The 71,839-nt window shown below is 48.8% G+C and overlaps 4 protein-coding genes and 2 pseudogenes across 4 annotated transcripts; all 6 read left to right on the top strand.

Annotated features, from left to right (window-relative positions):
* Positions 1–18,561: 18,561 nt before the first annotated feature.
* LOC139833357 (probable carboxylesterase 12) lies at positions 18,562–19,787 on the top strand. Its single transcript, XM_071823618.1, has one exon. It carries the CDS (start codon positions 18,577–18,579, stop codon positions 19,639–19,641), a length of 1,065 nt encoding a protein of 354 aa, XP_071679719.1. The 5' UTR covers positions 18,562–18,576; the 3' UTR covers positions 19,642–19,787.
* A 2,456-nt stretch (positions 19,788–22,243) lies between these two features.
* LOC139833566 (probable carboxylesterase 12) lies at positions 22,244–23,997 on the top strand (annotated as a pseudogene).
* Positions 23,998–26,369: 2,372 nt separating this feature from the next.
* On the top strand, positions 26,370–27,739 carry LOC127317733 (tuliposide A-converting enzyme 1, chloroplastic). The gene has a single exon (XM_051348333.2). It carries the CDS (start codon positions 26,625–26,627, stop codon positions 27,591–27,593), a length of 969 nt encoding a protein of 322 aa, XP_051204293.1. The 5' UTR covers positions 26,370–26,624; the 3' UTR covers positions 27,594–27,739.
* Positions 27,740–30,790: 3,051 nt separating this feature from the next.
* LOC139833567 (probable carboxylesterase 12) lies at positions 30,791–31,947 on the top strand (annotated as a pseudogene).
* A 2,378-nt stretch (positions 31,948–34,325) lies between these two features.
* Positions 34,326–35,688, top strand: LOC127317734 (tuliposide A-converting enzyme 1, chloroplastic-like). The gene has a single exon (XM_051348334.2). It carries the CDS (start codon positions 34,576–34,578, stop codon positions 35,542–35,544), a length of 969 nt encoding a protein of 322 aa, XP_051204294.1. The 5' UTR covers positions 34,326–34,575; the 3' UTR covers positions 35,545–35,688.
* A 3,316-nt stretch (positions 35,689–39,004) lies between these two features.
* On the top strand, positions 39,005–40,325 carry LOC127317732 (probable carboxylesterase 12). The gene has a single exon (XM_051348328.2). The coding sequence runs from the start codon at positions 39,084–39,086 to the stop codon at positions 40,050–40,052; it is 969 nt and encodes a 322-aa protein (XP_051204288.1). The 5' UTR covers positions 39,005–39,083; the 3' UTR covers positions 40,053–40,325.
* The last annotated feature ends 31,514 nt before the right edge of the window (positions 40,326–71,839 follow it).

Genomic DNA, 71,839 nt, shown 5'->3' on the forward strand with positions numbered 1-71,839 from the left:
AGGGAAAGTTTTTGGAGGGACGGAGTTGGCTCGAGGCTGACGCGGGTCGCATTGGTAACCTGGAGGAGCTTGACCTTTTGCTCTTGCTCTTCATCAGTAGGTCCCGCGAAAGCGGAACTTGGTTGATCTGGTGGAGTGGGTGAGGAGGTCCTCTGGGCGGAGTCGCCATGGTGGGCAGGGTCTTCTGGAAGGTCATCAAGATCAATGATGTCCTTCGGATCTGGCTTGCTGGCAGATGAAGCCTTAGGCGGAACTTCCACCTCAGGAGTGATAGGGAATGAAGCCGGAGATGGTTTGGCTTTCTTCTTGGTGACCCTTGGGGCCTTGGGAGGCTGGCTTCCGGAACTTCAGGAAAAACATACAAATATAAGAGCAAGTGTTAAACCAGAACTTGGGTCTCGGAAGAAGACGCTTACCCGGAAGGCTTGAAAAAGTGCTGGATGGCAGGCTGCCCTTTGTTGCTGGTATTAATCAGCGCAAGGCGCTTCTTTTCCGCCTCAGCTTTCCGGGTAGCCGCGATGCTGAGCGTTTCGCGGGGGCGTTTCGCGTAAGGGCTGGAAGGGGCTGGCTTCTTCCTCTTCGCGGGACGTGGAGCTTCAGGAGCTTCCGCCTCTGATGTGGCTTCTGGATCCGCGTGGCCGGTGGATGGGACTCGGAGAAGAGTTCCGAGTTGATTTTCCTCAAGCGCCTCGAGCTAGTTCAAAGTTACACTTAGCCAAAAGTTTGAAGAAAAACGATAAACCAAAGTCAAGACGACGTACCGCAGTTCCGGATCCCTCCGTGTGGATGTCTTTGTTGCATACGTGAACGTGGAGTTCACGTGGGATTTTGATGAGGACCCGGATCCTCTTGTCGATGGCGTCGGCGGAGAGATTATCCTTGGTGGCGCGCATCGGATCGTCACGCCCTATGTATTCGAACATCAGGCGGTCTCTATGTTGCAGCGGCTGGATCCGCTTCGTGAACCAGGAGAGGGTTAGGTCTTTCCCTGTCAGCCCCTCCTCCGTGAGCTTGCAGATCCGCCTGACAGCGCGGGTCAGCTGTGGCGAGTCGGAGAAGTGGGGGCAATGCGTCCATGACGGAAGCTCGGTGGCGGGGCAGTTCTTGAAAGGTGGTAGTTTCTTGTTGCTCGCGGGGTCGGAGACGTCCTTCAGATAGAAGAAACCCCCAGACCAGTATCTCGCGGATTCGTGGCGGTCGGTGGGGGGGTAGACGCGGCCCGGGCGGATGATGAAGGTGACAGATCCGCAAGTCGCCAGCTCGGAAGTTTGGCGGATCTTCTCCTTCTTAACAGAGAAATAATATTGGAAGAGGGGAAGCTCTGGAGTTACCCGGAGGTGACCTTCGCAGAGAGCGACGTGGTTGCTGATGGCGAGCACGCTGTTCGGAGATATATTGTGGGGTTGGAGTCCATACGTCTTCAGAATCTCCCGGAAGAAATCCGAAGGCGGAAATGAAAATCCGCGCTCCACCAGTGCCTTCGTCAGCACCATCTCGTCGTCCCTTGGAGCCGGAGCTGGTTCATCTGGAACTGTCCTCCAGCTTCCGGGTTGCAGGAAGCCCTCCGACTCGAGATTCTTCAATTCCATCTCGGTGGTGGTGCAGGGCCACCACTTCCCCTTAGCTTCGGAATCGCGCTTTCGAGCTTTTGACTTCTTGGCAGCTTCTTCTGTTTGCTGCTCCGACTGGCCCGCCCCAGAGGTTTTCTCCGGGTGCGCGGAGGTCCCCTCAGTCTCCTTGCCGGAATCCTTTGAAGGGTCCAGCCTGATGGGGACAAAGGGAGGAGGGGCGGAGGAAATTGGCGTCGCCATGATCGGTTCCGAGCTCGGAGGCGGAGTCGTCGAAGACATCTGAAGAAAAAGGTTGGCGGAAATTTTCCTTAGTCGGATCTCACTTCGTCTTCCCCAAGTCTATCCCTACCAACTACGGCGCGAAGTTTGAGCTCGAGGTTTTACCGTAATGGCGCGTGCGGTGGTCGGAGTTGCCGGCGGCGAGTTTTTCCGCGCGGTGGTTCGCCGGAGTTAAGAACACGAAGAACACTGCGGCGGAGGGCTCGCTCCGGCGATGCTCCGGCGACTTTCCGGTGGTTTCCGGCGCGGCGGAGGAATGGCTCTCGGGCGGCGCTCGGAAGAGAGGTAAGAAGGGGGTGAATGAGGTGAGAAGGGGTCGACGGCTGATATTTATAGGCAGAGGGGATGAGATTCGTGTTCCGCATCCTGTGGTCGGAACGCAAGCGTCGCGCCGTTGGATGCGTGACACGTGTCCCAAACCCTAGCGGTAAAAATGGCTAGAGATAAGTTACCGCGCGGATCGCGCGAAAATGGCGCCAGAATTGGCGGAACCGTTTGAGTCTTTTAAGATTCCGGGTAAATGCGTGAAGATAAGTTGGCTCTTGTTCGCGAGCAGGGAGTAACCCGGAAATGTTCTTTGGAACGTCGATGGATGAAGTCCCGCAGGATGAGAGCATTTTTCGGCTATAAGTTGGAAAAAGAAGAAAATGCAGTTTGAGCTCTTCAAGTTTCTCCGCGTTGCCGATGATGCCGGAAATCTAAGGAACAAGCATGGCGGAAACTGCAGGCGAAACTCGGAGAACTCTGGGGACTACTGTTGTGGGTATACTTCATGGGTGTACCATCGACAGTGCCTAGATCCGGACGGTGGGTATACTTCATGGGTATACTTCATGGGTGGCCCACAGACGGTGATGAGGCATGTGGCCCATCGGGCGGCCCAGTTGCTGTTGATCATGCAGGAAGAAGTCCAGCCCAGGATCAGCAAGCCGGATCCGTACCGACCTAGGAGTGACCCGGATCCAGGGAGGCCCATGAGGAACCCGGATCCAGTACGACGTGTATGGAAGGCGGATCCGTGACGTGCACGGCAAGATATTGTACCGTAGCTAGGCTATCTGTAATCCGGCTAGGACTCTCCATGTAAACCCTAGATCCGTGCGCCTTTATAAGCCGGATCCCGGGAGCCCTAGAGGCACAACCACAACTCATTGTAACAACGCGAAAGCGCCCAGATAATTCCAGACAAGCAGCAGTAGGCCCTGTCATCGCGCAGGTGTTCCGAAGCTGGGTAAATCGCGTACCACCGTCCCGTGTGCACTCCGCCCTATGGCCCCTACTTCTTCTCCCCCTCGAGAGGATCCCTCTTCCGAGGTACCGTCGATTAGGCAACGACACTTTGATAGCAAGGTTGATACTAGATTTGGATTACTGCGCAGAAACAGATTTCTGTCTGTCACGAATCTGGGCAGGGTTCTCTGTAGGTAACTCAGAAAAATCTGCCAATTTACGTGCGTGATCCTCAGATATGTACGCAACTTTCATTCAATTTGGGCATTTTCATCTGAGCAAGTCTGGTGCCACTTTAAAATTCATCTTTACAGATTGTTCTGTTTTGACAGATTCTGCCTTTTATTTCGCATTGCCTCTTTTGCTGTGTTGGATGGATTTGTTTGCTCCATTGACTTCCAGTAGCTTTGTGCAATGTCCAGAAGTGTTAAGAATGATTGTGTCACCTCTGAACATGTGAATTTTTATTATGCACTAACCCTCTAATGAGTTTGTTTCGAGTTTGGTGTGGAGGAAGTTTTCAAGGGTCAAGAGAGGAGGATGATATACTATGATCAAGAAGAGTGAAAAGTCTAAGCTTGGGGATGCCCCGGTGGTTCATCCCTGCATATTTCAAAAAGACCCAAGCATCTAAGCTTGGGGATGCCCAAGGCATCCCCTTCTTCATCGACAACTTATCAGGTTTCTTTTCTTGAAACTATATTTTTATTCAGTCACATCTTATGTACTTTACTTGGAGCGTCTGTTTGTTTTTTGTTTTTGTTTTGTTTGAATAAATACATGCTTGTGTGGGAGAGAGACATGCTCCGCTGGTTCATATGAACACATGTGTTCTTAGCTTTTAATGTTCATGGCGAAGGTTGAAACTGCTTCGTTAATTGTTATATGTTGGAAACGGGAAATGCTACATGTAGTAATTGATAAAATGTCTTGGATAATTTGATACTTGGCAATTGTTGTGCTCATGTTTAAGCTCTTGCATCATATACTTTGCACCTATTAATGAAGAAATACATAGAGCTTGCTAAAATTTGGTTTGCATAATTGGTCTCTCTAAGGTCTAGATAATTTCTAGTAAAGAGTTTGAACAACAAGGAAGACGGTGTAGAGTCTTATAATGTTTACAATATGTCTTTTATGTGAGTTTTGCTGCACCGGTTCATCCTTGTGTTTGTTTCAAATAACCTTGCTAGCCTAAACCTTGTATCGAGAGGGAATACTTCTCATGCATCCAAAATCCTTGAGCCAACCACTATGCCATTTGTGTCCACCATACCTACCTACTACATGGTATTTCTCCGCCATTCCAAAGTAAATTGCTTGAGTGCTACCTTTAAATTTCCATCATTCGCCTTTGCAATATATAGCTCATGGGACAAAATAGTCTTAAAAACTATTGTGGTATTGAATATGTACTTATGCACTTTATCTCTTATTAAGTTGCTTGTTGTGCGATAACCATGTTCCTGGGGACGCCATCAACTTTTTACCTTTGTTGAATATCATGTGAGTTGCTATACATGTTCGTCTGGTCTGAAGTAAGGGCGGTTTTCACAATCAAATGGTTTGAGTATGCATACTGTTAGAGAAGAACATTGGGCCGCTAACTAAAGCCATGAATCATCGTGGAAGTTTCAGTTTGGACATAAAACCTCAATCTCTTATGAGAATATTAACTGTTGAATGCTTAAGCATTAAAAGAGGAGTCCATTATCTGTTGTCTATGTTGTCCCGGTATGGGTGTCTAAGTTGAGAATGATCAAAAGCGAGAAATCCAATGCGAACCTTCTCCTTAGACCCTTGTACAGGCGGCATAGAGGTACCCCTTTGTGACACTTGGTTGAAACATATGTTATACAATGATAATCAGTGTTAATCCAAGCTAATTAGGACAAGGTGCGGGCACTACTAGTATACTATGCATGAGGCTTGCAACTTGTAAGATATAATTTACATGATACATATGCTTTATTACTACCGTTGACAAAATTGTTTCATGTTTTCAAAATAAAATCTCTAGCACAAATATAGCAATCGATGCTTTCCTCTTTGAAGGACCTTTCTTTTACTTTTATGTTGAATCAGTTCACCTATCTCTTTCTACCTCAAGAAGCAAACACTTGTGTGAACTGTGCATTGATTCCTACATACTTGCATATTGCACTTGTTATATTACTTTGCATTGACAACTATCCATGAGATATACATGTTATAAGTTGAAAGCAACCGCTGAAACTTAATCTTCCTTTGTGTTGCTTCAATACCTTTAATTTGATTTATTGCTTTATGAGTTAACTCTTATGCAAGACTTATTGATGCTTGTCTTGAAAGTACTATTCATGAAAAGTCTTTGCAAGACTTATTGATTCATTTGTTTACTCATGTCATTACCATTGTTTTGATCGCTGCATTCATTACATATGCTTACAATAGTATGATCAAGGTTATGATGGCATGTCACTCCAGAAATTATCTTTGTTATCGTTTACCTGCTCGGGACGAGCAGGAACTAAGCTTGGGGATGCTGATACGTCTCCGACGTATCGATAATTTCTTATGTTCCATGCCACATTGTTGATGATATCTACATGTTTTATGCATACTTTATGTCATTATTATGCGTTTTCCGGAACTAACCTATTGACGAGATGCCGAAGGGCCAGTTGCTGTTTTCTGTTGTTTTTGGTTTCAGAAATCCTAGTAAGGAAATATTCTCGGAATTGGACGAAATCAACGCCCAGCATCTTAGAATCCCCGGGAGCTTCCAGAACACCCGAGAGCCGCCAGAGAGGGGCCACAGGGGGCCCACACATGGTGGCGGTGCGGCCCAGGAGGGGGGCGCGCCGCCCTAGTGTCTGGTGGCCCCAGACCCCTTCTGACGCCGCCCTTCCGCCTACTTAAGGTCTCCATCGCGAAAACCCTATGACGTTCGACGAAACCAGAGAAAACCTTCCAGAGCCGCCGCCATCGCGAAGCCAAGATCTGGGGGACAGGAGTCTCTATTCCGGCACGCCGCCGGGACGGGGAAGTGCCCCCGGAAGGCTTCTCCATCGACACCACCGCCATCTTCATCAACGCTGTTGTCTCCCATGAGGAGGGAGTAGTTCTCCATCGAGGCTCGGGGCTGTACCGGTAGCTATGTGGTTCATCTCTCTCCTATGTACTTCAATACAATAATCTCATGAGCTGCCTTACATGATTGAGATTCATATGATGATGCTTGTAATCTAGATGTCATTATGCTAGTCAAGTGGATTTTACTTATGTGATCTCCGGAGACTCCTTGTCCCACGTGTGTAAAGGTGACAGTGTGTGCACCGTGTGGGTCTCTTAGGCTATATTTCACAGAATACTTATTCACTGAGTTACGATTTGAGTTGGGTGTCTCTATGAAATTGTGGTGTGTTAGTACCTCCTGTGAATGCTCAAAGTGACAGCGTGGGGTGTTCATTAGTACTTGGGAATGCATCTTTAAGGTTTGCCTACATGATGAATTAGTGTTCGTTATCTTGCCAGAGAGTAATTCAGAGTAGCATAGTGAAGTGCTTATTTACATCTCTTTATGACTGCAATGTGTTTTGTATCACAATTTATCTGTGTGCTACTCTAGTGATGTTATTAAAGTAGTTTATTCCTCCTGCACGGTGTAATGGTGACAGTGTGTGCATCGTGTAGTACTTGGCGTAGGCTATGATTGTGATCTCTTGTAGATTATGAAGTTAACTATTGCTATGATAGTATTGATGTGATCTATTCCTCCTTTCGTAGTGTGAAGGTGACAGTGTGCATGCTATGTTAGTACTTGGTTTGGTTATGTTGATCTATCATGCACTCTAAGGTTATTTAAATATGAACATTGAATATTGTGGAGCTTGTTAACTCCGGCATTGAGGGTTCGTGTAATCCTACACAGTTAGTGGTGTTCATCATCCAACAAGAGGGTGTAGAGTCTAGCATCTATTTATTTATTCTGTTATGTGATCAATGTTGAGAGTGTCCACTAGTGAAAGTATGATCCCTAGGCCTTGTTCCTAAATACTGCTATCGCTGCTTGTTTACTGTTTTACTGCATCTTTACTTCCTGCAATTTTACTACCATCAACTGCACGCCAGCAAGCACTTTTCTGGCGCCGTACTACTGCTCATATTCATTCATACCACTTGTATTTCACTATCTCTTCGCCGAACTAGTGCACCTATTAGGTGTGTTGGGGACACAAGAGACTTCTTGCTTTGTGGTTGCAGGGTTGCATGAGAGGGATATCTTTGACCTCTTCCTCCCTGAGTTCGATAAACCTTGGGTGATCCACTTAAGGGAAACTTGCTGCTGTTCTACAAACCTCTGCTCTTGGAGGCCCAACACTGTCTACAAGAATAGAAGCACCCGTAGACATCAGCTCCCATGAGGATCTTGTAGCTTCCCATGATAGGCTAAAGTTAGCTCATGAGGCTATCATATCAAAGGCTACACCTTGTGAGCCTCATGTGGATACTAGCACTAGTACTCAAAATACTATATTGCCATGTGCTAGTCCTAGTAATTCATCCACTCATAATATTGCTAAATCTTGTGATGAATTATCTTTCTTGCCTTGTTGCTCTAACAATGAAGGTTCTACTTCCTCTAGTACTTGTGTTGTTACTAAACATGTAGAGGAAATCAAAGAGCTCAAGAATGACTTCGTAAAGAGTCATGAAGGGAAATGCAAACTTGACACGATGTTGAGTGTGCAACAATGCCCCAATGACAAGCGTGGACTTGGATTCAAATCCAACAACAAGAACAAGTCCAAGAACAACAAGTATAAGAAGGGCCAAGTACAAGTCAAAGACATGACCAAGATTGTTTGCTTCAAGTGCAATATTGAAGGGCACCATGTTAGATCTTGCCCTTTGAAGAAGAAGCAAAAAAGGAAGCGGCCTCAAGATCAAACTCATATTAAACCTCAAGTTGAAGAAATGCCACTTCCCAAGAAGAAACAAGCCAATGCTCTCATTGTGGATAAATCTAGTCAGAAGAAGGAGAAGAAAAGAACTTGCTACATATGCCGTGAGAAGGGCCACATCTCCTCCTTTTGCACTATCGGTACCTCATCCAACTCTATCACCATTGATGATGTTTATTCTCTTCATAAGGATGAGGGTGGCATTGTGTTTGCCAAATTTGTTGGTGCTCAAAGTGGTGTCAAGAAAAGAACCATTTGGGTTGCCAAGCCTATTGTGACTAACCTCTTAGGACCCAATTTAGTTGGGGACCAACAATCCAAAACTTGATCAATAGGTGATTGTTGGAGGGCATTGGAGACTTGGCTACATCATGAAGAATTAAGGGATCTTCATCATTTATATTATCTCAAGCCAAGTATTTTAGTTATCTTGCTTCTATCATATATTCAATGTTCCTCCTTGCGGTAACATGTGCTCAACTCATTTATATTAAAAGTTATTCGCCCCTTTGCATGTGTTAGTTTTGTTCCTAACATGTGTTTGTATATGTTGTGCTTTCTACTTGCTTTTCTTGAGAAATCAAGTCTATGTATGTTAGGTTGCACCCCATGTATTTGTGTTTGTGTTGGAGCCTCTTTGCATCTTGTTGTATCTTATATGGATCTTATGAGCGATTAATGGACTATCCCATTTTGGGGGAGTGATATTCCTTTGGGAATTTCATGATCCTAACAATGTGTGTACATGAGGAATATCACTTATAATTGATATTGCAAGATTATCTAGTCTCTATGTGGTATGTTATCTTCATGAAAATTCAAATTCTAATGTCCATTAATATCTCTAGTTGAATCTTATTTGCCTCTTGTGAAATTAAATTCCTTATCACATTATGGGGGAGTAATAAGCTTTGTGTATATTACAAGCCTAGAAAATGTGAACATTTGAGGTTGTATCACATATAATTGATATTGTAAATTATCTATCTCATATGTGACATATTTGCTCAAACAAGTTCCAATTTTCTTAAATGGCTTCATTGCTAATATCTTTGTGGATCTTATTTGTGAAAGTTTTTCTTGGCATGGTTTTTCACAATGTGTCCCTCAATACACTTTTGGGAAACCATGTGCTTCGAGTCATTCTATTAATTGCTTCGCATGTTGGCATGAATGCTATTAATTGATTTGCATGTTGGTATGACTAATTGAAACTATCAAGAAACTCTCTTTGCATAATGGTTAACTCTTATCTTTTACCATATGCTTTATTTGGTGTAAATATGATCTTACGTATACTTACAAACTACCACCGGGAATTGTTTCCTAATACCTATTGTCCTAGGACAATTGGCAATCTATTTTGAGGTAGAGATTTATTCATCATATTTTCATTGGCTCTTGTGTTTAAATTGCCTTATTTATTGCCATGAATTTATTGTGCTTTGACTCCCATGTGTCTTCCTTGCATCTTATGTGTCTAATTTGTCTATTCAAACTTTCTTAGCATTTTTAGTAGATATATGTCCATAGGCTTTCTTGTACATGTCCACTAAGTAACACTTGTCAACATGAGGCCCTATCTAGCGCTCTCGCGGGTCTTTAGGGGTCGTCGTGCTCCGGCTCCAGCTCCGGCGGTCGGCAGCGATCGGCGCCCTACTCTACGCCGAGACAGAGCAGCGGAATCGTCATCCGCGACGGGGCTAAGTCGTCATCCTCGGCATCCCTCCGCCCGAAGGAGCCGACGGTGAAGAAGGAGGAACCGCCTCCTAGCCGCCACAGCTGCAGAAGAAATGGAGCTGGAGTTCCAGGCGGCTACCCGCGACGTCGACGATCATGAGGATGCGCCGGGGCAACATTTGTTGGCGGTCGTTTAACGAGGATGCGCCGGCGGCGAGCGATAGGAAGGGGGCGTGGTGGTCGGTGATCGACATCAACAACTTCGGTGACCTTGACGGGCCTAGTCCTGCTCTGGCACTGGCACCGACACTGCCACCTGCACCGACGGTGAAGAAGGAGGACTCTTCCTCCAACTTCGAATTGCGCTCGGATGACGATGGCAATTGCGCCGACAACGCCCTCGACTTCAGTACCTTCGACCACTCGTTTTAGTTCTTTTATCTTTTAGTATTTATTTTGCAAACTTTGTATAAATTTGAATGAAATTCGATGTATTTTGTGCAAATTCAAACCCTAAACACTATTAGGGGTCCGCGTTTCGGGATCTCCGATGTATGCAACCTCTCCCCAAATTAGGAAGAAAGTGTCGGCGGCACAATAAGACGCTACCGGCGCACGTGCCGGCGTTTATTTAGGGAGAGCCGGTGGAGATGCTATAAGCTGCCAAATTCGTGGCAGGTGCGACAATCTTTTTTGGAGAACCCGCAGGAGAGTTGCACGTCATTGTATTAAGTTTAAAAGGAGAACAACATGGTCCAGTTTATGAGGAAAATCAGACCGAAAACCGTACACATGATGCCTTCTAGCCTACAACGCACGCCCAAAAAAGCACACAACAAAAACCTACCTTGCTCAACCGCTAGCCAACACGGCGCGAGGTAAGGGCACAGTCTCAACACGCGTCACAATCATAGCATGACAACCTAGAACGACCCTAACTCTAGGGAGGTACACGTCGACGTACAACCCACCCAGAAGAAGGCGAGAGGGCAGCAGGACTTGACCAGACCTATAGGAAGCAACGTCGAGCAGGTGCCGGCAAGGGTACATAGCGCTCAAAAGACCCAAGCTCTGGACAGCGGCCACCTCTAACTCCAACCGCCGTCCTTGGACTCCCGGGACAACCTCAACAGCGCCTCCAACGAGGGAATGCCCCCGAAGCGCCACCACTGCCTGATCCAACAGCTGGATCAAGGGTTTCCCCTGGTGCCCGGGATGGGGTGGGGTGAATAGGGACTCAACGACGCCTTCAAGAAGGTGACAGTGCCCGCGGGTGTCGCCGTCGTCCGCAGCTGCGCAGGATTTCTCCTAGCCCTATCTCCTGCCCCGTTGTCCACCGAAACGGAACAGACATGAGCCATCATCGGCAAGGGACGCCGCCCAAGAGAGATGAATGCTTGACATGGCGAGCGAGGGGTTCGGGGTCACCCTCAAGCATCACCCAGCAGCACGACGCGTTGGCCGACCAACCACCTCCCCATGCGACCAAGAAGGACAGGGGCAACGGCCATCTGCCAGCATCATCAACAGGGCGACGACGGTGGCCTAGATCGGGCCCGCCAACCACCCGGTGTGAGCTCTCGAGGCTCCACCACGCAGGCACCTCTGCCGCACCACGCATCAGATGTCATCGTCACCTTGCCGGGCGCAGACGGCTGCGGCCCTCCCGGCCCAGATCGGGCCCAGGCAGGCCCGAGCTCCGCCAGCGGCCAAAGTTCACCGCATCTTGCAGGTTGCAGCCCGGCCCGACATGGCGGACAGCCACCCAACGCCCCGCCGCTTGGCCGCCCGCCAACTCCCGGCCTGCAGCCGCCAACCGCCGCGGCCCTCCACACCGCCGCCTCTCCGCGCGTAGAGGAGATGAGAGGAGCCCGCCCACCTTGCCCTCCGCCTTCGGCGGCCGGGCGCCGCCACCACCGCCAGCGCCGGCAGAGGAAAGAGGAGCCCGAGATCTAGGTGTATTTTTGGGTTTGGGAAGGAGCCCTCCGGAGCCGCCCGCGCGAGCGGCCTGGGAGGGAGCTTCTTATTATTTGATCAATTCTTTGTGTAGCCCACAATCTATTACTTGTCCGAGAAAGCCATGTTATGCAACGTAGAAGTTGATTTGTTCCATTTTATCCATTATATATTGATGATGACAAAGTAACTCAGAACGATAGAACTTCAAAGACCGGCATTCTGAGTCGTAGGCTCTCGTAGCGGCTGCTAAAATTGATGATGTGGTTAGCGGCTGCTAACGGCACCTTGAGCTCGATCGTTTGAATGTGCGGACGTCCAAGTTGAATCTGTACACTTCTGCACACTCACTATTCATTTGATTTGTTTCTTTATTAGCCTTTTGATTAGTCCATGTGATAGCTGAGGTTTATCGTGGACTGATGATGGGCTTTCTGGAAGGACTACAGGTAGGTCAGAAAGGGAAAAAGGAAAAAAATAAATACTCCGTACAAGAATCAAGTTATTCAACAACGGAATGGCGACCCGGAACGTAAGGCGTGGGGCATCTAGAACGGGGTGACAGGTGTGACACAAGTTTAGATCTCACGACGACGAGATCTTACTCATGCTAATAATAAGGACAACAAGGTGCGCGATTACACTAGATGGTGTTGAGTTTGTGCATATATAAGGGCTCCCTAGACCGATTGAATTATAAAGGGACTCGAACCTAAGCTTGCACGAGAGATTCCAAGCCGCTTTCTATACAAAGTTCTAAACTAACATGGCAACTACTAACTTATTCATCGAGAATCGCCTAGCTTAAGTTAGTTAGAATTCCGCCTTGAGCAACTGAACAATATTAGTTGATGTATGAAGTTTTGGCCATGCACATCGCTTGGCCGATAGTATGTTTGCCTACAAAGTTTGGAGAGCAAGGTCCTACAAATCTGCATGTTCTCAGATTATGCTTTGCGCGTGAAACGGCTTTGGCTGAGCCGTTCTTTGGTGTATAAACTGTGGAGAAAATTTCAGATTCCTTGTTCGGAAAACTGTCAAACTATGTTTATGCTTCAGTCAAAATCAAGCTTGGAAACGGCGGTAATTGCCTCGTTTTGCTGGACAAGTGTATTAGTAACAAGAATGTGCCGAAGTTGGCTCATGATTTTTTATTTGACAAAGAAATATATTAATATCGTTAAGATATAAATTATACTTAGCTGCTGCAACAAGGTGTCTAATGAACCTCGCAACAACACTGTAATCACCAACGAAGATAACACCTAAACTAAAATGGAGTTTTTTTTCTACAAAAGTAACGCTTTCAAGAAGAAAACAACGCACAAGCGTTTCCCTGGAGATAATCTTAGTTTAAAAAACAATGCCATTAGCAAGGATATTGCTAGGTACAACCAATGAAGGCCAACTTTGGGGTTTCACCATAGAAATCATGACTCGGTACTCTACTCGAGGAGCACAACCAAAAATACATTCCACATGTGCGGCCACCCCCTCTTTCTAAGGTTGTTGTTGCAAGTCGCCGAACACCTGACACACAGGAAGAACATGTGACGCATAAGCTTCATCGCAACAATACACCACTCCCACATTACAAACCTTCTACGGCAACCACCATGACTTTCTCCACCTATGTCAATTCCATGGAAATCTATATTCAGACATGTTTACACAACCTGAAGACAAGGGTCCGCACTACCGTATAGATTCTGCTCTAGATATCCAATAGCACCATGCATCAATCAGTGGAAATCTCTGATCGGAAGACCACAACTCGTCCGCGTCTAGATCAAGGACACCGACATGAAGCACATTGATGAATTGGCAATCGAAGATCGGCAGGGCCAAACCACCTTTAGTCGCTAGACCAACATACCTCATCTCCCTGCCAGACTGGCCGTACAGTAGAAAGCACCCCCACACGCCCACATTGTCCCTGATCGGGCGTGAAACCCAGATCAGGCCATGAGGCCCAGATAAGATTAGAGCACCAAGTTCCCTAGTGGCATGCCATCACCTCAATGTCGCCACACTACAGGAGAACATCAGGCCCTCGCCACCACGGCCACACCACCCAACCGCCCTAGACAACGCCCCACCTCCGGCTATGGAGCAATGATACGTCTCCAACGTATCTATAATTTCTTATGTTCCATGCTAGTTTTATGACAATACCTACATGTTTTGCTCACACTTTATATCATTTTTATGCATTTTCCGGGACTAACCTATTAACAAGATGCCGAAGCGCCAGTTCCTGTTTTCTGCTGTTTTTGGTTTCAGAAATTCTACACAGGAAATATTCTTGGAATTGGACGAAACAAAAGCCCACGGCCCTATTTTCCACGGAGTGTTCCAGAAGTACGAAGGAGAGACGAAGAGGAGCCACGAGGCGGCCACACCATAGGGGGCGCGGCCCCACCCCTGGCCGCGCCACCATATGGGGTGGGCCCCTCGGGACTCCACCGACGCTGCCCCTCCGCCTATATATTCTCCCAGATGCGAAAACCCTAAAGCAATCAGTCATATTCCACGAAAAGTTACGTAGCCGCCGCCATCGCGAAGCCAAGTTCGGGGGACAGAAGTCTCTGTTCCGGCACGCCGCCGGGACGGGGAAGTGCCCCCGGAATCCATCTCCATCGACTCCATCGCCATCTTCATTGCCGCTGCGTGAGGAGGGAGTAGTTCTCCCCCGAGGCTGAGGGCTCTACCGCTAGCTATGTGGTTCATCTCTCTCTCCCATGGTGTGATCTTTATGTGATCATGAGCTTTATAATCTAGTTGAATATGTAGATGTTACTCTTGTCTATTATGCACTCTAGAGATTACTTTAATATGAACTCCGGAGTTACTCTCCACGGTGTGATGGTGACAATGTGCGCATCGTGTGTGATTCCTTTATGACGTTGTGGAGCTTGTTTACTCCGGCTTGAGGTGTGCTTTTGTAGCCATACACAATGAATGGTGTTTGTTATCCAACAAGAGAGTGTTTGAGAGTAGCATTTATTTATTCAATTATGTGATCATTGTTGAGAGTGTCCACTAGTGAAAGTATGATCCCTAGGCCTTGTTTCCAAGCATTGAAACACCGTTTCCAACAAGTTCTGCTAGCTGTTCGCTTGCTGCCATTTTTTATTTCAGATTGCAATTACTACTTATAATCATCCATATTACTTGTATTTCACTATCTCTTCGCCGAACTAGTGCACCTATACATATGACAAGTGTATTAGGTGTGTTGGGGACACAAGAGACTTCTTGTATCTTAATTGCAGGGTTGCTTGAGAGGGATATCCTTGACCTCTAACTCACTGAGTTCGATAAACCTTGGGTGATCCACTTAAGGGAAACTTGCTGCTGTTCTACAAACCTCTGCTCTTGGAGGCCCAACACTGTCTACAAGAATAGAAGCACACGTAGACATCAAGCACCACCACAGAGCGCCTCTCTAACGCTTCGTCTTCAATGGGATGGCGCATCCAGCGGTGGCAGCATCGACATCATGTGCATCCGAGATTGGGGAGGGAGATTTTTAGGTTGGGCGGGCGCCTCCGAAGCTGCTCGGGGGAGGATCCACTTGGGAAGGAGAGCAGCGACCAGGAGACAAGTTGTCTCCTCATGTACTTTGAAGGGAGACATAACACAAGGCATAATCTGAAATTGCAAAGCTTTACTCAAGTCCAAATGAAAAACTTTGTGGAATTTGGATGAATTGATACGACAAGCTGTTAACTCCAGGGTCGCCACTGTTTCTCCATAGAATTTCTCTCTAACGGATTGAAAGAGAAATTCACATCTAGCCAGCTTATTTAGATAGTTTTCGGAAAAAAGACAAAGCCCCTAAACTCGTGTTTATTACATTTACGTTGTCACCACAAACTCCGCTGATTGTTTTGCAGTGCATTTGTTTGCTATGAAGATTTTGTTTTTTTAATAGGGTCGTTCTAGAAGGACTGAGAGCTTCATTCATAAGCCTCGAAGATACAAATTACCAAAGGCCCCCAAGAAAACAGAAATAACAAACATACCCTTACAAATTGCACAATGAACCTTAGAAGATAAACATGAAAATTGATCCAGTCCAACTCCTTCTCCATGGTAGCAAGGCTTGTCGCAATCAAGATCCATGTCAGCAGGGACACAACCACTTGGGAGATGGAGCTAGCCAACTAAGCCAATACGAGAGGGCCGTCGAAGTGGCCTAATAACCTATAGGTTGTAGAAGACCTTTATCAGATGGCTAGAAGTGATAACCGTCACTTGAGGATGGAGGGGGCGCCCTTCAGCCATGGAGAACGGCGACGAAATCAGCGCCGTGGTGAACCACCGGCGAGAAGCATATATGCTCCCTTGCTCATATGCAGCTGCCCAACAGATGAAGCCCACAAAATTCCTTCCTCGTTATCACGACGAGTGTGAGAGGAGGAGCAGATGCTCCAACTTTGGGCACTAGATCAAAGTAGGCTTTTTTTTTAGATCTCCGCTTCCTCTCGACGCCACACATACGGTTTCGACCGCCGAAGCACTGTGAGGGAAAGGAGGGAGACGAGGCAATGCTTGGTCCGGCCGCTAGGATCTAACGCCCCCCACCTGACATAGACGCTATACGCCAATATAGGACAAACTACAAACCCTAATTCTACTCCTATCTACTCTCGTGCCTCTCCTATCGCAACTAATGCTAGCTATTCCGGTGGAGAGGACATCGGATTGGCCTGACAAACTGTGGTTGACTCTCGAAGTAATGTGGACGCATGAGAGAGGGGAGGGGGGAAAATGAGCCTCCGCTATGGAGATTGGAACACATGATCTACCTAATCTTCTTTGCTGGTGTAGTATCCCCATGAATCAACGAAACCAATGGCACGCGGAACTACCAGCAACGGCATCACCCACATCCTGCTAGCTTGAACATCATTACTTGACTTGTTCCCCATCCTCCATCAGCTCTATCACCAACGAAAATTGTCCCTACATACACTATGGGCTGTTTTCAGCTAACAAAGGGACAATGTCACCAACTTTCTTCGGTTTCTTCCCGGTTCTGGTGGGGTGCTGCCGATGGCAAGCGAAAGGTACACTGGGTGAGCTGGAGCACATGTGTGCAGCTAAGAGAATTGAGGCATGGGGTTCAGGGATTATGAAGATTTTAATCAAGCCCTCTTGGCCAAGCAGGCTTGGAGAGTGGTCACCAACCCTGATTCACTTTGTGCCAGGGTATTGCGAGCACGATACTTCAAAGATGGAAATTTCCTTTCTTCCAAATGCCCAATGAGGGCGTCGTACACGTGGATAAGTATCTTGCATGGACGAGATCTTTTGAAGGAGGGTTTAGTGTGGAGGATTGGTGATGGACAGAGGGTGAAGGTGTGGGAGGATAAATGGATCCCTCGTGATTTTTCTAAATCACCGCTGGGGCGTCACCCAAATAAGAATGTCGATATGGTCAGCGAACTTTTGCTTCCAGATGGAGGTGGTTGGAACGAGGATAAGTTGAGAGAGGTTTTGTTTGATGTGGATGTTGAGGACATTCTGAAGATTCCCGTAGGTCGTGCTGGAACAGGTGATTATCTCGCATGGAATTACACCAAAAATGGGCTCTTTTCTATCAAATCAGCATATCATCTCAAAACCCATCTGAAGCTTCTCCAAGCGGGCAAACCAGGCCCTTCGAACAGTTGTGAAGAACATAAAGGGTGGCTTTCCCTTTGGGCAGGTGATGTGCCGAACAAGGTGAAGATACACTGCTGGCGACTTATAAAAAATGGGCTTGCAGTAGGGGCTGAACTTAGCCGACGAAAGATTAAGGAGGGGGTTCTTTGTATTGCATGCAACCGGGATGAAACTCTGAAACACAGGTTTTGGGAGTGTCCCCATGCTAGAAGCATCTCGGAGCTGTTCTCGGAATATTCTGGACTGCTCTTGGTGCCACCTCCGGCCTCCATTCGTGGGCAATGTGAACTGCGGAGTTGGGTGCTAGATTGGTTCGGGAAGCTGGATGAGAGGGAGCTTGAGGTGAGCATGATGACAATCTATCATCTGTGGTGGGCAAGGAACGACGCCAGAGACACATCCGTCATTGAAGTTCCGCAGGCATCAGCGCGACGAATTTTGTACCTGTCGGAGGAGTGGAGGACAGCTAATTGTGCACCATTGAGGAGCTCGGCTGTTAGGCAAGGACACTGGTCCAAACCCGACGAGGGATGTCACAAGGTGAATTCTGATGGAGTTTTTCCCAGCAATTCAGATTATGGTGGTGGTTGAGCGGTCCTACGGGATCACCATGGCGGCTTCGTGGCGGGAGCTTGCTATTTTTTTCCATCGGTGGTGGATGCAGAAAGGGCAGAGATTCTAGCGTGTCGCCGGGCGGTCCAGCTAGCACGGGAGGCGGGTGTCTTAGAATTGGTGTTGGCGACAGGTAGTCATGGAGTGGTGACAAAGCTTCGAATCAGGAACTTGGATCGTTCGATCCATGGGCCGCTGATAAAAGATGTCAAAGACCTGCTAGATGGTTTTGATGGTCATCAAGTAGTTCATGTGAAACACTTTTTCTTTTTTTTTTGCGGAAAATGTGAAACACTTTTTCAATGAGGTCGCTCAAAGGTTAGCGAAAGATGGCTGCGAAAATTAAGTGCTTAAAACCTGGTTGGAGGTACCTCAAGGTATATCGTAGACTTGTTGGCTTCAGACTGGGATGATGTTTAATAAATTCGCAGCTATTTGATCTCAAAAAAAAAAAGAACCAGCAAAAATTGGCGGCCAGCCCCATGTAAAGTCTAGACATGCGGTCTGAGTGCAGCGACCGAGATCGCCGAGACAACAAACTCGTGTGACCGGCGCCGCTGGGAGGCGCACCTCCACCGTCACCAGCAGCCAAGCTTGTGGATTTAAAAACTTCCAACTTGTTCTTCCAAATGGCCCGTCTCCTACTTATACCCACTACTAGTTCACTTTTCCTCCACCGCACTCGATCCCATATCACAAGCTCGCCTTCACCTTCACAGAGCGCATCCATCGGAATGGCTCCCAGCATAGATGCCGCCTGCCCCAGCGAGGTCGAGATCGAGCTCTTCCCCTTCATCCGCGTCTACAAGAACGGCAACATCGAGCGCCTGTTCGGCACGCGCACCGTGCCGGCATCCCTCGACGCCACCACGGGCGTGGCCTCCAAGGACGTCACCATCGACCCGGCCACCGGCCTCTCCGTCCGCCTCTACCTCCCTCCAGCCGCCGCCGGTGCCGCCAAGAAACTGCCCGTGCTCGTGTACGTCCACGGCGGCGGCTTCATGGTCGAGTCGGCGGCCTCCCCGACGTACCACCGCTACCTCAACGCCGTCTCCGCCCGCGCCGGCGCCATCGCCGTGTCCGTCGAGTACCGCCGCGTGCCGGAGCACCCGCTCCCCGCGGCCTACGATGACTCCTGGGCGGCGCTCGCGTGGGCGGTCTCCGGATGCGTCCCAGAGGGACCGGAGCCGTGGCTCGCGGCGCACGGGGACGCGTCCCGCGTGTTCCTCGCCGGCGACAGCGCGGGCGGCAACATCGCGCACAACGTCGCCCTGCGCGCCGCCGCCGAGGGCGCGGTGATCGCCGGCGTGATGCTGCTGCACCCCTTTTTCTGGGACCCGTCGAACACCATGTCGCCGGAGCTGGAGGTCAGGATCCGGCGCGAGTGGCGGTTCATGTGCGCGCGGCCCGACGCCAAGTTGGACGACCCGAGGATCTGCCCGACGTCCGCCTGGGCGGCGCCGCTGCTCGCGGCGATGCCGTGCGGGAGGGTGATGGTGGCCGTGGCCGAGGACGACTTCCTGGTGACCAAGGGACGGGCGTACCACGCGGCGCTGCTGGCGAGCGGGTGGCGCGGGGAGGCGGAGCTGGTGGACACGCCGGGGCAGGACCACGTGTTCCACCTCCTGCGACCGGGGACGGAGGCGGCCGCCGAGATGTTGGGTCGCGTCGCGGATTTCATTTCTCGTGCTTGACTACCCGTTGTTCCTTTTGTATACTGCGTGGCATCGTCTGAGTGTGAGAGAGTGACTGAGTGAGGCGTGTCATTATTGTGTGAGCAGGATCTATTATTCTCGTGGATTCATATACAAAAATAAAACTCAGTGCTTTGAAATACTCACTATACGAGAAGTTTGCTTATCTACACTGACCGGTGCGATGCTGCGTGGCTGAATTCAGGTACCGTTCCCCGTAAAGAGAAAAGAATTCAGGTACCGTTGTCTCGCGAGTACAGTACGGGCGTCCATATAAATAGCCCTCCGTTCTTAAATACAATATTCCTATACAAACTATTTTTTATATATACAAGGCCACCAATATTAATCGAGAAAGATTGAATAGATTTCTACATGGTAGGATGGTTCTTAAACTGGTCATAGTGGGGAGTAGCTTAGAAAAATAAGTTGTACAAGGCATTATCCCTTCTTATCATCTCCAAAATTTAATGATAATTAATTAACTTATAGTAAGACATTAGTTCGCTAAGGGAAGATAAATGGTACAACGCATAAATAGTTTTCTCTTATTTTTTAAGAGATCAATCCTTAGCAGCTAAGGGAAGATAACCTTCTCTTTCTTATTTTCCTCTCCTCCAACTAAGCAAAAATCCTATGTGGCAGTTCTAAGGAAAGGCTGATGTCACCCCATTATACATGCCCTGATGTTATTACCTATGTTACTTCCATGATGAGTAGTCTTATAAATGTGAATGTTGCATGCATCCAAGATACACCGGCAACACAAAAGCATTTTCGTATAATTAATTGAACTATTTATTAGTTTACTTTGTTTTCTTGGTGTATAAAAATTGTGGAGTTTGTGGCCTTATATACAAGGACGGAGGAAGTAATATAGCACGAGTCTTTGCGGAAATTCAGTTTAGCTCTCGGGTACATATGTTTCCTCAACCAAAAAATTATATTGAGCAAGGGCTAGAAAAAGTTTAAATAGTTGGAAAAAAATTACTATCTCTTGGCTGAAAATTGGTTCTCTCTTATTCAGTACCAAGTAACATGGTATTGTATACGATTTCTTTCTTCCATCTACACCTACCCTAAGAAGTTTTTCAATGATTGGGTTATTTCCGATTAGGATTCTGTTGGCAAGATGGCGGTGAGAAAAAGTAATATCGATTGGCTAAATAGAGTATAGTTTGTCGCCCAAAATATCAAGGAGGACTTAGGATTCATCACCTTGAGGATAAAAATATAGCCCTCCTAGCTAAATGATAATTCAAAATTCCATGTGTGAGTAGTTCATTTCATTCTTGCGGGAGATGGAGAAACCCTAGTAATATTGTAATATAAATGAAGATGATTTATAGTTTGCACTTTGACTATGTAATTTTGCCTTTGGATCACGAGAGGGAATTACCTTCAGAAATATGATAGTATATACAACGGGAAGTGACATACCGTGTGCGGTGCATTATTGTATGGAAGGGGCAGGGGATAAGAGAGGACTCACTATGCTTCACAAATAACCATGGGGTAATCCCTTAGTTGTGATGAATCAATAGGTGGCTTGCCGAACTTTATCGCGGTGGTTATTCAGGGATGTGTTCTAAAATACACATCCCAATGTCGAGCCTTTTCCACATACAACGAGAGCAAAGATATGCATTATCTAGTTTGTGTTTTTAAAATTAATACTAATGGTGGAACCAGCAACCCCAGAGAACATTTCCTTACTGGAATTCAAACTTAATTCTTAGTCATAATTGCACTCTTCTATTTCAGTTATTTATTTTATAAACCATTCCACAAAACTCTTTCAATACAACACCTCATTTGGGATTTAAGACCGCTTTAAGAAAATCTAGATAATCAGCAATAAGGGGCATTAAGATTTACTAGCTAGTAACTCCTTCTAGTTCGATAGTCTACACCTGAACTGTGTACTTGTAGCCATCAAGCTATTTTCTGGCGCCGTTGTTGGGGAGCTCAGTGCTTTTGGTCTTTGCTTTTAGTTGCTAATTTATTTATTGTTCTACTTTAGTTGTTTACGAGTTTCAGGTGAAATACCATGAAGGACTACCAACGTGAGATACAACTTCAAGCTGTGAAGACCTCTGGCCCTACCATGGACGCTTTTATTAAATCACACGTACTCATCAATCTAAAATGGTATGATATAAGACCAAATAATCTTTCCTCTCAAGCTGCTCTCGCGCGGGGCAGCTCCAGAGGGCACCCAAACCCTAAACAGAGCTCCCCATATCCCGGCCACTCCTTGCCGTTGCTGTTGCTGGCGTCGGTGGCTGTGGCGGCGCCTGGCCGCAGAAGGCGGAGGGCATGGCGGGCGCCTCCAACACCTCCCCTACGCGCGAAGAGGCGGCGGTTCTGAGGGTCGCATGATACGGTGCGGCGGCTCGACGGCGGGTGCTGTGGCGCAGGTCCGGCGAGTGGTGCGGTGGAGGTTCAGGAGGCATCATGGGAAGCTCGGGAGACGCCGACCACGGCTGCAAGCCCAACGACGCTGCTCGGGTGAGGGGACCTGACGCTGGCCCGATCTAGGCCTACTCTGGGCTGCAAAGCGGCGGCGCTGCGCAGCGCTTGCGCAGGCAGGGTGGCAGCCATGGGAGTTGCACACAGGTGGTGCTGCTCCAGGGGGCTGCGGCGTAAGACGGCCCTGATGGGCTTGGTTCTTGCTGCGAGCGTCTTGACGAGTTGGTGGTGGCTGGAGGGGAGAGGAATGGCGGTGTGGCGGGTGCTGCTTCCTTCTGTTGCGAGACGAATGGCGCTCCGCTGGTGTTACATCCTCTTGAAGGGAGAAGAATGGCGCAAGGCGTTGCATCCTCCTCTAGAGAGAAGAATGGCACCGCGGTGTTTCATCCTTCCAATGGGAGTGGAATGGCAACGTTGCAGGTGTTGCATCCTTCCATCTAGTGCGCGGCAGCGGAAGGATGGATGGCAGCATGTCAGACTTGCCGGGAGGTGCGGTCGGACGTGGAGGCAAGGGCAGCGAGGTTGGTTTGTTGGCTGGCCGTTTTCTTGTCGGGCTTGGGCAGGTGATGTTGCCGATGAAAGCCGCTCTCCGACTGTGGTCGGAGTCATCGACGGTGGCGCCTACATGTGTCGTTTTCTTATTGGAGGCGTGGATGTAGCTAACCTCACTTGCCTTTCTCGACATGCTCCAGGGGAAACCCTAGATCTGTTTTCCAGATCGGATGATGGCGGCGCTATTCGGCTTCGCTTTCCCTCTTGGGGCATCGTTTTGGAGCTGGTTTCTAGTCAGGTGAGACCCGTGGTTTAGGAGGGTCTCTGTAGGTGTGGCTTGCCGTTGTTTAGGTTTTCGCCCAGTTTTCCTCCAATGAACCGAGCAGTGTGGGACTTCTGACCCATTTTTTTTCTAATCAATGGATTTAGCAGCTCTCCTGCTAACATTCAAAAAGAAAAGGGTATGATATAAACCCAATGTTATTAGATTTACTGCAATCTAAAATGTTTGTAGGAGATGATACTAATGATCCGTATGGGCATGTCGAATATTTCGAAGATGTTCGTGCGACTTTCAATTTAAATATCTTCACCACCGCTACCTCAACGCCCTCTCCGCCTGTGCCGGCGCCATCGCCGTGTCCGTCGAGTACCGCGGCGTGCCGGAGCACCCGCTCCCAGCCGCCTACGACGATTCCTGTGCGGTGTGAGGCGCTCGCGTGCGCGGTTGACGCCTGCGTCGCCGGTGGCGGGGGATCGGAGCTGTGGCTTGCGACGCACGGGGACGCATCCCGCGTGTTCCTCGCCGGCGACAGCGCCGGCGCCAACATCGCGCACAACGTCGCCCTGCGTGCCGCGGCCGAGGTGGTCACCGGCGTGATGCTGTTGCACCCCTTTTTCTGGGACCCGTCGAACACCATGGCGCCGGAGCTGGAGGTCAGGATCCGTTGCGAGTGGCGGTTCATGTGCGCGCGGCCCGACGCCAAGTTGGACGACCCGAGGATCTGCCCGACGTCCGCCGGGGCGGCAACGCTGCTTGCGGCGATGCCGTGCGGGAGGGTGATGGTGGCCGTGGCCGAGGACGACTTCCTGGTGACCAAGGGACGGGCGTACCACGCGGCGCTGCTCGCGAGCGGGTGGCGCGGGGAGGCCGAGCTGGTGGACACGCCGGGGCAGGACCACGTGTTCCACCTCCTGCGACCGGGGACGGAGGCGGCCGCCGAGATGTTGGGTCGCGTCGCGGATTTCATTTCTCGTGCTTGACTACCCTTTTGTCTACTGCGTGGCATCGTCTGAGTGTGACTGAGTGACTGAGTGAGGCGTGTCATTTTGTGAGCAGGATCTATTATTCTCGTGGATTCATACAAAAATAAAACTCAGTGCTTTGAAATACTCAGTATACGACAAGTTTGCTTAGCTACACTGACCGGTGCGATGCTGCGTGGCTGAATTCAGGTACCGTTCCCCGTAAAGAAAAAGAATTCAGGTACAGTTCTCGCGAGTACAGTACGGGCGTCCATATAAATAGCCCTCCGTTCTCAAATACAATATTCCTATACAAACTATTTTATTATATATACAAGGCCACCAATATTAATCGAGAAAGATTGAATAGATTTCTACCTGGTAGGATGGTTCTTAATCTGGTCATAGTGGGGAGTAGCTTAGAAAAATAACATGCAGTTAGATATAAGTTGTACAACCTATTATCCCTTCTTGTCATCTCCAGAATTTAATGATAATTAATTTATTTATAGTAAGAAATTAATTCGCTAAGGGAAGATAAATGGTACAATGCATAAAATAATTTTTCCTTATTTTTTTAAGAGATCATCCTTTAATCCCTTAGACTGCTCATAGTGAGAGTAACATAGCTAGTAACATCACATATCTCAAGACATTTTGGTGACATGGCATGCCAATAAATGAAGAAAGAGAGTGAGATGGTAACTAGCTATGTTACCATAACATCACACACCCCAAGGCAAAATGAGTCTACAACATAATAAATGGCACAATGCATGACACCACATATAAGTTCCTACCCACTATGAAGATAGTAACCTAGACTAGTAACATGACATATGTTACTAGTCTAAGTTACTCTCCACTATGACCAGCCTTAGCAGCTAAGGAAAGACAACATTGTCTTTCCCGGCCGTGGAGGCGAGGTGGGGATTCTTTGTGAAGTCGCAAGGTGTGCTACTGCTTCTCTCCTGGTCGGCCTTGGTGGCGAGGAGGAGCAGAAGCGTGGCGTATTGATTTTGGATCGGGGAGGGGGATCATGTCCTCTTCGTCGATGCGGCGTGTGGTTGGTTGTTGCTAGCCTGCAACTTCCTCTTCCTTACCATGGTGGCCAGAAGAGAAGCGGTGGCGATGCACTGGCGGCCCATGCTCGCCGGCTTCTGCCTGCAGGGTGCTATGGGGCTTCTGGACAAGAGCTGCTTCGACCGAAACAAGCGGTGTCCTACAGCGGCGCCGTGAACTTTGGCCGGCAAAGCGGCCCTTCTTCAACCTCCAAGATGAAGGCCCTACGGCGCACTATTCGTCGGAGCTCAACACTTCTCCACCAACAAGTGGTTCGTCCCCGGAGGAGGAGGAGTGGCCAGCGGATCAGATGCTTCGCCGGAAGAATGCTGTTGAGCAGCTCGGCATCGTATCTCGACGGGAACGTCTCGAGATCGCCGGCGAGAGGTGGCGGTGACGCCTAGGGACCCGATTGCTTTTCTAGCTTTTGTCCTAGGGTGTTTGGGTTAACACCTGTGCAACTGTAACATTCTTATGATGGACGAAACTGCTGAGCCAACGAGTTATTTCCTAACCAGATATCTTCCCAGAAACGAGTATTCATACCATTACCCACTTTGAGGAAAACCCTAGCAAAAAACTCCTGTTTGACCTCCATCAATCCTTTCCAGAAAGGAGAATGAGTAGGTCTAGCTTGCAATTCCGACAATGTCTTCAGTCTAAGGTATTTATTATGAAGTAATTCTTGCCACACACCGGTTTCATTAAGAAGTTTGAAAAGCCATTTACTCAATAAACACCTATTTTTGATCTCTAGAACTTCGAAACCTAAACCACCTTGATCTTTGGGTCTACAAACAATGTTCCATTTTGTAAGCCGGTATTTTTTTTTTTGTTTTCGTCAGACTGCCAAAAGAACCTCGATCTATAGAAGTCCAAATGTTTCCTTACCCCAACAGGTATTTCCAGGAAAGACAACATAAACATCGGTAAGCTAGTTAAGACTGAATTAATAAGAACTAACCTATCACCATAGGATAATAACTTACCTTTCCAGCATCCCAATTTACTTTCAAACCGTGTTTCTACCGGATACCAATCTGAATTCCTGAGTTTTTTTTGTAATGGATCGGATACCTAAATATCTAAAGGGAGTTGTCCAGCATCACATCCAAAGATCTGCTTATACTGGTCGTCCTCCTCTTTTGCCTTTCCAAAACAAAAAATCTCACTTTTGTGAAAATTAATCTTAAGCCCCGATAACTCCTCGAAGAGACACAAAATTAACTTCATATTAACAGCTTTGTTGAGGTCATGTTCAAGAAAAAGGATAGTATCATCAGCGTACTGTAGTATAGAGAGACCTCCCTCCACCAAATGCGGGATTAATCCTCCGACTTGACCATCCACTTTTGCTCTTTCAATTAGGATGGCAAGCATATCCACTACAATATTAAAAAGCATTGGAGATAAAGGGTCTCCTAGACCCTCCACGTGTGGAATGGTAGTTCTTCAGGGGTTGGAATGGTAGTTCTTCTGGGTCTTCTAGACCCTGTGACCGGCGCCGCTGGCGGCTAAAGCACGGCGCACCTCCACCGTCACCCGGACCAGCTCCATCGAGCCACCCGCAGCCAAGCTTGTGGATATAAAAACTTCCAACTTGTTCGAGCCACTACGGAGTACTTCTTAACTACTCCTACCTCACTTTTCCTCTACCGCATTCGATCCATATTGCAAGCTCGCCTTCACCTTCACAGAGCGCATCCACAGGAATGGCTCCCAGCAGCGATGCCGCCTGCCCCAGCGAGGTCGAGACCGAGCTCTTCCCCTTCATCCGCGTCTACAAGAATGGCAACATCGAGCGCCTGTTCGGCACGCGCACCGTGCCGGCGTCCGTCGACGCCACCACGGGCGTGGCCTCCAAGGACGTCACCATCGACCCGGCCACCGGCCTCTCCGTCCGCCTCTACCTCCCGGCAGCCGCCGCAGGCGGCAGCGCCAAGAAGCTGCCCGTCCTCGTGTACGTCCACGGCGGCGGCTTCATGGTCGAGTCGGCGGCCTCCCCGACGTACCACCGCTACCTCAACGCGCTCGCCGCCCGGGCCGGCGCCATCGCTGTGTCCGTCGAGTACCGCCGCGTGCCGGAGCACCCGCTCCCCGCGGCCTATGACGACTCCTTGGCGGCGCTCGCGTGGGCGGTTGACGCCTGCGCCGCCGGTGGCGGGGGATCGGAGCCGTGGCTCGCGGCGCACGGGGACGCGTCCCGCGTGTTCCTCGCTGGCGACAGCGCGGGCGGCAACATCGCGCACAACGTCGCCCTGCGCGCCGCGGCCGAGGGCGCGGCGATCGCCGGCGTGATGCTGCTGCACCCTTTTTTCTGGGACCCGTCGAACACCATGTCGCCGGAGCTGGAGGTCAGGATCCGCCGCGAGTGGGCGTTCACGTGCGCGCGGCCCGACGCCGAGGTGAACGACCCGAGGATCTGCCCGACGTCCGCCGGGGCGGCGCCGCTGCTCGCGGCGATGCCGTGCGGAAGGGTGATGGTGGCCGTGGCGGAGAACGACTTCCTGGCGCCCAAGGGACGGGCGTACCACGCGGCGCTGCTCAAGAGCGGGTGGCGCGGTGAGGCGGAGCTGGTGGACACGCCGGGGCAGGACCACGTGTTCCACCTCCTGCGACCGGGGACGGAGGCGGCCGCCGAGATGTTGGGTCGCGTCGCGGATTTCATTTCTCGTGCTTGACTACCCGTTGTTCCTTTTGTATACTGCGTGGCATCGTCTGAGTGTGAGAGAGTGACTGAGTGAGGCGTGTCATTATTGTGTGAGCAGGATCTATTATTCTCGTGGATTCATATACAAAAATAAAACTCAGTGCTTTGAAATACTCACTATACGAGAAGTTTGCTTATCTACACTGACCGGTGCGATGCTGCGTGGCTGAATTCAGGTACCGTTCCCCGTAAAGAGAAAAGAATTCAGGTACCGTTGTCTCGCGAGTACAGTACGGGCGTCCATATAAATAGCCCTCCGTTCTTAAATACAATATTCCTATACAAACTATTTTTTATATATACAAGGCCACCAATATTAATCGAGAAAGATTGAATAGATTTCTACATGGTAGGATGGTTCTTAAACTGGTCATAGTGGGGAGTAGCTTAGAAAAATAAGTTGTACAAGGCATTATCCCTTCTTATCATCTCCAAAATTTAATGATAATTAATTAACTTATAGTAAGACATTAGTTCGCTAAGGGAAGATAAATGGTACAACGCATAAATAGTTTTCTCTTATTTTTTAAGAGATCAATCCTTAGCAGCTAAGGGAAGATAACCTTCTCTTTCTTATTTTCCTCTCCTCCAACTAAGCAAAAATCCTATGTGGCAGTTCTAAGGAAAGGCTGATGTCACCCCATTATACATGCCCTGATGTTATTACCTATGTTACTTCCATGATGAGTAGTCTTATAAATGTGAATGTTGCATGCATCCAAGATACACCGGCAACACAAAAGCATTTTCGTATAATTAATTGAACTATTTATTAGTTTACTTTGTTTTCTTGGTGTATAAAAATTGTGGAGTTTGTGGCCTTATATACAAGGACGGAGGAAGTAATATAGCACGAGTCTTTGCGGAAATTCAGTTTAGCTCTCGGGTACATATGTTTCCTCAACCAAAAAATTATATTGAGCAAGGGCTAGAAAAAGTTTAAATAGTTGGAAAAAATTTACTATCTCTTGGCTGAAAATTGGTTCTCTCTTATTCAGTACCAAGTAACATGGTATTGTATACGATTTCTTTCTTCCATCTACACCTACCCTAAGAAGTTTTTCAATGATTGGGTTATTTCCGATTAGGATTCTGTTGGCAAGATGGCAGTGAGAAAAAGTAATATCAGTTGGCTAAATAGAGTATAGTTTGTCGCCCAAAATATCAAGGAGGACTTAGGATTCATCACCTTGAGGATAAAAATATAGCCCTCCTAGCTAAATGATAATTCAAAATTCCATGTGTGAGTAGTTCATTTCATTCTTGCGGGAGATGGAGAAACCCTAGTAATATTGTAATATAAATGAAGATGATTTATAGTTTGCACTTTGACTATGTAATTTTGCCTTTGGATCACGAGAGGGAATTACCTTCAGAAATATGATAGTATATACAACGGGAAGTGACATACCGTGTGCGGTGCATTATTGTATGGAAGGGGCAGGGGATAAGAGAGGACTCACTATGCTTCACAAATAACCATGGGGTAATCCCTTAGTTGTGATGAATCAATAGGTGGCTTGCCGAACTTTATCGCGGTGGTTATTCAGGGATGTGTTCTAAAATACACATCCCAATGTCGAGCCTTTTCCACATACAACGAGAGCAAAGATATGCATTATCTAGTTTGTGTTTTTAAAATTAATACTAATGGTGGAACCAGCAACCCCAGAGAACATTTCCTTACTGGAATTCAAACTTAATTCTTAGTCATAATTGCACTCTTCTATTTCAGTTATTTATTTTATAAACCATTCCACAAAACTCTTTCAATACAACACCTCATTTGGGATTTAAGACCGCTTTAAGAAAATCTAGATAATCAGCAATAAGGGGCATTAAGATTTACTAGCTAGTAACTCCTTCTAGTTCGATAGTCTACACCTGAACTGTGTACTTGTAGCCATCAAGCTATTTTCTGGCGCCGTTGTTGGGGAGCTCAGTGCTTTTGGTCTTTGCTTTTAGTTGCTAATTTATTTATTGTTCTACTTTAGTTGTTTACGAGTTTCAGGTGAAATACCATGAAGGACTACCAACGTGAGATACAACTTCAAGCTGTGAAGACCTGCGGCCCTACCATGGACGCTTTTATTAAATCACACGTACTCATCAATCTAAAATGGTATGATATAAGACCAAATAATCTTTCCTCTCAAGCTGCTCTCGCGCGGGGCAGCTCCAGAGGGCACCCAAACCCTAAACAGAGCTCCCCATATCCCGGCCACTCCTTGCCGTTGCTGTTGCTGGCGTCGGTGGCTGTGGCGGCGCCTGGCCGCAGAAGGCGGAGGGCATGGCGGGCGCCTCCAACACCTCCCCTACGCGCGAAGAGGCGGCGGTTCTGAGGGTCGCATGATACGGTGCGGCGGCTCGACGGCGGGTGCTGTGGCGCAGGTCCGGCGAGTGGTGCGGTGGAGGTTCAGGAGGCATCATGGGAAGCTCGGGAGACGCCGACCACGGCTGCAAGCCCAACGACGCTGCTCGGGTGAGGGGACCTGACGCTGGCCCGATCTAGGCCTACTCTGGGCTGCAAAGCGGCGGCGCTGCGCAGCGCTTGCGCAGGCAGGGTGGCAGCCGTGGGAGTTGCACACAGGTGGTGCTGCTCCAGGGGGCTGCGGCGTAAGACGGCCCTGATGGGCTTGGTTCTTGCTGCGAGCGTCTTGACGAGTTGGTGGTGGCTGGAGGGGAGAGGAATGGCGGTGTGGCGGGTGCTGCTTCCTTCTGTTGCGAGACGAATGGCGCTCCGCTGGTGTTACATCCTCTTGAAGGGAGAAGAATGGCGCAAGGCGTTGCATCCTCCTCTAGAGAGAAGAATGGCACCGCGGTGTTTCATCCTTCCAATGGGAGTGGAATGGCAACGTTGCAGGTGTTGCATCCTTCCATCTAGTGCGCGGCAGCGGAAGGATGGATGGCAGCATGTCAGACTTGCCGGGAGGTGCGGTCGGACGTGGAGGCAAGGGCAGCGAGGTTGGTTTGTTGGCTGGCCGTTTTCTTGTCGGGCTTGGGCAGGTGATGTTGCCGATGAAAGCCGCTCTCCGACTGTGGTCGGAGTCATCGACGGTGGCGCCTACATGTGTCGTTTTCTTATTGGAGGCGTGGATGTAGCTAACCTCACTTGCCTTTCTCGACATGCTCCAGGGGAAACCCTAGATCTGTTTTCCAGATCGGATGATGGCGGCGCTATTCGGCTTCGCTTTCCCTCTTGGGGCATCGTTTTGGAGCTGGTTTCTAGTCAGGTGAGACCCGTGGTTTAGGAGGGTCTCTGTAGGTGTGGCTTGCCGTTGTTTAGGTTTTCGCCCAGTTTTCCTCCAATGAACCGAGCAGTGTGGGACTTCTGACCCATTTTTTTTCTAATCAATGGATTTAGCAGCTCTCCTGCTAACATTCAAAAAGAAAAGGGTATGATATAAACCCAATGTTATTAGATTTACTGCAATCTAAAATGTTTGTAGGAGATGATACTAATGATCCGTATGGGCATGTCGAATATTTCGAAGATGTTCGTGCGACTTTCAATTTAAATATCTTCACCACCGCTACCTCAACGCCCTCTCCGCTTTGTCTGGCGCCATCGCCGTGTCCGTCGAGTACCGCGGCGTGCGAGCACCCGCTCCCAGCCGCCTACGACGATTCCTGTGCGGTGTGAGGCGCTCGCGTGCGCGGTTGACGCCTGCGTCGCCGGTGGCGGGGGATCGGAGCTGTGGCTTGCGACGCACGGGGACGCATCCCGCGTGTTCCTCGCCGGCGACAGCGCCGGCGCCAACATCGCGCACAACGTCGCCCTGCGTGCCGCGGCCGAGGTGGTCACCGGCGTGATGCTGTTGCACCCCTTTTTCTGGGACCCGTCGAACACCATGGCGCCGGAGCTGGAGGTCAGGATCCGTTGCGAGTGGCGGTTCATGTGCGCGCGGCCCGACGCCAAGTTGGACGACCCGAGGATCTGCCCGACGTCCGCCGGGGCGGCAACGCTGCTTGCGGCGATGCCGTGCGGGAGGGTGATGGTGGCCGTGGCCGAGGACGACTTCCTGGTGACCAAGGGACGGGCGTACCACGCGGCGCTGCTCGCGAGCGGGTGGCGCGGGGAGGCGGAGCTGGTGGACACGCCGGGGCAGGACCACGTGTTCCACCTCCTGCGACCGGGGACGGAGGCGGCCGCCGAGATGTTGGGTCGCGTCGCGGATTTCATTTCTCGTGCTTGACTACCCTTTTGTCTACTGCGTGGCATCGTCTGAGTGTGACTGAGTGACTGAGTGAGGCGTGTCATTTTGTGAGCAGGATCTATTATTCTCGTGGATTCATACAAAAATAAAACTCAGTGCTTTGAAATACTCAGTATACGACAAGTTTGCTTAGCTACACTGACCGGTGCGATGCTGCGTGGCTGAATTCAGGTACCGTTCCCCGTAAAGAAAAAGAATTCAGGTACAGTTCTCGCGAGTACAGTACGGGCGTCCATATAAATAGCCCTCCGTTCTCAAATACAATATTCCTATACAAACTATTTTATTATATATACAAGGCCACCAATATTAATCGAGAAAGATTGAATAGATTTCTACCTGGTAGGATGGTTCTTAATCTGGTCATAGTGGGGAGTAGCTTAGAAAAATAACATGCAGTTAGATATAAGTTGTACAACCTATTATCCCTTCTTGTCATCTCCAGAATTTAATGATAATTAATTTATTTATAGTAAGAAATTAATTCGCTAAGGGAAGATAAATGGTACAATGCATAAAATAATTTTTCCTTATTTTTTTAAGAGATCATCCTTTAATCCCTTAGACTGCTCATAGTGAGAGTAACATAGCTAGTAACATCACATATCTCAAGACATTTTGGTGACATGGCATGCCAATAAATGAAGAAAGAGAGTGAGATGGTAACTAGCTATGTTACCATAACATCACACACCCCAAGGCAAAATGAGTCTACAACATAATAAATGGCACAATGCATGACACCACATATAAGTTCCTACCCACTATGAAGATAGTAACCTAGACTAGTAACATGACATATGTTACTAGTCTAAGTTACTCTCCACTATGACCAGCCTTAGCAGCTAAGGAAAGACAACATTGTCTTTCCTGGCCGTGGAGGCGAGGTGGGGATTCTTTGTGAAGCTGCAAGGTGTGCTACTGCTTCTCTCCTGGTCGGCCTTGGTGGCGAGGAGGAGCAGAAGCGTGGCGTATTGATTTTGGATCGGGGAGGGGGATCATGTCCTCTTCGTCGATGCGGCGTGTGGTTGGTTGTTGCTAGCCTGCAACTTCCTCTTCCTTACCATGGTGGCCAGAAGAGAAGCGGTGGCGATGCACTGGCGGCCCATGCTCGCCGGCTTCTGCCTGCAGGGTGCTATGGGGCTTCTGGACAAGAGCTGCTTCGACCGAAACAAGCGGTGTCCTACAGCGGCGCCGTGAACTTTGGCCGGCAAAGCGGCCCTTCTTCAACCTCCAAGATGAAGGCCCTACGGCGCACTATTCGTCGGAGCTCAACACTTCTCCACCAACAAGTGGTTCGTCCCCGGAGGAGGAGGAGTGGCCAGCGGATCAGATGCTTCGCCGGAAGAATGCTGTTGAGCAGCTCGGCATCGTATCTCGACGGGAACGTCTCGAGATCGCCGGCGAGAGGTGGCGGTGACGCCTAGGGACCCGATTGCTTTTCTAGCTTTTGTCCTAGGGTGTTTGGGTTAACACCTGTGCAACTGTAACATTCTTATGATGGACGAAACTGCTGAGCCAACGAGTTATTTCCTAACCAGATATCTTCCCAGAAACGAGTATTCATACCATTACCCACTTTGAGGAAAACCCTAGCAAAAAACTCCTGTTTGACCTCCATCAATCCTTTCCAGAAAGGAGAATGAGTAGGTCTAGCTTGCAATTCCGACAATGTCTTCAGTCTAAGGTATTTATTATGAAGTAATTCTTGCCACACACCGGTTTCATTAAGAAGTTTGAAAAGCCATTTACTCAATAAACACCTATTTTTGATCTCTAGAACTTCGAAACCTAAACCACCTTGATCTTTGGGTCTACAAACAATGTTCCATTTTGTAAGCCGGTATTTTTTTTTTTGTTTTCGTCAGACTGCCAAAAGAACCTCGATCTATAGAAGTCCAAATGTTTCCTTACCCCAACAGGTATTTCCAGGAAAGACAACATAAACATCGGTAAGCTAGTTAAGACTGAATTAATAAGAACTAACCTATCACCATAGGATAATAACTTACCTTTCCAGCATCCCAATTTACTTTCAAACCGTGTTTCTACCGGATACCAATCTGAATTCCTGAGTTTTTTTTGTAATGGATCGGATACCTAAATATCTAAAGGGGAGTTGTCCAGCATCACATCCAAAGATCTGCTTATACTGGTCGTCCTCCTCTTTTGCCTTTCCAAAACAAAAAATCTCACTTTTGTGAAAATTAATCTTAAGCCCCGATAACTCCTCGAAGAGACACAAAATTAACTTCATATTAACAGCTTTGTTGAGGTCATGTTCAAGAAAAAGGATAGTATCATCAGCGTACTGTAGTATAGAGAGACCTCCCTCCACCAAATGCGGGATTAATCCTCCGACTTGACCATCCACTTTTGCTCTTTCAATTAGGATGGCAAGCATATCCACTACAATATTAAAAAGCATTGGAGATAAAGGGTCTCCTAGACCCTCCACGTGTGGAATGGTAGTTCTTCAGGGGTTGGAATGGTAGTTCTTCTGGGTCTTCTAGACCCTGTGACCGGCGCCGCTGGCGGCTAAAGCACGGCGCACCTCCACCGTCACCCGGACCAGCTCCATCGAGCCACCCGCAGCCAAGCTTGTGGATATAAAAACTTCCAACTTGTTCGAGCCACTACGGAGTACTTCTTAACTACTCCTACCTCACTTTTCCTCTACCGCATTCGATCCATATTGCAAGCTCGCCTTCACCTTCACAGAGCGCATCCACAGGAATGGCTCCCAGCAGCGATGCCGCCTGCCCCAGCGAGGTCGAGACCGAGCTCTTCCCCTTCATCCGCGTCTACAAGAATGGCAACATCGAGCGCCTGTTCGGCACGCGCACCGTGCCGGCGTCCGTCGACGCCACCACGGGCGTGGCCTCCAAGGACGTCACCATCGACCCGGCCACCGGCCTCTCCGTCCGCCTCTACCTCCCGGCAGCCGCCGCAGGCGGCAGCGCCAAGAAGCTGCCCGTCCTCGTGTACGTCCACGGCGGCGGCTTCATGGTCGAGTCGGCGGCCTCCCCGACGTACCACCGCTACCTCAACGCGCTCGCCGCCCGGGCCGGCGCCATCGCTGTGTCCGTCGAGTACCGCCGCGTGCCGGAGCACCCGCTCCCCGCGGCCTATGACGACTCCTTGGCGGCGCTCGCGTGGGCGGTTGACGCCTGCGCCGCCGGTGGCGGGGGATCGGAGCCGTGGCTCGCGGCGCACGGGGACGCGTCCCGCGTGTTCCTCGCTGGCGACAGCGCGGGCGGCAACATCGCGCACAACGTCGCCCTGCGCGCCGCGGCCGAGGGCGCGGCGATCGCCGGCGTGATGCTGCTGCACCCTTTTTTCTGGGACCCGTCGAACACCATGTCGCCGGAGCTGGAGGTCAGGATCCGCCGCGAGTGGGCGTTCACGTGCGCGCGGCCCGACGCCGAGGTGAACGACCCGAGGATCTGCCCGACGTCCGCCGGGGCGGCGCCGCTGCTCGCGGCGATGCCGTGCGGAAGGGTGATGGTGGCCGTGGCGGAGAACGACTTCCTGGCGCCCAAGGGACGGGCGTACCACGCGGCGCTGCTCAAGAGCGGGTGGCGCGGTGAGGCGGAGCTGGTGGACACGCCGGGGCAGGGCCACGTGTTCCACCTCCTGCGACCGGGGACGGAGGTGGCCGCCGAGATGTTGGGTCGCGTCGGGGATTTCATTTCTCGTGCTTGACTACCCGTTGATCCTTTTGCCCACTGCGTGGAATCGTCTTGAGTGTGACAGAGAGATTGAGCGAGGCGTGTCATCCTGTGAGTAAGATTTACTATTATAGTGGTTGAATAAAAAAGGAAAAAAAGCTCGATGCCTTGAAATCTACTCCTACTCTCTTTTTGTTCGATTTTTTTTTTGACATTTCTAACTACGCTTAAAAGATACTCCCTGTTCCATTCTATAGTACCTATAGTTTTTTGACACGGAAATTAACGCAAGAGTAGTTTTTACACAAGACCCCTAGCTGAACGATTTGGGATCAACGTAAAATTTGGAAAATCCATATCTTACTAACTTACCATAACAAATTTAGGACCTTAACGATTTGGGAGCTGAACGGGAAACTTACCATAACAAATTTAGGACCTTAACGATTTGGGAGCTGAACGGGAAGGAGGTAACCGAAAAATGCTAAGCTACAACCTTATATTCTGAAACAAATGCCAAAAATCTATAGGCACTATAGAAAGGAATGGAGGGAGTATTAAAAACCAGCAGCATATGCCCACATTTACCAAAACACATCGTCCGTTTATCAAGGCCTTGTTTACAACTCTAGTATTTTCACCTCACGAAGTTTGAGGTTGAAAGTGGATTTAGTGTTCACCCAATTCTCTACCACCCTCTGAAATACTTTTTCTGAAAAATACAATACATCAGTATGAGGGCTGGTGAGGTACCCTAAACCCTAAATCACATGAGCTTAAAATTTGGTGAAAATAAAGAAAATAATCATCGCACACCAAAATGCGTCGGGCCGCTAAGCTACCCGAACTAAATGTGTAAGATTGGCCATATGGTCGATTTCGTGTCCATAGTCCGACCCAACTTAATCGGCCTGATGCATATGTTCCCCATTCCTTAAGAACGAAGATCGGCGCAGAGAGCTGGTGGGTTTGTTGACCATTTTTCGGACCTGGTTCTTTTGTCCTGTATTAAATACTACTCCTATTAATTATGCGCTTTGTTGGTTTGATCGATGATGTGGAGGCCGAAAGCGATAATACACTTTCATTATTCTGTTAATGGAAAGTGATATATCAATGTAGAGATTATCATGCATATGGTTCGAAAAGAAACCAGTGTTCAACATTGTAACTAAGGCAAAGATTCCTGAGATGCTCTCGTGTTCAATGTTTGGGCTTGGGCTTTTGGTTAGCTGAGGTAGTATAGTCGGCGGGGAGAGGGATCAACGATCATTCTTGAGACTGTTGCATCATATAACTTGGATTTGTCAGTCTTTTTTCAACATTGCAAGGCTGCTTGTTTGCATGGCGGGAAATAAGTAGTTATCTCATATCATTTTATTTATTTGTTCTCGAGAACTATGTTGTCTATTTAGTGGAAACAACGATTAGGAACTATGTATTAATTTAGATGTACACTATATAAATTAATTTAGTTGCAATTGCAACATTATTGGATTTTTGTATTTCTATGAATCAATTTGGTGAAAATAAAGGAAAATGATTAGTGCGGACCAAAATACGTCGGTTGGCTAAGGGCATCTCCAACCGGCTGACCCAAACGGACGCGCTGGGCCGTCCGTTTTGGGCCGTTTGGGTGGCCGAGCGGACACGCGGACAGCGGCACGCGTCCGCGTGTCCGTTTGGGTCGCGCGCTGCGCCCAACGCGCGGACGCAACGCATAATCGGAGAAACAGCAAAACAAAAGGAAAAAGCCAAATCTAAACGAAATTTGATTATGCCCTATTTTGGGTAAATTTGTACATAGCCCTATTTTGGGCAAATAACTAGCAAAAGAAGCCCCTATATGGACTTTTAAATTTAAACTAAAAACCCTCTATTAGGGTTTGGTCGGCGGCGCGATCGCCGCCGGTGCGCCGCCTAGCCCCTGTGGGCGAGCACGCGGTGGCCGCCTGCAGTACTACCCCCAGTAGTACTTGTCGTCGTCGGCGTCGATGACGACGACGCCCCCCGGCGGCGACGCGCTGTTCCGGCTCGAAACGCCGGAGGGCACCGGGGACTCCGGCCAGGGCGACCACTGCGCCCTTTCCCAGGCGGAGTCCGGGTTCGGCGGGCTCGCCGGCCTGCGCAGTCGTGCCCTCCGCGCGGACTCACCGCGGAGCTGCTCCTCCGCTGCGGCCGCAGCTCCGCCTCGTAGCCGGAGCGTGGCCCGGCGCTCCTCCTCCGCCGTGCGCGCGGCCGGCGCTCCTCCTCCTCCCGGAGCGCCGCCGACGCGCTGCCTCCTCCCGACGGCGCGCCGGCTCGAGGAAGGCCCACGCCTCCGCACGGGCGTCCTCCTGGGCCTTCCCTGCCGCCTCCTCCAGCGCGGAGGCTCGCAGCGTCTCGGCGAGGTGCGGCCATTTGGCCGCCTCGTCGAGGTCGCACTGCTCGCGGACGCCGCGAGCGCCGCCGCTGCGGCTCCGGGTCGTCCTCGTCCTCCTGCTGCTGGGCTGCGAGCGGGGGCTGCTTCTGCGGCAGTGTGTGCGCGGGCGCGCGAGGCCGCGCCGTCGCCGACGTGAAGCACGTGTGCCGGCGCGCATCGTGCTCCACCTCGAACCACAAGTCCCGCTTGGGACTTGCGTCGCCGTACGCGAGGTCATCCCGGAGGTCCACCGGCAGCTGCGCGCGGCGCTCCGGGATCTCCGCGACGCGGGCGCGGCCGGACCCCGGGATGGGCGGCACCGGAACCCGATCTGGGCTCAGGTGCCAGCCGTGGGGGAGGTGCACGTCCCCCCACGGCATTGGGACGCCGGCGTCCTAGAACATCTGCGCCACCGCTACGGTGACGTAGATCCGGTCGCGTCTGGGCGTCGTCGGCGGCCCCATCTGCTGTCGACCTCGTGGTCGTTGGCGGACGGCTCGAACTCGCGCTTCGGTGCCATGGCGGCGCGGAAGCTTCGAGCTCCCGCGTGCGGCCGGAGTGGAGAGAGTTGGGACTAGATAGGGATAGTCCCCTTCACCAGTCCACATTTAATAGGACTGGGGCACCGACAGGTGGGCCAGCCATGCGGACGAGGCGGACACGCGAGAACGCCGCGTGACATCCGCGACCACGCAAACCCGGACCAGATTTGGGCCGGGTTTGCGTCGTTCCGGACTCCGCGGCCGTCCGCTTTTGCGGTGCGTTCCCACGTTGGGCCGCGTTTTTGTCCGACTCGACCCAAACGGACGCGCGGGGGCGCGGTTTGGGTCAGCCGGTTGGAGATGCCCTAATCTGCCCCAACCGAAACAGATACACGGACCGACCCAATTTGACCGGGCCGATGCCTTTTCCCTCCAAAACTAATTTTTTAGTTCTTCTAGAAGCGATTCTAAGAAAAAAGTTCTTCTAGAAGCGATTCTAAGAAAAACGTTCTTCTAGAAGCTCCGGGTCCACTTCACCGATTTTCCAGCACAAAAAAGGCTCCGGCTCCCGCTTTTGATACCCACCTCACTGTTGATCACTACCGACAGCATATACTGCCATAGCGCGCACCAACCGTTCTCCATTTCTCCCACCACTACCTAGTGCGACCGCAATCGATCGAAAGAACAATGGCGGCACCGGGCGCCGACGATGAGATCCTCTTCGAGTACGGCCCCATCTTCCGCCAGTACAAGAGCGGCCGCGTGGAGCGCTACAGCTTCCCGCCGATCCCGGCCGGCGTCGACCCGGCCACGGGAGTCACCTCCAAGGACGTGGTCATCGACTCCGCCAACGGCCTCTGGGCGCGCATCTTCCTCCCGCCCGGCATCCACGACGGCGCCAAGCTCCCCGTCGTCGTCTACTACCACGGCGGCGCCTACGTCCTCGGCTCGGCCGCCGACCCGATGACGCACAGCTACCTCACGGGCCTGGTCGCGGCCGCCAACGTGCTCGCGGTGGCGCTGGAGTACCGCCTTGCGCCGGAGCACCCGCTCCCCGCGGCGTACGACGACTCGTGGGAGGGGCTCAAGTGGGTGGCCTCCCACGCCACGGCCGGCGGCGGCGGCGAGCCGTGGCTGGCGGACCACGGCGACCTCTCCCGCGTGTTCCTGGCGGGCGGCAGCGCCGGGGGCACCATCGCGCACGTGATGGCGGTGCGCGCCGGGGAGCACCCGGGCGGGCTCGGGATCGGCATCAGGGGCGTGCTGATCGTGCACCCGTACTTCGGCGGCGCGGCGGACATCGGCACGGAGGGCACGACGGGGAAGGCGGAGAAGGCCCGGGCGGACGCGTTCTGGCGGTACCTGTGCCCGGGCACGCAGGGGCTGGACGACCCGCTGTCCAACCCCTTCTCCGAGGCGGCCGGCGGCAGCGCGGCGCGCGTCGCGGCGGACCGCGTGCTCGTCTGCGTCGCCGAGGAGGACGGCCTCCGGGACAGGGGCGTGTGGTACTACGAGAACCTCAAGGCCAGCGGCTACGGCGGCGAGGTGGAGCTGCTCGAGTCCATGGGCGAGGGCCACGTCTTCTACTGCATGAAGCCGCGGTGCGAGAGAGCGATCGAGATGCAGGAGCGCGTCCTCAGCTTCCTCCGCAAGTGACACCGCCGTGCGCGCGAGCTTGCAATGGTGCAACGGATGGAAATGTTCAATCCCGTGCCGTGGTGAAGTAATTTTACAGTCTGTATGATGTGCCTATGGTTGAGCTTGAAAGAGCTCCATGTAATAATTTCTTGTTCGTCCGTTCTTTGTCTCGTTGATGCAATGTCTCAGTCCCTCAAGAGCCAAGAACACTCTGACGCAGGGAGCTAGTGGGTTTGTTCACCAACTTTCGGACCTGGTTCTTTTGTCCGATTAATTGTGATGTGCTTTCTTGCTTTGATCGTGCAAAAAGTGGCTCGGGTACATCATTGATCTTTGATGGCGAGGCCGAAAGCGACCAAGCACTTCCATTATTATGTTAATGGAAAGTGATGTACCAAGAAAACCCGTGTTTAGCCCGAAAACACGGTGGTGAACCTGCGGATGCACCCACCCTAAATCCCACCCTCCATTGAGCATCGGCATCAGTTCGTTATTAGTATCTCTGCATGCATTAAATGTATTCTTATTCATTTTGATGTCGTATTATGGCTGTATCCTCATTAAATCCATAAAATATACTGGACCCACAATCTGATGTCGGCAGGAGACCTTGACCCGCGCATTTATAGCAGCAACGACCACATGTGCAAGGGCCACCATAATGCAATCTGTCCATGCACTGGTCAGCTTCTCCATCCCCAAAATCCATCGTCCTTCCCCCAGGACGGATGTATAGTTTTTGACAAAATACGACGAATTCGAACAGAAGTAGGCGAAACTCATGCAAACATAAGCGTAATTTAGTGATATTTAACTTATATAGGCGAGTGCGCCCCCACCCGTTGGTGGCGGCGGGATCGGCACGCCGCGTGCGCTCAGCCTCCATCCTCCCGACGCGCGGAAGTCCGGCGGCGCAGGGTAGCCCGCCGCGTGCAGGAGTCGCCCCTCCCATTGGTGGAGAGAGCGGCGGCCGAAGCCGTTGTTGGCCGCACCGTCGTTCGCCATTGCTGGTTCGTTCGAGTTCGGGGAGGATTTGGGGGAAGGCGAGCGAGGTGAATGCGGGGCAGCCGGGGTAGTTCGGCGATAAATAGTGGTAGGCGCGCGTGAAACCGAGGCGACGGCATTAACTCGCCGCGTGGAAGCTACGCGGCCGGCGAATGCTGACCGGCGGCAGGCTTTTACAGCGCGCGGAAGACGATGCGATGAGGACGACGATCGGTCTCTCGCCGACAAGTTGGGGCCACCGGACGCGCGGGAAGTTTCATCGGCGTTTCCCGCGCTTTCGTTTCGTCCGGACTCCCCGGGGGGCCGGGGATGGCGTGGGCTCGCCGGATGAATTTAGGCCCAAATCCGGACGAAAACGAGGAACCGGGGGCGTGACTGGGCCGAATTTCGCCATCCGAATGACAAAACGCGGTCCTGGGGGCCTCGTCGGGGAGACGAGTGGGGATGCTCTCATCTCCTTTAGTTTTGTGCCAACAGATGGAGCACTCACCTTATCCCTTTTCAAGCCTCTCCAGTTCTTGGAACCAACTATTCTGCTTTGTCGTCCTCTCGATTTCAGATCCTAATAAGCACATCTACGGATTTGCTTGTCCATGTAAAATACTCCATAGATTTTGAGAAGTGCATATAATATCTAAGAAGGCAAAATTTATGTGATCTTTATTTCCTCTAAGGATTTTCCTTTCACCATGTCTCCACTAATCTCTCGCTCCTCTTCTTTTTCACAACTCGTGATGAATAAAAATCGGGAGGAGGACGATGGTGCTGTTCCAGCCCCGCATTAAACATAAATCCATTAATGCCCTAGGCCCAATTAAAAAGAGGAGGCTCATTAAATGCTTAGCAGCTGTGTAGTAGTATCCAGGACGTATTCTCAATTACTTCTGCTTTTACGATATAGTAATGTTACCTTATGCACAGATCACAAAGCAACTAATAAACGTGCAGATATAGGGTGGGAGAGTAGATGAGAGCCAAAAGTCCGGCTCAGTGTTTAGCCTTGTTACCTTAGCTTTCGAAAAAAACATATATTTTAAAACAGAGGTAATATTTGCTACTCTCTCCGTTTTTTTTACATCACACTATGGATTCAGTTAAATTTAAACTTAATCAAATTGAATAAAAATATAAATATATCAACAACTATAATATGGAAAAATATAATATGAAAATAGAGTTTATCACGATTCTAATACTATAGATTTTACATTATAGATGTTGAAGTGACATGTTTGGGCATCACAGAGCTAGAAAAGCATTTTAATCAAGTGGTGCAATAATTTTATTGTAAATTTCACTTTTTACCCCGCAGCTATGAATTTGTGATACATATTACCCTATTTAGTGAAACTTCTACTCAAATATCTCATCTTTACTGCCAGTGGTGTACTGATGTTCATAATTTGTTGTCAGTTTTTGTCTCGTTGATGCAAATGTCTATATTTCTCAAGAAACAAGAACATTCTTGCACACAAAGCTAGTGGGCTTGTTCAGCCATATTTTAAACTTGGTCCGTGATATGGACATTACCCTTCGGCTAACCAAAATTAGACTACCTCCTCCGTCCCAACTAGGGATCCATGAAGATTGCCCAACAACCAAGATGAGCCTATATGTTGGTTCCAGTAAAGGAGATCTACCTGAAGAAGGATTCTTGACGAACAAGGAAATACTAGAATAGATCTCTTTGTAACCTGGTCGAGTCAGGACAGAACTCTCGGGACCTGGCCTGCTATATAAAGGTCAGGAGAGGGTCTGTCGAGATACAACTTCAACACGTGGATCCACCGCAAGTTAGAGTTAGAACCCTAGAATCTTCGCCTCCCAGCGATACAACCACCACAGCCTATCGGCTACCCCATTCTAACCCGATATATTCGATAATCAAGATCAGATAAGCAGGAAGTAAGGGTTTTACCTCATCGAGGGTCCCGAACCAGGATAAATCTCTCTCCCCGTTTGTTTGGTATCCGATGTCTCGTGCTAGCCTGTAGGATTTCGTCAACCCTAAGCCCCTAATGGTGAGCATTGCCGGGAGCACCCTCGTCAATTGGTGCCATCCGTGGGATACCCGCCGGTACAAGGCACATCATCGGCTGCTCCAGTCATGTTGGTTGCGTTCTCGCCGACGTCACAGACATCATCGGCTCCAATGTCCTCAAGCTCAAGGAATCCGGTTCGCTGCGGGTCCTTCGAGTTTACTCCATGCAATGATGCGTCGCGTTCGGCTCCTTTGGAGTTACGCAGCGGCGTGGACACAACGTTTGGCGGCGTCCACTTCATCATCAACTCTGGGGGCTTCCTTCGACTCCCGGACTCAGTCACGCCTGGCTTGGAGAGGACTATGACTCCACCCATGATCGCCATTCCGCTGCTAGCCACGGCAGATCCGCCATATTCATTCAGCAACAACGACGAACACATCCAAAGGAATTCTAGTAACATCGGGAGCATGTAGGAGCGCCAGAAGAGGAGAAGAGATCTTCACTACGAGGCGATTGACCGTGCTGCAAGCCATCCTTATCAATATGGCGATCAGGACGAAGGATGTTACAGTGAGCGATTAACCAGAAGTCATAGTCGACAAGTTCGCCTCCCTCGGACGCCGTACCTGCCCCATGTTACTTGCATACTTACATCGACCCAAAGGACAACATCGAGAAGGCATCGCATCTTCTCAAAGATTGTCGGCAGTTCCTCGATATTCAGAAGTTGTGTGAGGAATTAAGATATAACTCAGAAGCAATGGCGTACCCGATAAAAGAGGGTACAGCTGCCTATGCTCAGTCACAGGAGCATCAATATACTCAGTCACAGGAACATCAATATGTGCTAGCCAAAGTTTACCCCGTATCTCGAGGGCATGTGAGCATGATTCACAAAGCTAGCTTTCCAAAAAGAGAATCCAGGAAGTTTTCACGGGAGATAAAGCTTGCAGAAGTGGCATTGGCAAGTGTACTCGAATATATCGATTCGTCAGATCAAAGCATCCTGTTTAGCAGGGCGGATCACCCGATAGCCGTACCAAGGCCTGGTCACGCTGCCCTAGTCCTTGAAGCACAGATCGGAGGATACAACATGAGCAAGGTATTCATGGATGGAGGAGTGGTCTAAACCTCCTCTTTGTAAGCACAATGAAGGCGATGGGTATAACAGTCGATATGTTAAAGGAATCTGACACTGGTTTTCACGGCATCATCCCAACCCGACCTGCATATCCTCTTGGCAAAATCTCATTGGACGTCGTCTTTGGTACACTCGATAATTTTAGGAAGGAAAGGCTTGAGTTTGAGGTAGTAGATTGGGAATCGCAGTACCACGCCATCCTCGGCCAACCAGCATTTGCCAAGTTCCTGACATTTCCTCATTATGCGTACTTGAAGCTCAAGATGCCAGGCAATAATGGGACTACAATAATTGTTCATGGAAACTTTTCTCGTTCCAATAATTGGAAAGGATTTTCAGAAGATCGCCTCCAAATTCGGAGTCAGGGAAGAGCTCAATGCACTAGACGTACTCACCGACCATACGCAGCCACCTGCCGATAATCGGAACACCAAGTCCAATAAGTTTGATGCCTCCAAAGAAGCAAAGAAGCATCAAGTACATCCCTCTAATACAAAGAAAACAATCAATGCATCGGCTGATCTTAATGTTGCATAGGAAGGCGCGCTCATCGAGTTCCTCCGCGAGCGCTAGGAAATATTTGCATGGGAGCCATCCGACATGCCAGGTATTCTCAGGGAACTCGCTGAGCACACCCTCAATGTTGACCCCAAAGCCAAGCCTGTATAGCAAACACTACGCCATTTTTTGGAACAAAAAAGAAAAACCATTGGAGAAGAAGTTAATTGGCTCCACAAAGCCAGGTTTATTTGAGAGCTTAAGGAAGCCAAGTGGGTAGCTAACCCAGTTATGGTGCCAAAGAAAGATACAACATATCTTCATATGTGCATCGACTACACGAGCCTCAACAAACATTTCCCGAAGGATCATTTTCCGTTGCCTCGTATCGATCAAATAGTCGACTCTACGGCAGGCTGCGATCGCCTCTCCTTTCTAAATGCTTACTCTGGATATAATCAAATCAAGCTCAAAGAAGAAGACTAGGAGTTAACGGTGTTTATTACACCACATGGTGTTTACTGTTACAACGTCATGATTTTCGGGTTAAAAAACGCGGGCGCAACCTATCAACGGTGTATGCAAGCCTGCCTCGGGGAGCAGATTGGACGAAACATCAAAGTTTATATCGACGACATCGTCGTCAAGACCAGAAACGCCGCCATGCTCATCGACGACCTGCGAGAGACCTTCGGCAGTCTCGATCCTTATAAAATCAAGCTGAACCCGAAGAAATGCTTTTTCGGGGTAACAGGAGGCCAAGTACTCGGGTACTTTATTTCAGCTAGAGGAATAGAGGCTAATCCCTTAAAGATCAAGTCTGTCCTCGACATGGAGCCGCCAAGGAATTTGCAGCAGGTGCAGCAGCTAGCAGGACGAGTAGCAGCTCTCAGCAGGTTCATTGCAAAATTAGGAGAAAAGCCGCTGCCCTTTTATAAGTTAATGAAAAACTCAGAGAAATTCGGTTGGACGGCAGAAACACATGATGCTTTCGACAATTTAAAAAAGGTCTTGTCAACTTCCCCGGTCCTCTTTACTCCACACGATAGGGAGCCGATGTTACTCTATATTGCAGCAACCAGTCGAGTTGTTAGCACCATGCTCATAGTCGAGCGCGCGGAAGCAGGTAAAGTTCACGGTGTACAACGCCATATCTATTACCTCAGTGAAGTACTAACGCCAGTAAAACAACGGTACCCACACTACCAAAAGAAGGCATATGCCGTATGGATGACAGCACGGAAGTTGAGGCATTATTTTGCTGAGCATCCGATCATAGTTGTCACTGAAGCTCCATTGAAGAATATACTAACCAATCCAGATGCCACGGGTTGAGTATCTCAATGAGCCATCGAGCTAGCGCCGCATGATATTTCCTACCTCAACCGAACATCTATCAAGTCTCAGGTCCTCCCAGACTTTTTTGTCGATTGGATTCAGTCGCAAACTCCGGCCGCACCCGATATGTCGGGCTCATGGACCATGTACTTTGACGGCTCCAAGCGGAACACGGGTGCAGGTGCAGGAGTGGTGTTAATTTCACCACGGGGAGACAAGATGAAGTATGTGTTAAGGATGAACTTTTTGCTGCTGACGAACAATGAAGCAGAATATGAAGCGTTATTGCACGCCATGCGTATGGCCAAAGCATGTGATGCTACCCGTTTGGATATTTATGGAGATTCAAACCTCATAGTCCAACAGTCGATGAATTTGTGTGATGCCGTAGTGATAATATGATTGCTTATCGCCAAATGTATCAATCGATGGAAGCCAAATTTGAAGGTTGCGACCTAAAACATATCGGCAGGGCCAACAACGGAGAAGCAGATGCCTTGGCAAACATCGGCTCCACATGCTCCGCAATTTCCGATGGAGTTTTTATGATGTAATTAGTCAACGGTCTATTAAAGTCAAGACTTTGGCACCTCACGAAAAATCGACTGCTGACTCGGGGGCTGTGCCCCAAGAAGCTGCCGAAGATATTGTCATTGGACCCGAACAACAAGTTCTGCTCCTAGAGTCTACGTGGACTAAACCTTTTCTAGCATATTTACTTCGACAAGAGCTACCAGATGATCCAGCAGAGGCTAGGCGCATTGTGCGTCGCTCTAAAGCATTCACTATAGTAGATGGCGAACTTTATAAATGGAGTATCTCTGGCATCTTCCAACGGTGCATCGCCATCGACGATGGAAAGACCCTGTTGCGGGAGATACACGAAGGCACGTGTAGTCATCATGCAAGCAGCCAAGCACTTGTGACTAAAGCTTTAAGAGCTAGGTTTTATTGGCCAACAACAGCAGCCGATGCAAGAGACTTGGTCCGGAAGTACGACTCTTGCCAACGTTTCGCACCAAAAACACACGCACCTGCTACGGACCTCATGGCAATACCTTTGGCATGGCCTTTGCGCAGTGCGGACTCGACCAGGTTGGACCAATGCCAAAGTCATCACCAGGTGGCCATACCTATTTGTTGGTGCCAGTCGACAAATTTACCAAGTGGATTGAGGCCATACCAATAACCAACCAAACGGCTACAACGGCTATCAAATTCTTCAAAGGGACCACATGTCGTTTCGGTGTACCTCACAGCATCATCACAGACAATGGAACCAACTTTGCGTTCAAAGAATTTCATGAATTTTGTGAAGATAATGGCACCAAGCTCAGTTTTGCTTCGGTTTCACACCCCCAAACCAATGGGCAAGTGGAAAGGATCAATGGTTTAATCTATGATGGCGTTAAAAAACGTCTCACGAAAGCAGCTGGAGCTTGGGTCGAAGAATTGCCATCGGTACTTTGGAGCCTGTGGACTACACCGAATAGATCAACGCACTATACTCCCTTCTTCCTCGTGCATGGAGCCGAAGCCATTCTACCTGCTGACGTTCGCTTCGAAGCACCACGGGTAGTCGCATATAATGAGAAAGCCTCTGTTCAAGCATTACAGGATGTTGTGGACCTCGTTGACAAAGCTCGAGATATTGCTTTGGCAAGAACAACAGTATATCAGCAGGCGATACAAAACTATCACAGTCGAAAAGTGCGCACTCGAAGTTTTGACGTAGGTGACCTAGTACTACGCTTAAAGCATAAGGGACATCTGAAGCTTGAATCTCCATGAGAGGGACCATACATCGTTACCGAAGGCATCCCAGGAGGAGCCTATTGCATCAAGAATACTACAAAAGGACAGGTGGAAGGCAACTCATGGAATGTTGCACAATTGCGACGTTTCTATGCTTAGGCCTCGTCTGTTTACTTCCCTTTTATTTTACAATAAGGCTTCTTAGCCAATATCGGAATAATGTATACCCTAGTTGCACGTTATGAATAAAACTTCTAGTTCAGTCTATATAATTATTAGTTTACCCGAATAAACATTCGGGAGCTCTTCAGATTTATCGGCTACTATTACTCCCATCGGGACCTCTGGTTTATCAACGTATCACAACATACCCAGCAATACTTGGAGGCTGCAAGGTCTATCATAGTTTTCGTCAAGAGCCTCAGGGAACATGCGAGTGCTATAATTGACGAAAATCTTTAAACACAAATACTTCCACCAAGCCTCAGGGAACATGCGAGTGCTGCAATTGGTGGAAAGTACGCAAATATGAAAGGCTCACACTGGTGCACCGTGTTACGAAGCCGAATAGGTGCATGGTTACCTCGTATATTCGGGGGTTGTTGCCATTAAAAAAATATGCAGGCCCAACAAATATATATGTGATTACAACAGGGTCGTCGAATGAGAAAAACTGACATGATCCCTCAGTTGTCTTCTTCAAACGAAACCTTCAGCTGGGCTTACGGTCCCTTCAAATATAAAATATCGATACGATGTTATAAAAAGAACATCATCATTGCAATACAAGGGTCTCATCAAAAATAAAAGAGTGATTCAATTACAATAATTACAAAGCACATTATGTGCGAGGATATTTGAAAGTCTTAATCATGATGAGATTCCTTGACCAGTCTGATTCTCCAATTTACTCTCAGTGCTTGCTTCCATCCTAGAGATAATAATGTAAGCATGATCCCTAGCTACGGGTAGTACTGCTCAAGTTTTGCATTAGCATTGGCAATAGACTCTAAATCCAGGGTTGGATGACAAGCCAACACACAGAACCAAATGCCAGTTCGGCTCCGGCAAGAAGCTCTTTGCGTACCAAGGATTGAATTCTGGCAGGATTCTTGAATCGAGTCAGTAAAGCTGATAGTGTCTCAGGAGTCGGATCAAGAGGGAACATGGTCTTCCACACCATGGTCAGATGAGCATGGTACTTATCGAAGTAATAGTGTACCTTCTCTACCCGATACTCGAACTTTGCCACAATTACAGCCTTCGATCTATTCGACCATAATGAGCACTTCGGGTGTGACATATCGGTCATTGCTGCAATCTTCTCGTGGACTCGTGTGTTTTCCTCTGATTTGTTGAAAGCAATGACTGCCGAAGATGGAAGAAAATCATGTCAGGAGAATGTTTTTTACTAAAAACAAAGAGAGAAGAAGAATGAGGAACAAAAAGAGTTGACTGCTTACAACTTAAGCTCTCAGTAGCGACGTGCTGACGATCCAGAGCATGTTGCTGGACTGCTGTGGCGATCTTGCTCTTCTTCTTCACTAGTGCTGCCATGGCATGGAGTTCAACCATTTATTTCTCCAATTGGAATATTCGATTGCACAGTCAACACACAAGTTCAGATTCATTGACAGTTGCGGAATTCAAAGAACTTTCGGCATGAGAAAAAGTCGAAGGAATCTGCAGCAAGTTATTTAATATGTATCCTTAGAAAATCAACAAGGGGAAATTATAAATTCAAGGAACTCCCATCGGGAGCGATCAAAAGTTTTTCATTCAAAAAGAGACTATGATAATAGTTGAGTGCTGGCAACAAAGCCAGCATAATTAGTTACAAAGCAAAAGGATGAGATAAATGTGTTCAAGTTACAACTAAACAAGTTAATAGACAAAGCGCCCGAGTTTGCGCAGATGAGCTTGGAGCAGTCTCGGAAGCATATTTCTTATTTTCATCGTCAACTAGCCTGAGGAGTTGGCTTGCGCATTTGCATGCCGATTCATTGAAGCGGCCAAGATCAACAGGAGAGCCATCGACGTCTGCTGGTAACGCTTTGGATAATTGCTCCAATTCGGATTTAAGGCCATGCCCCATCAAGAGCTAAAAAGCAAGAACCGCTCCGTAAAGGCGAGAGTGACGCTTCAATACCTCAATGGCGCCGTGCTGGCGTGCGACAGCTTCCTTGTGACGGTAAAGCACTCGTCCATTGGGAACCCCAAGAGGAAGGTGTGATGTGTACAGCAGCAAGTTTTCCCTCACTAAGAAACCAAGGTTTATCAAACCAGTAGGAGATGAAGGCCACGTGAAGGTTGTTGGTGGAGGAGTGTAGTGCAGTGCAACACCAGGGATTCTGGCGCCAACGTGGAACCTGCACAACACAATCAAAATACTTTGCCCCAACTTAACAGTGAGGTTGTCAATCTCACCGGCTTGCTGTAAACAAAGGATTAAACGTATGGTGTGGAGAATGATGTTTGTTTGCAAAGAACAGCAGAGAACAATGATTGCAGTAGATTGTATTTCAGATGTAAAAGAATGGACCGGGGTCCACAGTTCACTAGTGGTGTCTCTCCAATAAGATAAATAGCATGTTGGGTGAACAAATTACAATTGGGCAATTGACAAATAGAGAGTGCATAGCAATGCACATACATATCATGATGACTACTATGAGATTTACTTAGGGCATTACGACAAAGAACATAGACCGCTATCCAGCATGCATCTATGCCTAAAAAGTCCACCTTCGGGTTAGCATCCGCACCCCTTCCAGTATTAAGTTGCAAACAACAAACAATTGCATTAAGTACTGTGCGTAATGTAAACAATACAAATATCCTTAGACAAAGCATTGATGTTTTATCCATAGTGGTAACAGCACATCCATAACCTTAGAACTTTCTATCACTATCCCAGATTCAATGGAGGCATGAACCCACTATCGAGGATAAATACTCCCTCTTGGAGTTACAAGTATCAACTTGGCCAGAGCCTCTACTAGCAACGGAGAGCATGCAAGATCATAAACAACACATATATGATAGATCAATAATCAACTTGACATAGCATTCCATATTCATCGGATCCCAACAAACACAACATGTAGCATTACAATAAGATGATCTTGATCATGATAGGCAGCTCACAAGATCTAAACATGATAGCACAAGAGGAGAAGACAACCATCTAGCTACTGCTATGGACCCATAGTCCAAGGATGAACTACTCACGCATCAATCCGGAGGCGGGCATGGTGGTGTAGAGCCCTCCGGTGATGATTCCCCTCTCCGGCAGGGTGCCGGAGGCGATCTCCAGAATCCCCTGAGATGGGATTGGCGGCGACGGCGTCTCTAGAACTTTTCTCGTATCGTGGCTCTCGGTACTAGGTTTTTCGCGACAGAGAGAATAAATAGGAGAAGGGGCAGAGTCGGGAGAGGCACGAGGGGCCCACCCCATAGGGCGGCGCGCCCCCCCCCCCCTCTTGGTCGCGCCGCCAGGTGGGGTGGCCACCTCGTGGCCCCTCTCCGTCTCTCCTTCGGTCTTCTGGAAGGCTCCGTGGAAAATAAGACTTTGGGCTTTTGTTTCGTCCAATTCCGAGAATATTTTCTGTGTAGGATTTCTGAAACCAAAAACAGCAGAAAATAGGAACTGGCGCTTCGGCATCTTGTTAATAGGTTAGTGCCGGAAAATGCATAAAAATGATATGAAGTGTATATAAAACATGTGAGTATTGTCATAAAACTAGCATGGAACATAAGAAATTATAGATACGTTTGAGACGTATCACGCCACTAGAGTCGACGAAGAAAGTGTTTGCAAGCTCTCCAAGAGTCTTGTTCTGGTCCAGCTTGGGAAACATCAATAGGAATAGCTTTGATAGAGCTCATTTTGCTTTCTTCAGAAACTCCCGGATCTGTTCGCTAGACTCCACAACAAAGGAAAGGGCAGCCGGCATGGAATCTACCCTAAGCTTGTTGTTACGATCGACAGGCATGTCGGCAGTACCTAAAAATATTACGGAAATCAATTCATTACAACAACAAAATACCACAGGGAAAGAAGAAATAAACGAGGCAAAGAAGTCTTACCTAGCAAGCTCTCGATGGATTTGGGAAGAGCGTCCTCTTTCTTGTCTGCTTGCGAATAAGCTTTAAGCTTCGACTCCTCCTTTTTCATCTTTTTCTTCAGCTTCTTCAGCTCCTACTTTAGGCTCGTATTCTTTTTCTAAGGTTCAGCTGCCAGCCTGCTTGTTTACTGCAATTGATCAGACGAAGACTTGGCAGCTTCATGGAGTTGAGCATTCTCTGCCTCCAAGCGAATGAATTGGTCAGAAAAATCCACCACAATATCGACTGTGGTGTGAATTGGTTGCAACAAAGGAATCAAAGGATTGTGTCAGAATATATTACAAGCACATCATAACCTATACTCATCTTCGACCAGCCAAATATTGGCTCGGGCTGCTGGGTGCGGACTATTTAAAGGAAAAACACTTACATGATCGTTCGGCGGTTGAGGAATGGAAGCGCTTGTTAAAGGAGCAATCGAAGAAGCCTTAACCTTGGCCACGGCTTTCCTTGGAAATAGAGGAGCGGCTGGTTCGTCTTCGGGAGATAAGGGCGTCGACTCCTTCGTCGATCCTGGATTGTTAGAGCTAATCTTCATCTTCTTCACAGGTGGAGCGTATCAGTCTTCATTAGAACTATTCAAAGAAACATGGATTGTGATGAGGTGAAGATTAACAGAAAGTATTAAAGAAGAAACGTAAGGGAAAAGAAACTTACGAAATTGACATCAAATCATCTTCGCCGGCGAAGAAACCCGATGGTCTCTTTGGAGCTGGGGGGCTGAGGATTCACGAGAAGGTGCATGAGGAGGACTTACATTAGCATCATCGTCATTGCGTCCGCTAGGACTCAACTCCGTTGTTTCAGTCAAATCTTCATCGACTCTCCTGCGACGCTTGGAAGCAAGAAGTGCGTCATCTTTGTGAGCGTCATCACCCGAAGCATCGCTGTCTTCGATCACATCGGGTTTATCCTCGGTCTCTTCAGAGACGTCATCATCTTTGGGAGCTGCTCCACTCTCAGGTACTGGAGGGAGGCACGCTGCGAGAGTAGAAGGCTGACAAGATAAAGGAAAAAAGTGTTAGCTTGGAGTGCAAAGGATAAAATCGATTGCAAGACAATTAAGTAATTTCCTCGGAAGGGAGATGACGAAGGCCGTAAGGATATTGAGCTGAGGTCATGGCTATGGTGTCTTTCTGGCTGAAGCAAGTCAAGCGTCTCACTTCATCCCGAAGCTCACTCTCCGTAAAGTCAGCCAAGCTGATCCACGTCTTACGCTGGGGCCAGTCTACATCCAAAGTTGATGGCTCCTTGACATCACTGGCCACACCCGACGCTTTAGAAACAAGTCAACGACTTCGGTTCCACACATCGTTTGACATCCTGCACTCTTCAGATCTAAGATCTTTTCGTACAGTTGGTCGGCCACCTCGCTCTCTTTGGCATTTAAAGTGTTTTGCCAAGATTTCTTCGGCACTGCCTCGAGGACGTCTTCGAACAGTGGCAGGTTGGAGCGGTGGTGTGTCGCTAGGCGGTCCCTGAGATAGAACAATTTTTGTCGCCAGCCCTAGACAGAGTCCCTCATTGGAAAATTGAACTAGTTGACTTCCTTCCTGACAACGAAGTCGACTCCATCGACAACATGAGGACCTTTGCCTCTACTATGGCGCTTGAAATAGAAAATCTTCCGCCAAAGACCTCACTGGGGGTCAATTCCGAGGAAGGCCTTGATGACCCACAAGTATAGAGGATCACAACAGTCTTCGAGGGAAGTAAAACCCAAATTTATCTATTCGACACAAGGGGAACCAAAGAATATTTATAAGCTTTAACAGATGAGTTGTCAATTCACCTGCACCTAAAAATAGACTTGCTTGCAACAGTTTATCAGTAGTAACAATTTTATAGCAGTGGTAGTAGTGAAGTAACGTAGTAATGAAGTAAAAAAACAGCAGTAGCGATGATTGCAGTAGACATCAGGATTAAAATACTGTAGGCACATGGATGGAGGAACGGGCGCTACATGAATGAGATAGTTCATATAATGGCAAGACATAGGCATTGCAAGTAATAATGATATAAGCATCCTATTATAAAATAACCATAGGCATGTGTTCCTATTTAGTCATGCGTGCTCGCAATGAGAAACTTGCACGACATCTTTTGTCCTACCAGCCTATTGTAGCGGGGCCTCAAGGGAAACTACTGGTAATTAAGGTACTCCTTTTAATAGAGTAGCGGAGCAAAGCATTAACACTCAGTGAACACACGTGATCCTCACATCATAGCCATCCCCTCCGGTTATCCCAATTTCTATCACTTTGGGGCCTCGGGTTCCAGACAACAATATGTGTATACAACTTGCAGGTATGATCAAAAACAATAACTATCATCATGATTCAATAACATGTTCAGATATGAGATCATGGCACTCGGGCCCAAAGTGACAAGCATTAAGCATAACAAGTTGCAACAATGTCAAAAATACTAACAGCGGATACTAGGCACTATGCCCATAACAATCTTATAGCTATTACATGACCAATCTCATCCAATCCCTACCATTCCCTACAACCTACAACGGGGAATTACTCACACATGGATGGGGGAATCATGGATGGTTGATGGAGAGGCGTCGGTGATGGCGATGGCGATGATCTCCTCCAATTCCCCGTCTCGGCAGGGTGCCAGAACAGAGTTTCTGGTCCCGGATTGGGGTTTCTGGTGGCGGCGGAGCAGAGGAACTCTTTCTGGAAAAACATCGAACCCCCCGATATTGTCAGGTCAGGGTATTTATATAGTGCGAAGGAGAGGTCGAGGGGGTGGCCGAGGCGGCCAGACCACCCCTAGGCGCAGCCAAGCCTAGCCCGCGCCTAGGACAGGTGTGGGCCCCTCGTGGCCCCATTTCGTCTCATCTTCTTGCTTCGTGAGTCTTCGGGTGAAATATGAGTTTTGCGATATTTTCCGGGAATTTTCCTGAAAGTTGGATTTCTGCACAAAAACGAGACACCAGAGCAATTCTGCTGAAAACAGCGTCAGTCAGTGTTAGTTACATTCAAAACACACAAGATAGAGGGCAAACAACAGCAAAAATGTTCGGGAAATTAGATAAGTTTTGGACGTATCAGGCCTCGCATACAATGATGAAAAAGGCGAGGTGGAGGATGGAGTTTGGGGTCAGCTGCCAAAGCTGAATCCCATGGGAGAAAAGCAGGCAACGGAGGAATTCGTGGGCTGGAAGAGAAAGCCCACTGATAAGGGGTTGCCCGATCTTCTCAGTAAGCGACAGGTGGTGATGAACACGTGATGGTAGCAGCGGATGAAATCGATGATGATGAGGAGGATAACTTGTATGACGCCGATGAAGTCTCTCGATTGATTCTGATGCCAACGCAATAGCTCTCAACCCTGCAAGATATTCGCAACTCCACACACTTGCGCACGTAGCCGCCGACCACGAAGCGGTAGATTGCAATCTTCTAATCCCCAATGGAACAGCAGATCACACAAACTTTCAGTAGTATAAAACTCTAGATCGCAACGAATTGGAGAGTTGGGGAACAATAGTTTTGCTTAGGAAACAACTATGAACTAGGGTTTATCTTAAACGTGGTCTAAGCAGCTAGGGGGGCGTCCTGGGCACTTATATAGGCGTCCGGGACAACTTCTGGTCAAAAAGATACAAGAATAACCGACCCAGAATAGATCTGGTCGAGACAGACTCGGACTTGGCCGGTCTGGAACCCAGTTGACCGGGCCTGGGACCGGGCTGGCCGGTTCAAACCAGGCCAGGGACCGGGCGGCAACCGGAAGTGTCACAGATGCCCTTCCGGTTGGCGCCAGTACGACGCCCGGTTGGCGCCGGGGTGGATCCGGCCTGCCGCCCGGTTGAACCGGGCCAGGGACCGGGCGCGCCGGTCTGGCGGCCGGTCTGACCGGGCGATGGGCCGGCCTGGAAGTCTTCTTCTCCTCTCGCGCATGCCTCCCGCTCCTCCCTCACGCGTCCATGAGATATCTTCATGTCCAGCTCCATGTCCAGCTCCACGTCCACCTTGACGTGCATCTTCACGTCCAGCTGCTTCTCTACTCCTCGTGCGATGCTCGTCTCCTCTTGATACCTGATGATACATAAGTAACAAGACTTAGGCAGTATAAAGTTCTCATCAATCAAAGTATCGTTTACAAACAAGTTCACCTGTTGTTTAAGTAGCTTCGCACGAGCCCTTGTAATTGGTCCAATCCGAACTTCATTGGACTTGCGCTTCACAGCAGGTTCATCTTCAGTTGGCAATGACGGAGGTAGTGGTGTAGTAGGGATGTCCTCATCATCGCCCCCCCCCCCCCCTTCAAAAGGCGTCGACCTCGACGCTCCAAGGTCATCTCCGTCATATGCTGTAATGTCCCAGGTTTAGAGACGATCGAGGGGTAGATTTTAGAAAGGGATGTGCATTGCATCGTAAATTCTAGGGAAATTTCGCGCTTTTAAAAGAAAACTGCATTGAAGGGGGACAAGTTTCTCTCTCGACACCTTACAGGGTTAGGGTTTCGAGAGTGCGATAAATTTGGACCTCACTTAACTCAATTAGGTTTTTGAGAAGAGAGAGAGAGAATAGTGCATCACAAACATGAAGTTGTATGATTGAATTTAACTTAGTAAGTTTGAATTTTAAATTCAAACATCATATGAATATCTCATGATTCAAATTGAGGTAATTCAATAAAAAAATATAAATAATGAAGAACATAAATAGTACATCTGTTAAGTAAAGCTCATTAGAGAAACTTTGAGCTTTATTGATAATCACACAAGATACAAAGTCATTTACAATATCCAGAATTGAATTATGAAATATTACAACACATTACAAGAATTGAATAAATGGAAAAAGAAAAAGGAAAATTACAAGTCAATGAAATGTCCTAAACTACATAAGATGATCATCATGAAATTCTTGATCCAGATGATCTTGATCTTCATCTTGAGCACCTCATTGTTCCCTGCAAACACACACACAAATCAAACAAATTGATTATGCCAAGTGGCATTGCCACTTGGCAGGTTAGCAAGAAAATTGAAATTTAGAGGATATGACCAGGAACAGCCGAGCTGATCCACTCAGCTGCCCAAGTCCCACACACACACACACACAAGCTGCTCACACAGCTTGAGTGCATGTGCAACAGCAAGCCATGGAGTGTGCATGCACAACAGCACACACACACGACCAGGGGAGTCACCAAATGGACCAGGATAGTGCTGTCGACCAAGAGAGGCATGGAGAGGGCCAGTATAAAAATGATTCACAGCAAACCCTAGCCATTTCATAGCCAGCATCTCAACTGGTAAGAACACAGCAAGAACAGCAAGAATAGGTGAACAGCTAGAGCTGCTCCACCTATTCCAGTAATCACCAGAAACCAACCAAGAATCACAACCTTGCAAGGAGGAGCAGGGCAAGCAAACCAAACCAACTAGAAGCAATCCTCTACACCAACAACTCATTCTAGGAGCTAGAGTGAGGTATACACTGATGAACATGAGCAAGCCAAGGTTTTGCTCATAATATAAGCACATGCATACATCACAGCAACAGAAAAGGGTAGAAACCCTGTGTGAGTCATCATATGGCTAATAGCCAATTGGTGCAAGTAAAAAGAGAGAAACCAATAGGAAGTCAACCAGGGAACATTGGTTATGCCAAACCAGTGGCATAATCAAAGACATCCAGCAAGGAGATGATCCTATCTAGCTAGCCAGAATTACTTAGCACCTATGACCACTACACCATCAGACAGATAGACAAATTGTGTCTATTCTTGTTTGTCAACATCAAAGGTCACTGGAAATCTAGCAAGGAATTACCCAGTGATGCATTCACTAAGCCACAACAAGCCAACAAGGGTGGGAGCTACCTAAACAGCAATGAATTGCTGTCAGGGTCACCTCAACCACAAAACCAGCCAACAAAGCCACCCATCATCACCCAGAGGGTTCAGAGTGAGCTAGGGTCCCCAACAAATGGTTGGCATCCCTCACACAGTAATCAAGCCAGGGCCAGAAATTGAATACACTTGAGTATCTAGCAAGAGTAGCTTAAGGAGCAGAGGCACAGGAATAGATACAAGCAAGAAATGCAAGCATAAGCAAGCACATGGCTTGGGATATTTGCACAGAATCATGACAGTAGCAAGGCAAAGCTAGTCACACATCAGCAGCAGCCATAGCAAAGGAGTAGGACAGGGCAAGTAGAGTAGGAGCAGCTAGAATCCATGGCAGCAGCAGAGAGCACAGCAGCATACGCGCATCCACAGCAAGCACAGCAACAGAGCACATAGGTGTAGCAGCAGCAGCACAATAGATGGATGCCAGGGCATCCAGAGGAAGGAGAAGAGGTAGAACAGGTAGCAGAAGAGAAGGAGGAGCACATACCGGGGAGGAGGTGGTCGACACGACCATGGCGGCCACAGCGGCGCACGCCAGTGCACACGGCGGCACCAGGCCTAGCCAAGCCAAGCCTCGGCGACCACCACAGCACCCCAGCGCAGCACCACGCGCCCAGAGGAGCGCCATGAGGAAGGTCCACGGCATCTCCAACGCGCGGCGGCGGCGGACGCCGAAAGCCAGGCGCACGGGAGGGTCGATGGCGAGCGAACGAGGACGCGAGCGTCAGATCGACGCGGACCACCATGTCCGCCATCGAGAGGCGGTCCAGATCCGCGCCATCTCGTCGCCGGCGATGGCCGGAGACGGTCGGATTAAAGCGGCGACGGCGAAGGCGATTTTGGTCGCGGGAGCCCGAAGAGGAATTAGGGTTAGCGCGAGCGAGCGAGGAAGGGGACGGGTGCGTCCGACCGAGCCGGACAGGCGGCTCGGGTTAGACTTAACCCGCTAGGCCACCCTGACAGGTGGGTCCAGGGGCATTTCAGTCTTTTCATAAATTCATTTAAACCAGAAACTTTAAAATTAAATAGAAAATGGATAAAAGCTCTAAAAAAATAGTTAAAAATATGAAAACTGCCCAGCATAAAATTCTCTATTAGAATAAAATATCAAAAGGAATTTTTGAAGACAACTAAGAATAAGTCTTAATTTGATGATTAAAATAATCATTTAAATCACATTTTATATTTTCAATAATGAAAATAAGTCCATAAATTATTTTGGACTTTAAAAAACATCTTGACAACATTTCAAGGTTGTATTTTACCCTAAAGAGAGTATCCCTAAATCATTCTTAGTATTTACCTCTCACATGAAATGATAAAAACACCGGAAGGGGGGAAAATAACCCTAAAAGCTGAATCATGCATAATTGCTTCTTTAACCATTGCCCTTATCGGACAAAGATGCTATTTTTTTAGCAACAGAGGACAAGGGTCAGTCCACACCATCCAACTGCAACACTTTGCAGTGTTCAGGCAAGTTCATCACTTGCTCATGTCATTCGAGTATTTTGCCAAATTAATTGCAAAGTACTATGTTTATCACTTATGCATAAAAAGGCAAAACCACTATTTTCATAACTATGAATATGACTATGTGGTTGGCAATGGAACCATGGATTGTGTTGACATGGTGGAGGTTCCATTGCAATGGGTTTATATCCATCTAGGATTAAACAACAAATGTCGTCCAGTGATTCTTGTGCCGTAATACCCGTGTTAACCATAAGATCTGGAGTGGGACGGAATAGTCAATTGTATTTCCACCTCTTGTACATCAACGGATACGCTTTACCGTAGACACTTGTATTCCAAGGGGACAAGCGGTTGGCTGGGGAAGCCTTAAGTCCCCACGGCATTGTCCGTAGTACACTTGTAGCCCGAGGAGCAAGCGGTAGGCTGGGGAAGCCTTAAGTCATCACGGTTATTGCGGTCTATGATGGGTTGCATCTCCCGACGAAGGAGTTCATGGTAGAAAGCCCAGAACTGTTGTCGTGGTCGGGGTCCATCCTTAATTGGTATAAGAGGACCGGCGAGGACCCAGGGTCGGAGTTTGCAGCAAAGGGTGGGTGTGCGAGGTAGCGGAGGAATATGATTGACTATGACCTTATACCGGGCCTCACACCGAAGGAAGTGTGGACGGGAAAGCTGCCCGGTTGGCACCAAGGTTAAGATCTCTTATGGGTAAAGCAACACACCTCTGCAGAGTGTAATGAATCGTGACCTGTCACTCCCTGTTCCGGGATTTGGAACTGCGAACGCTGTCGGAAAGGAACTCCATGAAGTTCTAGTAAACCGGTGAAGGCTGACGGACATAGTTCTTCTAAATAAAAGCAACCTTTTGAAGAAATGGTTATGAAAACTTGCATTGGTATTGACTTTCTGGTCTGATATCGTAGCTAGTGCATTAAACACCTCTTTTCTATAATGAACTTGTTGAGTACGCTCGTACTCATACCACTCTTAAATCTCCTGCTTAGATTGTCTGAATCAACTGGAGGAGGACAACGACGACCCTGAAGGAGCGGAAGTCATCGGCTATGAAGAACCAGACCTCTCCGGAGGTATAGAAGGAGTATACTACCTCATCGTCTACGGAACCGAGGAGGGTTCCGGAGGAGAACAAGCATAGACATACCGAGTAGTAGTAGTATCCGAGCAGTACGAACTCTTAGTACTTAACTGCTCGAGGAGAATAAATGTATAACCTAGTAAGACTCTTATATTGTAAGTTGAGTCGGGTTCGCCTCGAACCCAGGAGTATTCCTCTTAGGACCCAAGAGGAACTCCGAGATGATATGTACATGTTGCTTGTAATAATAAATGAATGAGTTATGGACCTGCTATGTTCTGTTGTACTACTCTGAGGGATGTAATATTTGCGGATTGATACTTCGTGAATGTTATATCAACGACTGGCATACTACAACATGCAGTGGTATGCAGGGTCACCACAGTTGGTATCAGAGCAAAAGCTTTGACCCTAGGTTGGAACCTAGTAAATGGGACGGAACGTTAGGAGTCAAATAGGATTAGTAAAGAATTCTCTAAAAATATGTTGTATATTCACTTGAGAATAAAACAATCATATCTTTTAGTACGATAATTCTTTATTATCTCTATTACGATGCATCATTACTAATATTATATTCTCTCTTATCTACAGCCAACTATGGCAAGTTCACGTTCAGGACGTAACGTGAAAGTGATGGAATCAACCCTGAGTGAATATGATGGAGGACTCGCAGATATTCTTCGTGCGATGTTACTCGAGTTTGGGTGCGATCCCCAAATCCGAGTAAAGAAATACATGTACTACGATGGTACAGTATTGGCAAAGTGTAGGGTAGGGTTACAACTCCCAGAATCCCTAGGAATGAATGTAGTGATGCCAGCAGGTGAGGCTATAACTATCCAAACAGCCTACCACATAGCAATCATGAAAGCCATCACTGATATTCGGGAACATAAGACGAAGGAGCTTATCGGTTCCGAATTCGCCCACATTCCACACATGGAGGAGGAAGATGACCCTATGCTAAACCACTTCAAGTCTGCAAAGCGCAAACCAGCAGAAGCCGCTAAGTACATGGACAACTGCCACAACCTACTGTTGGCGTCAGAAACCCACCGGCGAGCAGCGACGGGCAACACAGTAGAGCCGGGAACAACCGAGGGCTGCGGCTGGCCCTGGTCCCTCTAAGCGGCGGCCCGCAAGTCTTCTGGAACGCACGCGCCGATGCTGGTGCAAGGGCGTGCCACCTGACCGTATACCTGGCCAGGAAGGTGATGGATGATGCCTCGCTTAGTTTCCTGCATGGCATACACGTAAACATTAAATACGAGCCTCGATCGGCTCTCAGGTAATCCTGCGAATCGGCTCAAAGAGCCGATACATCCATGATTCGTACGAGGTGCACGAATATATGGTGGTCCTGCTTGATCGAAATAAAGCTAAAACGATCTACTACGATTTAGGGTTTTCACCGCATAATCGGAACATCCTACTCGTGATTGAGCCTCGCGGCCACGCACGGTGATCGTAAGCCGACCCTAGACAAGGCCTAAAAACCAACACGAGGTTGATCCTCGGAACATCCTGTCTAGGGCTATCAAACTACACCCTACGCGCCACTGGATCCTTCAACCCGTTTGTAAGGCCTAACGATGCAGATATTAAACTAATCCTTGCAGAACAAGGAGCAACCATAACGGATCGGATCTACTGAATAACGATCAAGCGGGGTGCCGCCCCTACACCTGAGATAGGTGTAAGGGCGGCTAGATGTCTCAGGGTTGCACGACGATAGCATATGATACGAAGAGCAATGCTAACCCTAACACGTCTAAGATAACTACGCTGCTCGCCATCAAAAAGGCTTCAGTATGAGCAACGCATGGATAACGAATAAACTTGTACTGCCTAGATCGCAAGGAGCGATCTAGGCAGCATGATGCTTACCCGGAAGAAACCCTCGAGTTGGGGGAGTTGGCGATGCGCCGAGATTGGTTTGTGTTGAACGATGGTTGTTGTTTATTTCGTAATCCCTAGATACATATTTATAGTCCGTAGACTTCCTAATCGTGGGAATAGTCCCAACCGGGCACGGGCCCAACCTTTAACTAACCGACACGTATCCTACTATGTTACAGATACAAGGGCAAACTTAGCCCAAACTCGTTATTCAAGGCCGATTCACGTATATTCTTCCATGTATAATCTTCAAGCCCATCTTGATCGCGGCCCACCTCTAACTTGGTCAAATTCAGGTGATAACACATGCCCCCCTGGTTTTGGAATTGATAATTCCAAAATCACCCTGCCTTTCCTTCGTCGGGTCATGTCATGGCAGAGCAGACCCGTCGCAGTATCCATCATCATGATGTTTTGTCTTCACAACTTCTTTGCAAGATTCGAATAGCTTTAACATCACTTCCTCGGAAACCGCAATGGCATCAAATCTCCACTATACCCCCCTTTATTTAACCGTGCCGAACGGTCCGCCATTTCATCCCCTTGCTCTGTTCTGGCCATCGGCACCCAAAAACCCTCTTCCCCTGTAGCAATGTCTTCCTCTTCCTCCATCTCCTCGGGCCTCTCTCCCCAATCTTCCTCCTCGAGCGAGCAGGAGTGGAACTTTGACTACGTGCCAGATAGCCCATCTGAGGCACTCGTCGGGTCAGATGGTGACTTGCCTCTGACCGATGGAGAGGACGACCTCCAGTTCCTCATTGAAGGGGAGCTAAAGAGCGAGAGCGAAGACGACTTCCATTCCTGGGCGAACTCCACCTCCTCCGACGAGGAGGAGGAAGAAGAAGAAGTAGCGGAGGAAGGGGAGGAGGATGATCCCTCCTCCTCTGCCGGGCATTCGCCGGCGAAGCGCTCCCGTGCGCGGGCGGACAGCGAGGACGATGATGATGACGAGGAAGAAGGGGAAAAAGAGGAGGATGACTCCTCCTCCTCTACTGGGTATCCGCCGGCGAAGCGCTTCCGCGCTTGGGCGGACAGTGAGGACGATGATGATGACGAGGAAGACGAGGCTCCGGCCGAGGACTGGGGTAGCAGCGACGAGGAACTCTCCGGAAGCAGCGCCGACGGCAGCTCCGATGTCGACAATGAAGATTAGTAGTTCCTGAGCAATCGGCTCTTCTTTTGTTCTTCCTTTCTCGAGCAATCGGCTCTTCATTGTAAAAATCCCCTCTTAATAATGGAGAAAGCATTTCTCAGCTGATTCTGTCCCTTTCCCAATTTTGCCGATTGTTAAAAGTGAGTCAACACATTTAAGAGCCTGGTGGCAGCGTCTCGGTCCTTGCCATAGGACGCGAGGCCTGAAGGTGATCCTTAACCACTCCTCGCTCTGTCTTTGCATCAACAGGAACAGCTCTGACTGTGTAGATGATGACAACCCACCACCCTGGGAAGAAGTTTACGGTGGCGGGCTTAGCCGATGAAACCCCAATCGGCTTCTAATAAAGAGAACATTCACTAGATCAACTGCCCCCCGAGCCTCAGTCAAGGCGAGAACGGCGGTGAGCATACCGAGTTCAGACAAATGGACCTATGCTCAAGCAAAACTGAGGAAATCACACCCCAAAGCCTGCTTGGCCAAGAAAGGGTCAACCACTCTGGTCCCAGCGATCCCAATGAGTGTAGCTGAGAAGGTGGCCGGCTTGGCCAACTCGATAGTGAAAACACCAGAGCCGATCACTTCTTCCAACTGAAAGCCGATATTGCAGACGAAAAAACACCAACGGCCTGATGAGCAAAGGGTTGGAGGTTGGCCTTGAGGTTGAACTGAGGACTGACTTGGTCGACATCCGTGTCTTGAACACTCAGCTGGCAGATCTGTACATCGGCTTTATTATTCTGAAGTCGATGTCCGCGCATCGGCTGTACTAGCGTACTGTTGACCTCGCATATTTCCTCAAGTCAATGTCTGCGCATCAGCTGTATGTACACACACATAAATTTTTTTTTACCGGCCGATTTAAAATCGGCCCCCATATTTTTACCGGCCGATTTAAAATCGGCCCCCATATTTTTACCGGCCGATTTAAAATCGGCCCCCATATCTCACTGTCCATCATCCCACATGCTTGGGAAATACTTCTTGAGATGTTGGCCATTGACGGCCACTGGGAACTTCACACCATCCAACTGTTCAAGCATGTAGGCATTGCCCTTCAGAACCTGGATGACTTTGTAAGGACCGTGCCAATTAGGAGACCATTTGCCATATCTTTATCCTTGGTTCCTAATGGCAACACGGCTTCCCATACTAGATCACCAACTTGAAACTCCTTTGGTCTCACCTTCTTATTGTACGCCCGAGCTACCCTGGCTTTGTTTTCTTTAATCTTCTCTAACGACCAAAGTCTGAGTTCCGTTGCATCCTCAATAGTGTCACTCATTAAAGCTGCATATTCTTCAGCTGTTAGATCATTCTGAAACATGACACGTCTTGATCCAGCCGTAATTTCCCAAGGTAATACGGCTTCCTGTCCATAGACGAGCTGGTATGGCGAAATTTTTATGGCTCCATGGCATGACATGCGGTAGGCCCACAAAGCTTCTGATAACGTCTCATGCCAATCCCTAGGGTTCTCGTCAATTTTCCTCTTGATTAGCTTGATCAGGCTCTGATTGGACGCTTCAGCTTGCCCGTTGGCTTGAGCATAGTATGGAGATGATCGGATCAGCTTAATCCCCATGTCATCACAGAATTTTCTGAATTCTTTAGAAATAAAGACCGAACCTCCATCGGTCGTGATGGTTTGGGGAATCCCGAACCTATGAATGACATGTTCTTTCACAAACTTGATCACGTCTTCCGATTTCACCTTCTTCATAGGGACGGCCTCCACCCACTTGGTGAAGTAATCTGTAATGACCAAGATCCACTCATGTTTTTTACTCGACGCCGGATGGATTTTGCCAATCATATCCATGCCCCACCCTCGAAACGGCCAAGGCTTGATGATAGGGTTCATTGCTGATGCGGGTACCATCTGAATCTTCCCGAACATCTGGCACGCTTGGCACCCTTTGTAGTACTTGAAGCAATCCTCAAGCATGGTGGGCCAATAAAACCCTGATCGCCTAATCAGCCACTTCATCTTATGAGCCGACTGGTGAGTCCCACAAGCGCCTTCATGCACCTCGTGTAAGAGCCGATTAGACTCAGTTGGCCCCAGGCACTTGAGTAGTAACCCTTCCAACGTCCTGTAGAACATGTCATCTCCTATGAGGACGTATTTCATGGCCCTGTATCTTATCCGTTTAGGTGCCCCCCGAGCCGAATCTTTTAGATAATTGAAGATTTCGGCTCTCCAATCATCCTGTTCCAGGAACTGCACCTGAACTCCTGACCCGTCTGATATGTCCTTATAGCCTGACGCTATTTGTGCGAGATCGTTGGCCTCGGCATTTTGGGATCTTGGGACCCAATTAAAGTTGATGTACCGGAACTGTGTCATCAACTCACGGCATTCCATCCAATATGGGAAAAGCGATTCACTCTCGCACTTATATTCATCCGTGAGCTGGTTAATTACCAACTTCTAGTCTCCAAAAAGCTCTACCGCTTCTGCCCCGGCTTCCAGTAGCATCTCCATTCCCTTACGAACTGCCTCATACTCAGCGACATTGTTGGTGCAAGGGGTAGATAATCTGATGGAAAAGGAGTACGTTGCCCCCCGGGGCGATACGAGCAGAATGCCGATGCCACATCCATCGTCACAAGCCGATCCATCGAAGAACATAGCCCATGCACGTATAGATAGTGCTGCTATATTGGTATTGATCCGTTCAGCTATGAGATCGGCCAACGCTTGTCCCTTGACTGCTTTCGCAGGCTGATACCGAAGATTGAACTCCGACAACACAAACATCCACTTACCAAGTCGGCCTTTCAAAACAGGGGCCGACAGCATGTGCTTAACGACGTCTGACTTGCATATGACTATGATCTCTGCCGTCAAAAGGATGTGATGAAGCTTGGTGCAGGTGAAGAACAAGCAAAGGCAGAGTTTCTCGACCTCAGGATACCTCGTCTCAGCGTCCAACATCCTTCTGCTGAGGTAGAAAACGACCTTTTCAACACCCTCATAGAGTTGCACCACCACCGAAGCGATGGACGTGTCAGCTACTGATAAATAGATATAGAACGGCTTGTCTTGTTGGGGCGGGACTAGCACAGGCGGCGTTGTTAGATACCGCTTAATCTCCTCAAACTCCTGCTGCTGTTCTGCCCCCCAGTGAAACTCGTCATCGGATTTAATTTTCACCAATGCTATGAACGGCTCGATTCGTCCTGACAGGTTAGAGATGAACCGCCGGACGAAGTTGATCTTGCCGATAAGACGTTGGAGCTCCTTCTTCGTTGTGGGTGGCTGCATGGTGCACACTGCTTCTTGACTTTTCAGACCGATTTCAATTCCCCGTTCATGAACCAGAAAACCTAGAAACTGACCAGCCGTCACACCAAATGCACACTTCTTCGGATTCATTCTCAGTCCGAACTTCCGAGTTCGGTCTAGGATGCGTCGCAAATCATCCAGGTGTCCTTCCATGGAGACGGATTTGACTACCACGTCGTCGATGTAGATTTCCACCAACTTGCCGATCAGATCGTGAAATATATAATTCATGGCTCTTTGATATGTTGCACCAGCATTCTTCAACCCAAAGGTCATGACCACATACTCAAACAAACCTACTGCCCCTGGTACTCTGAATGCGGTCTTGTTTATATCTTCTGGAGCCATGAAGATTTGGTTATAGCCGGCGTTGCCATCCATGAAGCTCAATACCTTATGGCCAGCAGCTGCGTTGATTAACGTCTCCGCCACCGGCATTGGATACTCATCTTTCGGAGTGGCTCTGTTGAGATCTCGGAAATCGATGGCTACACGCCATCGGCCGTCTTTCTTTTCTACAGGAACGATACTGGAGATCCACTCAGCATACCTGCATGGCCTGATGAATCCGGCGGCCAACATTTTCTCGTTTTCCTTCTTGACTTCTTCCAAGATTTCGGCCTTCATCTGACGTGCTCGTTGTTGGAACGGCCGAAATCCCTTCTTAAGGGGGAGCCGATGTTCAATGATGCTCCTGTCTAAACCGGGCATCTCTGTGTAATCCCATGCAAAGCAATCTGGGTATTCCTTTAACAGGGTTATCATCTGGCTCCTAAGATGTGGTTCTAACTTCTTGCTGATAAAGGTCGGTCGTGGCTTATCCCCAGGTCCGATGTCGACTTCTTCTAGCTCATCAGCCGATGTAAACCCATATCCTAACTTCCCGTCACCCGTGAGATCGACACTAAACACGGGGGGGGGGGGGGGAGCGTGTGGTAAGGATAATACGGGCCGATTGCTGGAGTTGGCCTTCATCTTGATTGTACCCGGGACCTCTTGGAATTGTCGGAGCCGATCGTGTGGAACGGCTTCCTCCTTGTCCTTGTTACAAGAGCGGTTGCCCTTGCTTTGGTCGTTTCCAGAGTGGTGCCCAGGCTCGACCATCGTGAAACCTAGCTGGCACCGCTCGGGGTACGTGCAATCCGCCGTGTTGACGGCGGGGAAGGGATGAGCCTCGAGGAGAGCCCGGACATCGTCGTACTTCTTCTTGAGCTCCTCGGTCAAGTCGTCATACGTGACCGGCGTGCCTTCCACCATCTCAGATGTAGATGGCGATGGGGTTGCTGTCGAAGATTGTCCCACCGGGCGTGCCAGAATGTGTTGGCGTCAGAAACCCACCGGCGAGCAGCGACGGGCAACACAGTAGAGCCGGGAACAACCGAGGGCTGCGGCTGGCCCTGGTCCCTCTGAGCGGTGGCCCGCAAGTCTTCTGGAACGCACGCGCCGATGCTGGTGCAAGGGCGTGCCACCTGACCGTATACCTGGCCAGGAAGGTGATGGATGATGCCTCGCTTAGTTTCCTGCATGGCATACACGTAAACATTAAATACGAGCCTCGATCGGCTCTCAGGTTATCCTGCGAATCGGCTCAAAGAGCCGATACACCCATGATTCGTACGAGGTGCACGAATATATGGTGGTCCTGCTTGATCGAAATAAAGCTAAAACGATCTACTACGATTTAGGGTTTTCACCGCATAATCGGAACATCCTACTCGTGATTGAGCCTCGCGGCCACGCACGGTGATCGTAAGCCGACCCTAGACAAGGCCTAAAAACCAACACGAGGTTGATCCTCGGAACATCTTGTCTAGGGCTAGCAAACTACACCCTACGCGCCACTGGATCCTTCAACCCGTTTGTAAGGCCTAACGATGCAGATATTAAACTAATCCTTGCAGAACAAGGAGCAACCATAACGGATCGGATCTACTGAATAACGATCAAGCGGGGTGCCGCCCCTACACCTGAGATAGGTGTAAGGGCGGCTAGACGTCTCAGGGTTGCACGACGATAGCATATGATACGAAGAGCAATGCTAACCCTAACACGTCTAAGATAACTATGTTGCTCGCCATAAAAAAGGCTTCAGTACGAGCAACGCATGGATAACGAATAAACTTGTACTGCCTAGATCGCAAGGAGCGATCTATGCAGCATGATGCTTACCCGGAAGAAACCCTCGAGTTGGGGGAGTTGGCGATGCGCCGAGATTGGTTTGTGTTGAACGATGGTTGTTGTTTATTTCGTAATCCCTAGATACATATTTATAGTCCGTAGACTTCCTAATCGTGGGAATAGTCCCAACCGGGCACGGGCCCAACCTTTAACTAACCGACACGTATCCTACTATGTTACAGATACAAGGGCAAACTTAGCCCAAACTCGTTATTCAAGGCCGATTCACGTATATTCTTCCATGTATAATCTTCAAGCCCATCTTGATCGCGGCCCACCTCTAACTTGGTCAAATTCAGGTGATAACACCTACTGACATTGTATTTTCAATTGAACCGACATTTGTCGGGGGCAATGGACACAATGTTGGAAGAATTCACTGAGCCCAAGGAGGCGACAAAGGGAAAGGAACCAATGGAGGATGAGGTTCACGCACCAGTTTATTCAGCTGGTGACTTCATTAGTAATGACCATCCAGAACATCAAACCATGCCTATTACACCTAGGTACTTTCCTAGTAGTTCCCAAGGAGGATATGAGGGCGGAGAGGAATCCGAAAACCATCAGCGTTCCGTGACTCCTATTGAGAACTCTACAGGTTGGCGTTGGGGATCATACATCGGAACCTATAGCGATCCAGTCAGGTGTAACCCTGAGATGGATGAGGACGCCACCACTCAGTTTCAGAACCATCAGTATAGTAGGGGAGACTATGAGGAGTATCCGATACTGATCGAGTCGGATACAGATGTGGGAATGCCTATGGCGGAGTCACAGGGGAGTACACACCAGGGATGGATTATGCTGCATTGAATAATCAGTTCATGAACACAGATTTCTCCTTGGGATCATCCTCTGATTCCGACTACCAGCCGACGGGAAGACCCTATGTCCCAGATTCTGTCAGGAGGACTACACGTTCGACCGGATGGAAGCCTGGGATGTATCGGGAGTGAAGCACGACTAGAGACCACCATGGGAGGCGAGACTACAATACAGTTGTACCACATGTATTGTAGTATGTAATATTTGTAGAAATTTGTAAATATACTTTAATAAGTGAGTTTGCATACTCACACTACTATGGAGTATTGTAATAAACCACTTAAGTATGTATATACATGGTATATGTTTTGTATGATTTGAATTTGCTTCTTGATTTCCATTGCGTGACTAGTTCTGTGCACAAAGTTGAGCTCAGAAAACTTGCGCATGGAGTAACTAGGAGTACCACTTTGTGTTGCAGAACTAGGGGGAAATGTCGGGAGCGACGGGCGAGGAGAGTGAAGCACAGCGTCTCGAGCGTGAGGCCAAGCAAAAGGAAGAGGCAGATGAAGCAGCCAGAAACCAGTTTCCACCACCACCACCACCACCCATGACGCAACAGAACTTCCTCCAATACATGCAAATGTTGGAGGAAAGGCAACGCATGACTATGGAGCAGCAGAACAAGTTTTTCAGGAGCTGCTACAGCAAAATAGGGTGGAGAGGCCGGAAAATCAGGGAGTCACTTTGTCGGACTTCCAGAATACTAAGCTAATATCCTTCGCATACGCGCCCGAACCCATGGACGCGGAGGATTGGTTGATGGATACTGAGAGAAAGCTCAATACGGTTGGATGTAACGACCTGGAGAAGGTCAAATACGCAACACACCTGTTGTGTGGACCCGCCGCATCTTGGTGGGATAATATAGTAGCCGTTTATCCGGCTGAGAAGGTGTTCACATGGGAGGAGTTCAAGAGGAAGTTCAGGGAATCCAACGTCCCTGAAAGTATAATGGAATTGAAGCGTCGAGAGTTTGAGAGTCTCGAGCAGAAAGATAAGGCCATCCTGACTTATGTCAGGGAGTTTTCTGGATTGTCTCGGTATGCCGTGGAGGAGGTTAATACCGAGGACAAGAAGAAGAAGAGGTTTATGCGAGGATTGAATCCTCAGTTCAAGGTACAACTCCGTATGCTGAGAGCTACGGAATTCCAAGAGTTGGTGGATGCAGCCATCAGTCTTGAAGATGACTTCAAACAACTGCAAGAGGAGAAAAGAAAGAAGGCCAAATTTGAGCCTAAGAGATTTGTCAGCAATAAGCCTAACACTGGCTTGAGTTTCAAGCCGAGGTACAACAACAACAACAACAACTACAACAGGAGGAACCAAGGATTCCAGCCTGCAAGCCAAATAGTTTGTCGAAACTGTAGAATACCAGGGCACCTTTCCAAGGATTGCAAGAAGCCCAGAATAATCTGTTTAGGGTGTCGCCAGGAGGGGCACATGCTTCGGGATTGCCCTAAGAAAAGAAATGGAGGAGGTCAGTCAGGAGGAGGAGGAAACCGAGGCGGAAATACTGGAGGGAACTGGAAGAACAAGAAACCCTTCGGCAAGTTGAACTGCACCAGCTTGGAGGAGGTGGTGAACTCCGATCGGGCAGTGATAGGTACGCTTCAGATACTCACTCATCCTGGCAAAGTACTTTTTGATACCGGTGCAACTACATCATTCATTTCTCAGCAATTCATCATCAAACATGGGATTAATTGCACTAAGTTAGATAAACCTATCACCATACTTTCTGCGGGGGGAACGATAGTAGTAACCCACACCAAACAAGGACAGGTCATTATGATCAATAAGTGCGCATTCGACGCGGACTTGTTCATTCTACCTATGAAGGACATAGATGTCATTCTTGGTATGAATTGGTTGGAAGCAAATGGAGCATTAATAGACTGTGTAAACAAAACAGTGTCTCTGAAAAGCCCCGATGGAAGTAGAATGATCTACCAAGGAGATAATCATACCCAGATAGAAGTAGAGCTACAGTTGAATAGCATGAAGGAAGCAAAACTGGAGGATATACCCGTAGTTAATGAATTCCAGGATGTTTTTCCTAAGGAATTACCTGGAATGCCACCAGATAGGGAGATAGAGTTTACTATCGACTTAATTCCAGGAACAGCTCCGATTGCTAAGGCACCGTA

The sequence above is a fragment of the Lolium perenne genome, chromosome 7, assembly GCF_019359855.2.
Source record: "Lolium perenne isolate Kyuss_39 chromosome 7, Kyuss_2.0, whole genome shotgun sequence".
Lineage (NCBI taxonomy): Eukaryota > Viridiplantae > Streptophyta > Magnoliopsida > Poales > Poaceae > Lolium > Lolium perenne.

What these genes read in the sequence shown, in the direction of transcription:
- LOC139833357 (XM_071823618.1), top strand. Translation starts at nt 18,577, where the DNA reads ATGGCCCGTCTCCTACTTATACCCACTACTAGTTCACTTTTCCTCCAC.
- LOC127317733 (XM_051348333.2), top strand. Translation starts at nt 26,625, where the DNA reads ATGGCTCCCAGCAGCGATGCCGCCTGCCCCAGCGAGGTCGAGACCGAG.
- LOC127317734 (XM_051348334.2), top strand. Translation starts at nt 34,576, where the DNA reads ATGGCTCCCAGCAGCGATGCCGCCTGCCCCAGCGAGGTCGAGACCGAG.
- LOC127317732 (XM_051348328.2), top strand. Translation starts at nt 39,084, where the DNA reads ATGGCGGCACCGGGCGCCGACGATGAGATCCTCTTCGAGTACGGCCCC.